The following is a 68199-nucleotide window of genomic DNA, read 5'->3' as shown; positions in this document are numbered from 1 at the left end:
CATCAAAAGAACACAATCTATGTTTTTATTTTTAGTAGACAAAAAATATCGTCCTACACAAAAGTATCTTACAATTTATTGTGTTTTTAGAAAATGGTTATTTGAAATATTGCAACCTGAATTTGCAGGTGTTTCTCAAAATGAATAAACATTTGGACACTTTTAATGAATAAACATTAGAACTATTTGTCGCGCACAAGTATATACGGTAGGTCCTACTCTGAAAATACGGTAGGTTCAGTTTTGCAATTATTTAGCAGTACTTTATAGTTAATTAAGCTGCATCTGTACTATGATGTGCAACATATGTTAATGGGATCGGAAAAAGCTAAGCAACATATTTACGAATAAATAATAATTTGTGAATAATATTTTTATATACATGTTTTTAGCGATGTAAAAGAAAATACTAGAAACTAAACTTATATAGAAACCCCAAAAATCAACTCAAAATTTTAGACTGAAAATTTAAAATTTTGCTTATAAACATATGCAGAAATAAAAATACGAGTTCATAAATATTATTAAACAACTCATATGCATAATATGGCAGGTGAATAGTCAAATCATATACCCCCATGATATTCAGATATAATGCGGTGGTTGCATGCAGCATGTGTTAATAGCTAAGTACCCCTCCATCCAACTACCATCTTCTTCACGTGCAGGAGAGTTCTTTTCATGTTAAAAATGTGTGTACTTAATTCTTTCAAAGTATTGTTGGAATTATTAATTGGGTTAGAGCCTATGTGTAGAATAATTTCTAGAAAAATCATAAAAGCCCACCTCATGGAAACATGCATGAGAACATTTAGTACCACCTTGCTAGTTCTATAAGAGTGAGACCTACTTAAATAGGAGAGTGCTCTCTAGGCTCTTGAGCAGGAAGGAAATAGAGCAACACGCGCGCGTTCGCTCGCCTCGCCTGGCCGGGCTCGGGTGACGCGCGCGCACGACATGCGCGTGAATGGTCCGTCAAAATTGGCTCCTCGTGCTTGCGCAGATGCGGCTTCCTTTTGTAGTTTTGTTTTGCTGCGTGAAATGAAAATTCCGGTGATCAGTTTTAGAAACTTATCGTATTGGATTCTTTCTTGCGCGAGATAGCGTAGAGTCCGGATAGATTACGCACGGCCTATCCGGTTCGGTTACGACGTGGTAGGCGTGCTGATTACACGTCCTATAAATACCGGACCGCTACCGGGTTGCAACGTACGTGAAAAACAATCTAGGGTTTGCCTCTCCTCTGTGCTGCCCCGCCACTGTCGTCTACTCCGTCCCCTTCGTCGGCGTGCACCAGCGATCAGGAAAGCAGGTCTCCGGAACCGTCGTTCTCGTGAAGTCCTGCACCGGGAGAGGACGAATAAGGTTTTTGGGAAGCGCTCTGCGCGACAGATTGCTGTTCGTCAACAACGACTCATCTTCCCCGTTGATCGGTCGCGAGTCGTTCGTGCTGCTTCCAGTCCTCTTCAAAATAACCTTCAGTATATGTCAATTATGTTTAATCTAGTTCTGCATCTATTTAATCTATTCTTGTGTAGCTATTTCGCATACATATTTAGATTAGATCTGTACATGTTGGTTGATCTATGTATTGCCATGCTTTCGTTTTACATTATCATGATTTATTTACGCGATAGATTAAATTATTATGTGTTTATACAACAAGTACATGTGCACTTGTGCAGTAATTTCCAGACAGTGCATCTCGAGGTTTGTGTCTCGCTCTAGCTCCGTATAGCCGACAGTTTCTCTACTCCTAATCAAAGCATTTCTGAATTTTTCTGATTAGGAAAAGTACTTTAAGTTCAGGACGGTTAGCTAAGCCACTGACAAGCTATAAAAAAAACTATGGCACTGACAAAGTGATTGGCGAGTTGCTAACAGAGACGGATACATTTGCTTTTCGAGGAAACAGAAGAGGAAGATTGAAAAACTATACCTTCTGTTCTTAGAGATTTTTTGCTTTAAGTTTTGCCCTAAGAAATTATTTCATAAAATCTGTATTTTAAAAGCAAGGCCCAATGTACCTTTTTAATACTACTACAGTTCACTATTTTCTTACTCCCTTCGTTGTTGAATAGTAAGCGATTATTTTGATAAAAAAGACTGCCCCAAAATAAGTAACTACTTTGAAACTTGAATGGAAAGAAATCATATTAAATGAGAACATGCACAACTATGGGACATTTTTTTAATCACCAAAACGGTAAATGTATAGTGATATATAGATAAATTTATCTAAAATTGACCAAAGCAATCGCTTGGGATGGGTAAGTATCATTTTAGCCATCAAAACTTGTAATGAATGGTATAATACTTCCTCCGTATGCAAATGGTAGATGGTGATTCGTTTCAATTTTGAACTGACTAACGTCAAATAAATAAAATGCGAGGGAGTAGTTTTTTAACGTCCACCTTAATCTGTCTTGAACTAATAACTAAAGCTAGGTATTTTTCCGGACATAAGTAGCAATATACAAACTACAACGTGTTTCGATGGCAACATACATACATACATACATACATACATACATACATACATACATACATACATATATATATATATATATATATATATATATATATATATATATATATATATATATATATCTTAGCCATAAAAATAGTTTGAAATGTAGTTTGAAGTTTTCCAAACAAAAAGGGCCTAAATTTCTGTTGGGCCAACGAAGCCTATCCAAGGCCCAAGAAGCTCACGTGCCATCTGCTTACGTAGGAAAAAGTCTATTATAGGTCTCTTAACTTGAAAGCGAGTTTGTTTTTTTTGTCCTTAGGCGCAATACCAGAAATGTGTATATCTAAACTTACAGAATCCGTTCAAAAAACGTCTCTCGGCAGTATTGACCTATTTTTTTGACCGGTTTTACTGACGTGGCGTCGGTGCGTTCTACGTGTCATGTTTTTTTTACTCTCCTCTCCCTTCTCTCTTCTTCCTCTTCAGAGCGCTGTCGGCGGGGGTCGGGGCGGTGGCGGCCGTCGGCCTGCGCGACAGGCGGTGGCAGAAGGACAGACGCAGGCGGCGACGACGTGCTGTGCCGGCGCGGGCGAGCAGCAGCTGGCACGGTGCTGGCGTGCAGCGGACGGCGCGGGCGAGCAGCGGCCATGGCCGCCACAAGCTAGTCCGACCTGCCGTCGGAGCTCCTCGCGAAGATCGCTGGTGGCCTCGTCGAGCTTGGCGACATCGCGCTCTTCCGATCGGTATCCTCCTCATGGCGCTCGGCATCGACTGTTAGCGAATTTGATTATAGCTGGAACTTTGTGGCACCATCCAGCTCGGCACCGCATCTCCGCCCGCGCCATCCGGTTGCCTCAGCCGCCGCCAGCCCGGGAGCTCCGTCGAGCTCTCCCGCACCGGATTCAGCAGCGACGCGCCGGAGATGTTGAAGTTGGTCGGAGCGTACAACTTGGTCTAATTGAGGTCCGGCGGCATCTTGTACACCAACATCTGGAACAACAACTTGGACTACGCGGCATTGACGGACTTGGGCACTTGGGCAGCATGGTGCTGTTCCGACAGCAGTAGTTGATCTGCCCCATACGTCCACGTCGTTGTCGTCGCGGCTCGACGGCGGCAGATCGAAAACGGCCGGCCTGTGATCTGTTAGGAACCAAAGCTACTTAAGCAGGAAAAAATCACTTAACATAGGAACTTTGTGGCACCAGCATGCCTGGCAACTAATCACTAACCCAGCTACTCATGCATGCGCACACACGTCCACACAACTTAGTCTATGATTAGTACATGCATGCAAACTAATCACCTACTACTTTGGAAGTGTGCAGCACGTACATGCATGCCGGTCTCGTTCGCCGTAGCCTCGGGCGTGAGCAAGCCGCAGGTGGAGAGGAACGTGGAGACGTTCTTGGCCGGCGGGCAGGTGTAGGACGGGTCGGCGAGCGAGAGTGTCGAAGGGAGCGGCACGTCGGCATGTCTGCAGTAGCAGAAGGTGTACAACTCGAGAGCTGTGGGGAGCTCGGTGATCCGCAGCGGCGTCGTGCCTCTCCCGGAGAACCCGACGCCGTCGAAGCCCGCGACCCATAGCACGCTGAGCACTATGACAGCCGACGCGAACACGCCCGTCGCAGAGACGTACGCGAGCACGCCGAGGCTACACAGCCATGTCGTGGGCGCGACGAGCATGACGAACAGCTGCTTTCCTGCAAGAGACGCCGGCCCCAGCTGACGCTGCTCCTGGGGAAGAGCTTTTCGAGGTTGTCGCCGTCGATGATGTGGAAGCCGATTTCCACGAGGTATAGCTCTGCGTACATGAAAGCAGACGCGAGGAGGCGGCCGGCGCGAACGAAGGCGCGCTCGCCGATGTCCCGGCACTCCAGGCAGTTGAGCGTCACCACCAGCGGCTCCCCGCCGGCCTTCGCCCGCCACCGCTGCGCGGCCGAAGCTTGCGCCGGCCACCGCCGACGCGCTCTGGAGAAGGAGAAGGAGGGAATTTAGGAAGAAGAGAGAGGAAAGAGAGGGAGAGAGAAGATGAAGGGAGAGGAGAGAGAAAAAAAATAAAAAAAATCTGACATGTGGGATCCACCGGACACTATATCAGTAAAACCGGTTAAAAAATAGGTAAATATTGCTGAGGGACCTTTTTTAACGGATTCTAGGATTTTAGGGGTACACATCTGTATTGCGGTTAAGGGATGAAAAACCTACAAGTTAGGAACCTTCGGTGGACTTTTTTCACTTACGTATACCCCCAAATCCCTTCAGGTGATATGTTGGGCCGAATCCGGCCCAAGGCCCATCCCGTCATTCTCTTTCTTTCGTCTGGTTGATTGGTTTCCCCCTGTTCTTCACCAAGTCATGGGCCTTGGGATATTCACTGTCTCAAGGACATAACGAAGAGTCGAAGAATTAATAAACGTCTAGAAGAGAAAAATTCGTAGATCGAATGAATAGTACTTTCTTTATTTTTTATATTTGACGTCGCTGACTTTTGGATCTGAATTTAACCGTTTGTTTTATTTAAAATGTTTATGCAAAAATTATAAGTCATTTGTTTAGTAATAGATCAAATCATAACAAAATAATTAATAATTATATAGATTTTTGAATAAGATAAATGGTCGTAGAATAAAAAGTTAACGATGTCAAATAAAAAAATAGGGAGTAGAACAATGGAAATTGAAAATCTAGTTCTCTTTTTCTTTGTTACTTTTTAACCAGAGAACCAGCCCAAAAGAAACCAATCCATTTTCTCTTCTTGTTTTTTCCCCCAAAAAAGGTGTTTTCCTTTTTCACATCTGTGGTGTTTGGGATCAGTTAGATTAATAAACGCAATATTATGCAATAAGACGGAAATGGAAATGAGCCAGAGCAATGAAGAATCCTGTTTTATTAAAGATGATATTAGATTGATTTATTCTCGCTAGTGGATTTGTGTTCTCTTTCCTTTTGATGTTTGGTCTAAGAACTTGAATTGACACAATTTTTAATGAGTTTGAAACTAAGGGGTTGTTTAATTGGCTGTCTAAGAATGTCTAAGCTTAATAAACATTTGTGGATAAGTTGTTAAAATTATGGTCAATAGAATTGATGCCACGACTTGGCCTTTTTGCAATGACAAATTATGCCTAAGATAATGGAAAGAAAAAGTTAGATAGCAATGGACCAATAGTATCATTTCCTCTTGCTCATATTGGGATCCCAAAGAAGAAAGTTACAGTGTGATCACATCTGTTCTGAACCTTCTGAAGATGGACTGGTGTAGACAGATCACCAAGATCACCATTCAGGTAACACTTTACACTTGTGCCCCAAAAAAAAAAATTCCAGTCATCAGTTTCTCCTTAAAATGAGGTAACTTTACGCTTTACCGGATGCATTATGTTAGTGATGAGCATTGCAATTGTTTTCTCAGTTTTACGCGCACGCTTCCTGAACTACTAAACAATATATTATTTTTTAAAAAAATCTATATAGAAATTCATCTCATCTTTTTATAGTAGAAATTTAACTTTAGATAATTTAATCGGTTATACCATTACTATCAAAAAAATCAGATAATCTTTCGCACCAAGCACAGCGGCGGAGTAAGAATGTATATACACTGTTCTGTTCTAACTGAAGAGCTGTACTTTCAGTTATCATCCCACCCTATAATCATCACTTTCAATTTGTGCGGTTACTCAATCCATGCCTTCTAGCTCGTGACAATCTACAGAGCTATTCTCATAACACATTTAGGGTCTGTTTGGGGAGTTTTTCTAGCTACAGCTTTTTCCAAAAGTTGTTTTATCAGAAGCTGTCCTAAACGGTCCACAAGTTTTGAAAATCTGTAGTTACAGATTCTGAAAAATAAACCAAGAATACAGAAGCTGGCTACCAAGCAGTTGTTTCTTAGAATCTAAAACTCTCCAATCATACCTTTAGTTTATTCTTTACAGATTTCACAAATATTTTTCCCCTTATGGATATACTAGAAGTACAATAGGGAAATTGTTTTTTTAACTATGAAAAGGAAAGAATGTAAACAATTTACATGTTTATAGCAGCCTGTGATTGATCTGCGATCAATTTAAACCAATACTAATTACAAGATTATATGTTAAATGTTAAGAGAATGTGAAATATGAAGAAATGCAAACTGTCCTGCTTGTTTAGTCAACAGTGTGTTTGCTACTGTACAAGAGAACCACGTATACTAATGAGTCTACACACATATACATTGATACATGGATAAATCTAATCAAACTCGAAGAGTCTTGTAATATAAAATAGAGAATACCATTTACTTGTTGGCAACAAAAAGAAAAACAATTTGCATAATTAATTCTATCCCAATTCAATATGCTTCTCAGAATTGCAAAACTATGTGAATTTTGAAATGCTATCTCTATGCTTTTTTTTTGTTGTTGTTGTTCACTTGAGAGTGAAGCTGAAGCTGAGCTCAAGCTTGGAGATCACCCTTGTCGTCGGGCTCCAGCTCTCTGAGCTCGTCGGCGTCACTCCTCGTGCAGCTCCGGTAGAACATGCAGCTGACGATGATCTCCAGCACGACGCAGAGCGCGTGGATGTAGGCGATGGAGAAGGCCTCGCCGGCGACGCCTGGCGCGAGCTTCGTCCACCCGGCGGCGCGGCGGTGGTGCGAGACGACACGGAGCTGGAAGAGAGCCTCCGCCGCGGCCATGCCGAGGTTGGTCGGGAGCGCCAGCGCCAGCGCGGTGGGCACGCGGCCCCGGATGACGACGCACGCCCTGAGCAGCGCGGCGTGGCCGGCGCGGCGCTCCATGGCGGCCACCACCACGGCGAGGTTGCAGACCACGGTGGCGATGCCGACGGCCACCGAGTAGGCGATGGCGCCCGCGGCGGAGAGCGCCAGCGTCGCCGGGTGGGAGGTGAGGCCGAGCAGGTCGGCGCCGTTGAAGGCGAGGAAGAGCAGCGAGAACACGGCGGCGTTCGCGGACAGCATGACGAACGAGCCGAGCAGGTGCGTCGCCACCAGCGCCGGGTACGCGCCGGCGACGCTCGCGCACGGCGGGAGCGCCACGGGCGCCCTCCCCTCTGCCCTCCGCCGCCGCGCCGCGCCGCCACCGCCCGCGGCGTCGTCCGGCCGGAGCATCGCCGCGACGCACGCCTTGGCGAGCAGCAGGAACGTGAGCGCGAACGGCAGCGCCGCCGTGAACGTGAACACCGTCTGCGACAGCTTCGCGTTCAGCAGCGCGAAGAACGCCGACGGCGGGAACCCGGCGGCGTCGAACACGCCCCGCATCCTCGCCGACACCGCCCTCAGCGTCCCCGACGACGCCGCCGCCGCCCCCGACGCCAGCACGGCCGCCGAGAACGGCAGCACCAGCAGCCCCGCCACGGAGGTGTAGCAATGGTACCCATGGAAGAACGCCGCCGCCGCCGCCCTCAGCACCCTCCCGGCCCTCGCCACCGCGCCGCCATGGTGCAACCCTCCTCCTCCTCCTCCTCCTCCTCTCCTCATGGCAATGCAATAGTGAATTGGTTTCTTGGAGTTCTTGAGGATTTGCGAGCTAGATGATATGGCTGGCAATGGCAGGTGGATGATGAGATGATGTGCTACCTACTGATCCATGGCAATGACCCGGCAATGACATGGACGAACACCTTCAGCTTAATAGGGTGGAAGAAAGGTTGAGAAGAAGCAAGCAAGCAAACCCAATTATGAGTAAAATTTAGCAACATGTTTAGTTATTACTGCCCATTGATTTTTTTTTGGGTTTTTTTTTGTTATTGATTTGGCTTTTATGTATAGAAGTATGGATTAATTAATATTTGTCATTGCAAGTCGTCCTAACTTGGATGTGTGGCGTGTCAAATATTCTTTGACCAAAAATATGGATGAGGAAAATGTTTCAATAAGCACATGGAACTATGGAATTAGTGTGACTGCATTTATTTTATATTTTCGCACTACATGAAAATTTAAACTTTCAACCTTAAATTTAGAGTTGATTCGGAGGGTTCTCATCGTAGTTTATTTTTTGGCTTTCGTTTTTTAGATAGCCAAGAACATGCATATAAAAATTTCATTCATAAATTATTTTTTATTTTGTGATTTTGATCATAAAGTTCATCTGAAAATGATGATTGAGAAATTACAATAAATATTGCATCCACGTCTAAAATGACATGTAATTGAAAGATCGGGGCGGAGCAAGGTTATGGGAAGCCGAATATCAAGGGTCGAAAGGCTTATATACAAAAGAAGAAAAAGAAAAAAGATTCGAAAGGCTTACATAAAAAAAAGAAAGAAAAGGATTTGAAAGGCTTTGTCTGATAATATCAAGCCCAAAGCAGGTTTAAAATTTCGGTTCAAAATTTCAGATTTACAGGTGGATCCCAGAAAGAAGCATCTCGAGCTAAAAATGGTTTAATTTATTTCAATTTAGCAAAAAAAAACTGTCCAAGTTAAGTGAAAATCTTTCTGCAATTGCGGTACCTCGATTTAAATATAAAACGGTGGCCCGATTATTCACTCAATTCTGCATCAAAGCTACACAAAAAGTAACAAATGACATGCATTGTAGGTGACGTTGCATCCAATGTGAGAGGTTTCTTGGATCATATCCCACTCAAAGGTCAAAACTATTTCTGAAATTTCAAGGATACAGCTTTTCGGACGGCAAAAGCGTACGACAACAGAGTTGGGTAGAAATGCAGAATGGCCGGAAGAAGAACTGAGGCGATTTCAGATGATAAAAACTTCAAAGACAGATAAATGTTCAGTTAAGATTAGAATGTTGGTGGCTGTCAGAGACTGTCACTTTCGCAGTTGGGTGAAATTAGGTCCACTACCGAATTCACCGGCCCAACAGCAGCTGAGAGACTGATGAGTGTGGGTGACAGTTTACTCTGATATGTTCATCAGCAGTTGGATGAGTCAAAAAAGGCAGAGCACCTTCTTGCAGTTTTTTCTTCTTCTTTTTCAGCATTATTTGTTGGTTAAGACAGTACTACTAAGCTTATCTGGATCGGTTTGTTGGTTGCTTTGTTGTGCTTCACTTGGAATTGAAGTTACTTCAGAGTCACATGGCACTAAGTAGGATTTAATTATCGTTTATTTGCAGTTAATAATTGTTGTGTATCAACAAGATCACGCTATTGACTTCAAATCAAATATTGATAGATATAGGAGATAATAGATGTAGTCATTTTCGATACTTTATTGTTTCCTAATGGTAAGGGATTAGGATTGCCCCTTTATTTATAGGGAAAACAAAATGCTTCAAACATAATTTCGAAAGGGTCACATTTAAATTAGCTTTATCCATATCAGTTAAATAATCTTAGAAAAGGGGGAAGTTCATAACTGATTACCTAATATGTTCAGGTGTAACTAAGTTTGGCCCAATCTTAATAGCTGTACTACTTAACTTCACCTGATGGCAGTTAACTTTCTCGTGTTCTTTTAAGAAAAATTAACTTCCCATGAATTAGATGGATCAGCTTCTGAATCAAGTGAAATTTTACTTAACATTAAGCTCTTCTTTAGGTTGGGATTAGGAAAGGTAAAATTCTAGTACAAAAGATACTAGTAGTACTATACCATCACGGACTCTGATTAACTGTACTAGTGGAGATGGATGGTAGATCTCTCTTGTTCTGTGAGATCCTGTCACCATTTATTGTCTCTTGTTGCCATGTTCTTTTCCCATGTAATTATCCATCCAGAAAAATAATTAGAGAACTTAGCCAGCCAGCCTTCAATTAGTCTAGCCAGCGAGCTAGCTGGTGGTTGTACTGATGATTATGAGAAAAAGGCTAGTAGCAGCAACCAGACATGCAGACACTGCTAACTGAAAACCTGTCCATAATTCAGCCAAGAAAAGGCAACCAATGGATGTTTTTGACTTGAGTTCAGTTTGTGCATGCAATGCAGCTTCTGTACTCAAAGTACTCCAAGCATGTGTTTTGCACAGTAAAATTATTGTGAAATGCATGTCTGCATAATCCAATTTGACTTTATGATACTTCACCCTCACTCTCACTCTAATGAGTCACTAGAGTTTGTTGAGCTGGGACTCAAAGAAGATTAATGCCCCTTGCTGTGTTTGACCTAACTGATGAACCCTATTATTAAGCCACCATCTTGCTGAAGGTTCTTGCTATGTGTGATTGCTGCCATTTTGGTTTTGTACCAAAGGGAGGAAGCTAGCTGGGTCCAAAGGGAGGAGAGGTTGGCCACAGGACCACTGGTGACAGGTCAATTCATTTGGTGGCAAAAGCATATCTGCAAACTAACAATTTGTTAATGGCCTCTCATTTTTTTAATTTAATAATTTAGCTTCCTTTACTAGTTGCTTATTCTTGTTTTTTTAGAAAAAAAATGTGCAATTGCTTTTTCAGTTCCAACAAGGTTGTTGATAGGACTTTTTTATGTTAAACTAGAAACATCTTTTTTAGATGCTAGATACACCATCTTATTATTTCTGATACTGAGTTAAATTCTAGTTGGTTATTATCAGCAGTTGGATTAATGTTAGAATGATTGTACACAATTAATTACTCTTCACCACTACCATTTTGAAATGTAGTGTTTCACCCAAGCAAAAGCAAGAAAAATAACTAAAAGTCTAAAACTGATATGGACCACATTATCCTGGGGGCAGAATGACCCAAATTAAGTAGGTAAATAAATTTTATCATAATATCTTCTTTCTTTTTCTTTCAAAAAGTTTCACCATAAAATCACTCTATCCACGCTCTTGATGTTCATAATGAGCACATCACTTATCTACATAATTGATACTCCCTCCGTTTATAAATGTAAGATGTTTGACTTTTTTGTTTTTGTTTGATTATTTGTCTTATTTAAAAAATTATAGAAATATCATTTATTTTGCTTGTGACTTACTTTATTATTAAAAGAACTTTAAGCACGACTTGTCGTTTTTATATTTATACTAATTTTTTAATAAGATAAATGGTTAAACGTTACAACTAAAAAGTCATCTTGTATTATATGCCATTGATTCGTCGATCGGTCGATCTCTCTCTCGCAATTCGGCCGCATGTACGCATGAATCTAAGTACTTAAAAAGCCTACATTCCCAATCAAATCTACTGTCCAGAAAAGGACATGTTCACTGCTAAGTATCATAGGAGACAAGGGCATGAGCTACCCAACCCTAGGTTTATTAAATCATCACTGGACGAACGAAATTTGGAGCCCGGAACGCACGCAACCACATCCAAAACATGCACAAGGACCACAGCTAGCTACAGAGCAAGCTAGCTCACGTGCTCTCTCACAAGAACTCAGATTCAGTGCTGATAATTTTTAGCATCATGGATCGGAGATGCTTATCTTAGTTTAAAGATTTTTTTTTATTTTTTAAACTTTTTTAAGAAATAATTTTATTACTAGACCTCCGAAGAAAATATTTCTAAAGCTGAACCTTTTGACCACACCAGTGTTGGTGGCATGACAAGACAACGTTGCCACGCCGCCTGTTCGGGTATGGCATAGCGTGTGTTGCCACGCTATTGTCAATGGCGTGGCAAGATTATGCTGCCACGTCACCGATAATAACGTGGCAAGCCGTTTGACCATGTTAATGTTGGTGGCGTGGCTAAAAGGTTCATGCGGTGGAAATATTTTCTCCAGAGGTTTAGTAATAAAATTATTTCTTAAAAAGGTTTTAAAAAATAAAAAAATATAGTTAAGTAGTAAAAGCTTTATCCATCTCCTTTAGGTTTGTTAGCTTCATGGTTTTCTTGATGCGAACTGCTTCTGTTCCATTCATCATTTGCTTAATTTGTCGGTCATCTGCTGGTGATGATGATGATCTGAAAATATTGGGTTTGCAGTTGGCATCACCAAATCTTTCAGGTTTGTTGGCATTTCTGTATCCTCCAACATAAATGCATACTTCTTTCTGAGTTCTGGCACACAAACAATATAAATATGTGATAAATCTGGCTTCCGTTTGTTGCTGTGATTGCTACACTCTAACTGTTCTATTCCCTCACATCACATCATAATACCAGGATGCACATATCAGAAATTCAGAGTCACAAACTTTTCGGGATAGCGACTTTTTGGATATGGGCACCCAAATTATGTTGTAGTTTTATATTGGTTAAAAAAGACATTTTGAATCCCTTTAAAAAAAATAGAGAAACGCGGCTATTTCTGTCTCAAGTCGATTGATCCCAAACTTGACAGAGAGGCTCAATATGTTTTAGGTTTTATATATTTCGATATAAGACAGGTTCCAGCTGGCACTTCAAAGAATTCCAAGCTATCATTTTCCCTTTTTTCAAGGAAATAATTTTTTTCTAGATAATAGAATTTTTTATTGAACCAGAGCATCTCTAACAGCATGGCCAAATTTCACTCTCTAAATGTCTATTTAGCCTCTCTTCATTTTATTTGGCAAGTTAAATTCGTCTTTACCCCAACAGTCTCTTCATCCATCCTCTCTATTCTGAGTATCTGACATCAGGGTCCCACATGTCGGTCTCTTTCTCTCCCTCTCCCCCTCTCCCTCTCCCTCTTTCTCTTCTCGTTCTCTCTCAGCAGCATGTGAGGAATAGAGGCAGGTGGCGGTGCGGCGGGGAGGCAGCAGGAGCGGCACGGCGCTCGGAGCCGGCACGGGGTCGATGATGACGGGGAGGCGGCCGGAGCGGCTCGGGAAGGCGGCACGGTGCCAGAGCCGGCGCAGGGTCGACGACGACGACAACGGGAGTGGGCGCAGCGCGGTCGATGGCCTGTCTTCAGAGGCCGGTCTGCGGAGGCGGCGTGCTAGCCGGAGCAGCATGGTTGTCTGAGGCCGGTCTTCAAAGGCGGCTGCGGAGGGTGCCGACGTGCGGACGGCCGAGCGACAGCGGCCTGATGAAGAGGTGGAGTTTGGGCCCCACGCATGGGGCCCACAAATGGCAACTCTGGTTTGGCAGGCCAACTATGGCAATTGGAGAGGCTAGTTTGACCAGCCGGATGGCAAGTCTGTTGGATTGGATATTTTGGTTAAAATTATCAAATTTTAGTTTGGCCAGCCATTTAACCATGCTGTTAGAAATACTCTAACTGAGAACATTCACAGGCAAGGAAAGATATAACTTTTCAATATATCCAAGGAATTGATTTTTCCAGAATGAATGGAAACATTTCAGAAAACTGAAAATTACACATGGCAAACGGCACTGTTAATCGCAATCCAACATGACAAAACTTAATAGTTTCAAGTACATAGGCATGATGCTTAGTTTGAAGAACTGACAAAATTATGGGGAGGGAAAATGCTGCCGGTGTGTGCACAGGTATTGGGTGGTCCACTAGCCCTGATTGACAGCATAACCACCGTTTAGTTAGGGTTTGGTCCCTGAATAATGAAGATTATTGCCATGGACTAAGACACTAATAAGTACTGGTTGTTGTGCATCACTGGTCACCTACTTGTAATTTTTATTCCATGGATCATGGGGGGTGAGCTGATGCTTTCTTCAATCACTGTTCACTGTTTCTGTCCTCTTGGAAGACCCAATTGGTTGCATTGTAGCAATGTCTTCTCATCTAGACTGGCCATCTTCACCAGCTTTCTTGGTTTGTTGAGCATGTCTGGTTGGCCACATCAACTTGCTATGAGTGGTTATCTTAAAACAAAAAAAGAAAGACAAACTTGCTGTGATTGGTTTCAGTTTTCTTGAGATGAATGTGGATTCATTCTTATGGATGATCCAACAAATTTTGTGTTGATTTTGACCAGTGAAAGCTTGCTTCTTTTGATGAAACAAAAAGAATGGAAGGGTAAACTCAATTTTTTTTTTGAAAATTATTTCATATTTTTCAGAGTAATACTACTGTGAGATTCTCTCCAAAAAAGAGTAAAAGGATAAGAACAATGTTCTCAATGTTCTTTTGTAGAACAACTATGTGAATGAATGGTTGCATATGGATAGAGGTGTATGTACAGTTTCATAGTTTTGCTGTAGAGAATCTTCCATAATTCGCACATGATCACAAAGATGAGTCCATATGTGATGAGGATACTGTCAAGTGAGGCACTAGACCAATCATAGGGATTTACCCTACCATGCATATCCAGCTTGCATCCATTAAATCCAATTAGTTGATGAAACGTTTGATTGACTAAAACTATTATTTCTTTTCAGATTTAACTAATCTAATCTTTTTCATCAGTGTGATTGAAAAGATGTCCCTGTTGTGTTTATTCCACTAAAATTATTCCATTAAAATGGTCAGTACAATTGTACCAACACTATCATAAAACCCTCATCATGTTCCAGTTACTCCAATTCTACTCCCATCATTGTCCTTTTCACAATATGGAAATTGTTCATACGCATGACCTATTCTTCGTTTTTGCGATGAATTATGCATAAATTTGTATTCTATGTATGAGTATCGAGTACATTACTCAAGGTATTGATGTGCAAGTTACAGAGACATGTGAACAAGTGATGGAAGACAGTATTATTGGAATAGCAGCAGGAAGTTTCAGGTCAATCAGCTTTCTTGCTTGCAAATACATTGAATGAGTAAATATGAGAAAGGCACCTTAGCCAGTGTTTAAAGTGAACAAAAGAAGTCAATCTTAAGACCAAAAAAACAAGATGAGAGTACTGATATATGAAGGCTCCCATAGTTTCGCTTTTTAGAAGAAAAGGTGAAAACGGGATTTTGCAAACGAAAAATAATTTGCAAATAAAACTTTTATATACATGTCTACAGCAACTTAAAAGCAAAATGTGCAGAACAAACCACGATGAAAAAAAACACAAAATCAAATCCAAAATTAAGTTCTAAAATTCAAATTTTAGCTTATAAGCAGTTGCAACTGTGAAACGATGGGAGCCGAAGTATCTGCAGAAAAAGACCACTAATGCAGTGACCATCAGAATATGCTAACAAATGCTTAGTTTTCCCTGGTTCATACTGTCAGATGGCATCATAAATCATAGAACATATTATTGCTTTATCAACCATAGTTATCCAGTGACATGCATAAAAATGGTCATTTAGCATTGAAATGCTGAGGATACACATCGAATACACTAGTGTACAACATGCAAGAGCAGGTGTGCAATCCTATCTACCATGTCCAAAATGTAGCTTCAATCAATCAAGTCAGTATAGGCTTCCTGAGTGACGTGGGTTTGATTCTGGCCTTATGGGCTCACCGGTGAAGGGATCAAACTTGTAAGCTTCGCCTGTGAACGGATCGAACCTTACTTGTTGGCGTGCAGTAGAATATTCAGCAGAAGACCTGGAACTGAATGCTGGGCCTGTATCAGTGTTGTACCTTGAAGCAGATATGTATTCTCCTTCCCTATATGAAATAGCTACTTGAGCTGATCTGTCAATATTCGAACTCCGTTCTTGTATGTACCCGATATCTAGATGCCTTCCAGTGTCATGTCTTGGTTCATGTGCTAATCTTGATTCTGGGAATCTTTCAATACGAACTATTTCTTCTTGTCGTGACCTTGAATCTGGATATCTTACAAGTGCAGGTCTGTCTTCAGCATACCTTCCATTCCTTGACTGAGAAGATGCTGGATCGTCCACATAAGACGGGTACGGATAATCAACAAAGGAGTTGAATCTGCTACTCCTGCAAGCAATACAGAATCAATGGTGCCAAGTTCAAAGCTTACACAGATGTAGGAAATTTTTTTAAAAAAGCACATCTTATGTTTCATTGTCTTTGAAAAAAACAGCCTACCCAGAAGCTGTGTACTCGTAATCTTGGTGTGAAAATCGTGTGTTCTGTGTCTCAGGATTTCTGGGAAAATGAGAAAAACCCTGCAACATTAGCGCTGAGCCAAATGTCTCAGCCTGGTACTGCAAAAGAAGGGGACAAAATACAACACATCAACCAAAAAAAAAACTGCAATAGAAAAGGTCAAATATTAAATAAGGGATGTAATAAAAACCTTAGCAATTAATGAAGCAAAATAGTCTCCTTTATTGTGTTTATCTGCACCTGATATCAAAAACTGTATGCAGAATCAGAATAATGATGTCATTTTTTAGCTGAGAATATATGGTAGAACAGGTGATCTCAGAGATAATGTGCATGAAACAACTCCATACCTGATTAAGGACAGCAGCTGCAGCTTTTTCAGGAAGTCCGTTAAGACTCTTTACGCAATGAATGTCTATCTGAAAAGGTAAAATGGACAGGCAGACCATGTTTTACGCACCCAAAAAGGGCAAATGGAGACCTTATGTACAAATTACTCACGTCATATCGAGTGCCAATTCCAAGACGTAGAATACGAAGCAAGAGTTCCTTGACAGCTGAAGGTAGTGAAACAACAGCTGCTTCATAGGGGTCTGTACCAGACACCTGCAAAGAAGAAAAAGGGCACAAAAGAGTTATCACGTCAATACACATGCCATTCCTTTTTGAATTATGCAATTTATTCCCTCAATTAAGCATCCATAAAAAATCTAAAGTTGTAAAGACCATAATTTGCTGATTCAACTGCATGAAGCTGGAATAGTGATGCCCTGTTTTGCAATTAGACTAAAAAAAGGAGTTGAGTGTATAGAAACCGCTACAAATAAAAAATCCTAAAGAACGAACCAAAACGTAGGCTAGTTTATATAAACTGGTCAAAATCTACAGAATGAACCTTGTGACATCTCAGACTAATAAAACAGTGGACTCAAGCTTGAGAGTTGGTTAACTCAGTTACTCAGATCTAATTGATATAAGCTTGAGAGTAAAGGGCTAACTCAGATGTAATCCTTCAGGGTAAAATAAACTTATCATCAATACCTCATTATATAGCCTTGGAGCTTTTGCTTCACGATCATATGAATCGTGTCCATGTCTTCCATAAGAATGATCTATCTTGTCTCTTGATAAATTTGATCTTCTAGTATTCACTTCTTCACGAGTTCTCTTTTTATCGTTCTCTACCACAGGACGAGCAACTGAGACCTATTGCAATAAACAGGGATGCAGCTTTGTCAAACCAAAACATAGAAAAGTCAAATAAGTAAGCGGCAAGAAGCTAAAAGTTGCTCCACAGAAATGACATTCTAATTCATGCCTGGATCCTAAAAGCAGGTCCTCGGTCAGGTCCTTTTATTGTTTTGCCATCCATTTCTTTTATTGCATTATCAAGCTCCTTCCATCAACCAAAAAAAAATAATGATAACAGCTTGGATGAGAATTCAACCTATAAAACTCAATAAGATTGAAAAGACGTATACAAATACTTACTGTACGACAGGCAAAGTGGACAAATCCAACTGGATATTGTCCTTTCCTTGAGATCGCAACTCGTACTACCTAATTAAACATTAGTGCTTTACTCTTCAGATTTATTTAACATTATTAAAAATAAAACTTGTCAATGCACACATTTGGATACCATATTGGTGCACAGACCTCTCCGCAATGTTCAAAAAGCTTTATCAGATACTCCTCAGTAACATTTGCTGGTAAATTCCCAACGAAAGCTGTCTTAACCTGGATATAAAGAAATTAAACAAAATTAAAACATGTCAAATAGAGCGTATCTATACCAATATCAAGAAAATGAATGTGTTTATCCATTACATTACCTTGGCCATTTCCTCATCATCCACATGAGACTCTTTATCAGCCCAATTTATTTCAGGATGCAATCCACCAAGCAGAAAATCTGTTCTGGAACCAATGCGAAGTACGTGTGCTGCAGCCTGTGATTGATAGTTTTAGGGGGGAAGAAATCAAAGGAGGAGGATAGATTCAGAAACCATGGACTCAAGAACACCTTCTCCATATATCAGATATTTGTCCTTTGCTCATGTATCAGCGACATAACCTCAGATCAGTGATGATCCAAGATAAAATGTAGATAGATATAGATGTGACTTGGAACTGGCAGTGATGAATCTATGATTACTGTCAGAGGTGAACCTCAAGCAGAGTAAGTACAACGTCAGACCAAGATTGTGAGCACTATAATGGTGTGCAAATGAAGCTAAGAGAGCCAACAGTGCCAAGGATATGCTAATGGTTTGTTTGATGGCATTTTGTAGAACTCACACCCGTCGATGACATTTCTTAGAATTAAGTGTTTGTCAATGGCATTTGCTAGATTTTCTCTTTGATTTTTTTATACAAGGGGGAATGCTGATGGCCAATGGGAGGAGAGATCGTGGTTCATAGCAGCTTCATAACATAAGGCGGCACAAAAGTAATTTTCAAGTCAACATAATTTGTACAAATGAGGTGAAATGCTGATTTCTTCATTCTTATTCGTACAGGATTTTTCTGACACTTGACATGCTAAACATTGGAACAGTGTTACCTATTAGTTGCTGTGTGTTTTGACACCTGCTCTTTCCAGAGGTTTCTGGGTTAAAAAAAATAGCAACTAAAGCAGTAAAAACATTCATCGAGGGATGAACGTCCCTTGAATTTTAGATACTATCAAAAGTTAGCAATTTGGTCTTAGAGGAAAAGCAATTGATCTCTGGACAAAATGAAGAATCAACAACGTTTCATAAAGTTAAATAATAGTTTTATTGGCATTTGGTGAAACCAAGTATATACCCCTTCAACTGGTCAAGTCCTAAGTCCTTCCTCCACAAAAGTGACATGACATCCTACAGAACTGTATCAGAAACAGGAAAAATGTTGCATGGTTTCACATGACATTGCTTATGAGAGAGTATCACCAAAAAGAGTAGTATAGTAGTATGGATTGGATTTAGGTCATTAGAAATGGATAGTTCAGATATCAGGAGCCCACTAACTTGATGTCAGTGACAAGGTTATTGTGATCTCATAAATTGAGATTTTCTTGAAGTTGATTACCAATAGGGAAAAAAATCAGAAATGTTGAAGATCAGAAAAGGGAAAGCAGATATACATTTGTTGGAATGACAATTCTTTAGCTCATCTTGTTGAACTATGATCCCTCCCTGCAATTGCCTCACCAGATAGAAATTTCCACTATGAGCCATCTATGATCTATTGGATAAGATGGGTTGTCGATTCACATAAAAATGAAGTACACCAATAATCACCATAGCTTTATCTTATAATTAGTAAATGAACTTCAATAACAGACAGAAATACTTGTGAAGATTAGGGATGGATCAAAGATAGAATCTCTGTGAGATAGAAAATCTGGCAACGGTATAACACCAATCTCTACTCTCTTTTTTTTCTTAATAAATGTCCAACAATTGATTCTAAAGGATATTGGATATGGTTGACTCCTTCAGAAGTATCAAACTATTTGTTTTCATTTCATGGCTTATGCAAATCAACAGGGCAATGTTTCCATTTTCATGTGCAACACCAATCAGTCCTTTAAAATATCAGATGAGAAAAATGCATTCCATTACGCCATAATAACACTGAGTATATGAGTCAAAGATATGGATTGATTTTCTTGTCAGTAGATGATAAGGATATGCTAGCAACTTGGTGACAATGCACCATCATCTGACTCCCCATCTCGTAGAGAGCATTATTTATGATATGCAAGCAACTATTTGATCATGTGCTTCGTTTGTAATAGATAGATTTAAGGCACATCATAAAAGGGTAGAATCATTCATCAGGGATCCAGGAGAAGAGACAAACTAACTTTACACATATCCCTATATTTTAGTCAGATGGTTTTATCCAATAAAGATTGTTTAAAGATAAGAGGCTATATTGTTGGTCAATACCTGCAAGATAAATCAATTGGAAGGGGTTTGGTAAACTTAGAATTAAGGGAATGCTGATAAAAAAAAAGGTACAGCTATGTTCGGTGCAACAAAATATGACAAAGGAAAGCCGCATTACGTTCACCTAAATATAATGATAAATCAAACAGACAATGAAGAATTTCAAATATGTATATAATTACCAATATTATAGGGTCAACGTTTTCACCACAAAACCAATTGGATGATGAAATTAACAAAAATATGTAATAAAAGACTTACTGCATGAGAAGAAAACCGCACAAATGCAAAGCCTCGGTTTAGACGTCTTTTCCCACTTGAAGAATCATGGTTTCGAGCCATCGCAAGGTCAACGGAAACAACATCTTTTAATGTCTGTAGATCAAAGAGCACTATAAGGTTAACTATGTGTCCCAGTATTGTTCTTTAAAAAATGATGGAAACAAAAGGATTTAATCATGTTTCCACATCAACGCTGGTAGGGCATTCCCCCAATGACCCATCAAGGTGCTAAATATCTTACCTTGTGAATCAATTCCTCAAATTCTTCTATACTCCATTCTGACCAAAAAAGAGAAAAGTTCATAAGAATTTAGAATGGTAACATGTAGATTTTGGTCTGGAGTCTGAAAGGCCTGACAGACCAACATTCTAACAAAAAGTAACAGCTGTTCACAATATAAACTGAAATTTGGTTAAAACTCCTCGCTCAGAACATATTGTGTTAACCAGGTATGGATAGGGTGCTCATTACTCCGTGGCTTAGCCTCTAAGTTGATCAAACAAAACTAGCAAATGGAATTGGGCTACATAGGAGAAATGAAGCAGGAATGTGTGCATGTGAGATCATGGGACTGCAAAATTCTAATAGATCACATGATTTTCTTATGTTCTTTCATAAACAAGGAAAGAAATGTGAACAAAAAACATGTACATACATAAGATAGGTCGACAGACAGTATGGCTTTAGCAGTCATGCACTCGTGCTTTTTTAAATCAACTACAATGTCCTTTTGTTAATAAATGTTCTGCATTGTGATACCAGAAGTCCATCATGGGTAATTTTTACCTTTCCTAAGATTCCCAAAGAAGAGTGTGTCTTGATCCAATGAAAGATCAACAGCAAGTCTCTTTCCTTGAAGCTGGCAGAGAAACAATAACATTACATGTGTTAAGTTTAATAAATGAAGCATAGCTATGCAGTTCAAAACCTTGGCTCACTCATAATGAGAAATAACTCTGAACACAATATCTAGGACAATAATACATGGAAAGACAAAGTAGGGTGCACTTGTAACTACATCAAGATATGAAGAAACTAACCATACAGGCAACATTATGGTTTTTGTAGGTAACAAAACATGCTGAAAACAAGGAAACAATCAGTGGATACATACAAAAGTGAAGAAACTAGTCATAAAGATGCAGGCAAAACTATGATATTGATAGGTACAACATAAGGTTTGAAAATATGTAAGAACTAAAGTATCTAAAATGATTTGCTCCATGAATATCGAAACAATGAGAATCAGGTTTTGCAACTGGTAGCTACAGGCAATTTATTTACAATTTTACATAGATCAATAAAGGATCTTTTCATAACAATATATAGTTTCTGCTGTTTTAGTTTAACATAGTTTCAGAAAAGGAAATCCTGCAAAAGACAAAGGCATCAGATACTTCCTAGCTAATATACGAAATTTATTAAAACAGGGGATCAGAAAGCATTTGGACATATGTATACATGATGTGGAATATGGAAAATATGACAACATTGAACAGGAAGTTAGATATTCTTGCCTCAAAACCATTTTTTTGCCTTTTAGCAATATAAGCACACTCCCTCTCTGCAAATCGTACAAAACCATATCCCTGAAAGCATATAATAAACGTTAATGCTGGATATAAGAAATTAAGAAACCATATACTGAAACATATGAAATGTTATATTAATATCAGACCTTTGAAATGCCCCTCTGATCTTTCATTATCCGCAAGTCCACAATCTCTCCACAAGGAGAAAATAACTGTTGATGTTACACAGGTCAGTTGTGACCAAGAAAATGAGAGACATTTCTTTTTGCATGAGTTAAGTGCAGGTTAACACATCAACCGACTTTCTTAGTTCCCTCAGAACTAAGCTCAATTATAACAGGCGTATCTGAAATATCAATAATTAACAACTCAAAGTCTCTAACTCATGCATAAACTATAAAAACTTTGCTTGATACAGATAGCCAAGCTGCATCCATAAAGTACAGAATATTGGAACTTCACCAATACATTTGATTTGGATGGCAACTCTAACATGATGCCCTCAGGTAAAGGGAGGCTCATAGGTTCATTTCTGCTTTTATCCATGTTAACCTATTATGCTATTACCCATCTCCTCTTCAAGTACAGAAAAGCAACCCATTTTTTGTGTACATCTTATTTCGGTTTTCTTGAGTAAGACGAGTGAGTAGGCGGAGAAATACGATACGACGCAGTGCAATACATAGCATTATCACCCAATAATTCAGCCAACATTCATTATATAGAAACATTAGCTCAACACAATCGGACACAAACATCTCATGTATTTCACCTACGCAACACATGTACTCTAGGTAGTACTCCTCAATACCAAATTACCAATCAACCATCAGAGTGACTCTTGGAAGAACACCAACCTCCCGGAGTGCCCGCTCCGTCACCGACCGCGGCAACCCTCCGACGAACACCTCGGTGCCCTTCACACGGCGATCTGCGCGCGCGCGCGCACACACACACACAACCCCAACTCCTCAATATTCACCGCGCAAAAAAATCAAAAGGAGGTAGTAACCCCCCCCCCCCCCAAAAAAAAACCAAATCCAGTAGCCTCACCTTGCTCGTCGTAGTCGCCGCCACGCGCCGCCGCCCTCCTCTCCTGAAATCAATCACCCCCACGAAAGCGAAAAGGATCAAAACGAAACGAAACAAAACCAAACCAGAGCCCGACGAAATCTGCATCAAATCGGGCGCGGCGACGACCGGCCGGACCGCCGGCGTCGCCTGCCACCGAATCTGCCGTCTCCTGCGCGGATTAAATCCCCAAAAAAGGGGAGGGGCAAGAATTCGCGGGTTCCGGATTGGGAGTCTCGAGTACGTACCATCGTGGACGGAGTAGTTCGCGGGGTCAGCCGATTTTTTTTCCCTCTCCAAATATTTTTTTTCCTTCTCCGAATTATTATCCTTTTACACTTTATAGTGGGACCCACATGTCAGATAGCGTAGATGGGCCGGCCCAGCTTGAGCAGCTGGGCTGTCCGATCAACAACTGGGTCAGGGTGTGTGTGTGTGTGTGTGCGGTTTTTTTTTTTTTTGAAATGTAAAATGCTGTGGTAAATTCAAATGTTTGTTGAAAATTAAACGAGAAATGGGATGTTCATGTTTTGTTACTGGTTCAGACTGACAGTGGAGACCACAGGTTTCCTGAGGATAATTGCAGAACGTGTAAAATGGTTAAATTCACCCGGTTTCCTCAATATACAATTTGGTTAAAAAAAATACAGGCCAAGATGCAGAAATAATCCAAACTAGGTAGTTCGTCTTTCGGATGTGTGAACAATTCCTTTGTCACGTTTCAAATTCTCTCTCGGAAATTGGAAGAGTTTTCCCTCCAGAATGACCACTGCAATAAACTTCATCAACAACTCTCCATGTGCAAAACTGAGCAGTGTTTATCAACCTGTTTTTACTTTTATCTACTCATCACAGTAACAAAGTTATTCATGATAATTTTTGTTTATGTTTGCCAGATTTGTCTTGACTATAATCAATTAATACAAGTATCAACGTCAATGCCAGAATAAGGTGACCAAAAACATAGTAATTTTTTTACACATTTGAACCAACATTTTACCTCATCAATAGTCAGTTTCTCTGAATTCAGAGAAGTTTGATGACAGTTCCCTTATTCTAGACGAGAAAAGAGTTGCTAACTGCTATTAGCCTATCACATTAGCAAAACAGCAAACTGGCTATGTAACATTGATGATCATTACTGCCATTTTGTTGTACACGCAGGAGGAAATGATGGATCTCTGAAGGCAGCAAATCAAGTCTTGGAATTGCTCCTACTTAGCCTGGGGTGTAATTTTGGCTCTCTTGGAACTGTTTGAGGTTTCACTGACCTGCATTTGCAACAACACAACTTAGCTGAATTAACCTGAAATACAACAGCTAGATATTCCTTTTTTAGGTAATGGAAATGCTAACAACCAGATTCATTTACCTTTTCGGCACAAATGGCCTAGAGAAATCCGGCATTGGATGAGCTCTTGGCACCTGCTCTTTCCTCAGCTGCTTAATCTCAAGCTCTTCATCCAGCTGCACACACATGCCACATCTCAGTTTCCTCCATCAAAGCTCATTCTTGAAGAACATGATTACATATTTGCATCTGAATTTTCAAAAGGATATGTAGGTGTAGTACCTTTTGCTGCCTCTCCCTCTCCATGTTCAGTTTCTCCAGGAAGCTGTTGCGCTCAGCGACCTGCAATTTTGAAGATGAGCATTGCAACATTCAGGAACTCGTCAATGGCGAGCAAGCATTACAAATGTACTACTACTCACTTGGTGATCAAACCTGGCACGACCGACTGCGCGAACCTCGCTATGTAGCACAACATCAATCGGTTCAGTGGGTTCTTTCATCAGAGGCTTCATTGGGTTCTACAAATAATCAACAAAAGGAAGATTGCAGTTAACCAAAACCAAGAGCATGATCATCACTTGCGACAACAAGAAGATGTGCACTTAGACTGAACTATCCTATATTATTTCTTTGTCCTATCATTCTGTATTTGTACCTGTCTAAATTTCCATACAATGTTCTTGCAATGTACTACAAAGTTTTTGAATTGCTCAATCTAGCATTGTGCAGCTGAATTTTGATTGAACAGAAAGTTTTTCCAAAGAAACATAGATAATATACCTTTGGCACATCAGTGGTCCATGGGAGACCTTGCGCAAGCGGATTCCGCAGCCTCTCTTCCTCCATCAGCTTGTTCTTCATCCTCTGAACCAAGCTCTCCTCCTTCATCCTCCCTCTTTTCTGAAACCAGACACAAAATTCAGTTTGTTCAGTTCACTCATCAACTCGCCGTGCAAACATGTATAATCCTCCATCAGCTTGCATGGTTGGCAGAACAAGCATTGGAATTCGAAAGCAAATAAAGAATGATGTTTTTTTGCCAAAGTAGAAAGAAAAAAAATCTACTCTGCTCGCATGATTGACAGAACAAGCATATGAAATGTTGATATGTTCTTAGAACAAAATATAGATGAATTAAGTTGAACATTGTAATAATTGTGTTGATGATACCTCGGTCCTGAGATTGAAAGGACGCTGGATCGTGACGCCTATCTTCTTCCTACTCCAGCTCCTCTCTGACGAGCTGATGCTCTGTGATCACGAACAAGATGAACACTCACAAAATCACCACGATTTCATCTCAAAATTCAAGAATTCAACCGAACAAAATTCACAGTTCACAGAACACGCAGCTTACGTCGCCTCTCTTGCGCAGCCGGGGTTCATCTCGCGCGCTGCTTCTCCTGAAGAATTCCATGGTGAGGAAGAAATCGTCGGCAAGAACAGCACGAAATCGATGTGCGAGAAATGGAGAAAGAAACCTGAGCCTGACGCCATGGATGGAGAAGGAGACCTCGGAGGAGGAGGCGATGGAGGGGTACGACACGTCGATCTCGTCCGGTCTCGCCGGCGGCCACGAGGGGCCCGTCATCCTCGCCTCCGGCGTCTTCTTCGTCTTCCTCCTCCTCCTCCTCCTCGTCGCCGCCGTCGCGCACCTGCTCTGCTGCTGCCCCGGGTCGCTGGACAGCGACAGGAGCCTCTCGAAGGTGTCCACCATGTACCTCACGCGCCCCTCACCGGGCTCCGGGAGCCCCACCATGGCCTCCCGCAGCGCCACGCTCCTCCTCGTCCTCTTCCTCGAGCCATCGCCGCCGCCGCGCCGCCCTTCCCCCTCCGCCTCCGCTCCGTCGTCGTCGGGAGACGACAGCCTGGCCCTGATCTTCTCGCGCTCCTCGGAGCAGTCCCACAGCGGCGCCCGCGGCGCGTCGTACGCCGCCGGAGTCGAGCACTTACCGGACGAACAGCCCACCCTCCTCCTCCTCCCTCCTCCCGTTCTTGGCGACCTCGACGCCGCCGCCGGCGTGGAGCACTTCTTGGCCACCCTGCCACCGCCGGGCCTCGCCTCGCCGGCGACGGCGAGCTTCCCGAACCGCCGAAGGCACTGCGAGAACGACAGCGCCTCTCCATCTACGTTCTCCCGGTTCATCTCCGCCGCCGACGGCGCCACCGCCACAACCGCAAACGGCCGCCTCGCCCTGCTGGCCCTCCTCACCGGCGTAGCCATCGCCATCACCAACCAAAACACACACAAAAAAAACACTCGATCAAATCCTTCCGACGAGCAGCCCGGAGTAATTCGGTTTGATGGCGAGTAAAATTTGCGTCCAAATCCGCCGAGATGAATCGAACCAAAATTTATAGAGGAGGAGGAGGAGAAGAAGCGTAACGTAAAAAGGGTTTCTTTGCGGCGGCGGCGGCGTCGGGAGCAGCAACGGCTAGTGAAGTGAAGGGAGGGCGGTTTTGCTTTTTTTTTTTTTAAATCAGTCGCATGCGAATTTTCTCAGCCGTTGGATCGAAGCCGGTGCTGATGCTGGGGCAAGTGGCGTCCGTACGATTGGAAGAGTGGAATTATGGGTGTAGTTTAGTGCTATATATCTCTCAGAGGGTTTTCTTTTCTTGGGGTTTAATGTCCATTTCAATTTTGTAACTGATTACTGCTAAAGATTTTGGGCCTATACTTTGGAATCAGATTTAATGTTTTCTCATTTGATTGAAAATGACATTCTTTTAAATTTGATATCTATTTTGGAATAATATTTTGAAACAAAAATAATTACTCTCTTTTTCCCAAAATGTAGCATTATGCATACATACAACTAAAAACTACCTTACACTTACGAATCTGGCTATTGTACTGAAACAGCGTAAAATCGATTTCATCACGACAATGGATACGTTCTTTTATGCTAAATGGCTGAAAACATGAATGATTTATAATAATTATTTGATGGTACAAACGAATTAATTGTACATTATAAAGTTGCAGAAAATAAATGTATAATATTTTAATACAAATTTCATATATAAAATTTTTAAAGATCATACTTCATCATGTTCTTTATTTGACAGCGTTAGAATTTTGGATCTATATTTATCCATTCCTCATTCATTTTTTTTCAAGATATGTAAAATTATAAGTCATGGGTAAATCGTCTTTTGTAATAAATCAAATTATAACAAAATAATCAATAATTTTATAAGAATTTTGAATAAGACGAATGGTCAACGTAGACAAAAATAAATAGGGCAAAATAAAATCTTAGAGACATGTGCATTACCTATTATTCCTTTTATACTGCACTTATACTCCCTTCGTTTTGTAATGTAAGACTTTTTAGCATTGCCTAGATTCATATGGATACTAATGAATCTAGACACATATATAAATTATATATATTTATCAATAAATAAATTTAAACAAGACTAGAAAGTCCAATAGTAGCAGAAAAGAAAACCTGGTTATATTTGATAGTGGATGTCGTTGCTCTCGTATTTTTAACTCACGCATCCCTCTACTTTGGATAAGATTACAATACCCTCTCGGTAAAGCAACTAAGCGAGAGTACCTAGTGAATAAGTATGCAGATGTTTTACGTTAAAAAAACAGACTTATTTGTAAAAAATATAGTTATTCTCTCTACTTTGGATAAGAATACAATATCCTCTAAATAAAGTACTCCCTCCATTTTGTAATGTAAGACATTGTCTAGATTCATATAGATGATAATGAAATCTAGATATATATATAAATTATATATATTCATCAATAAATGAATTTAAGCAAAACTAAAAAGTCTTACGATATGAAAGGGTGAAAGGGAGACAGTAAGAGACAAGTGAGTGTGCACATATTCCTTTAGTTCTTTTATACTCACGTAACTCAAGTAGAAAGTAGGGCATCACCCATAACTATCAAGATGATATCAAAGTTCACATACTCTTTGTTGTGAGCATGAGACTGTGTGTTTCTCTTAAGAATTATTTTTCACTAAATAGATTTTTGTTTTACATAACCACACAGATGGATCAACTCCTAACCTAACATGAGGTTATCATTTGGTATGATCTAGCTATTTTCTTTAGGGGCGGATCTAGCGGGGGGCTGACGGGGCTCCAGCCTCCTACAAGTTGGATCCCCTATGAAAAATAGGGAAGAGTAGAGGGGAGGGAAATAGAGGAGAAAGAAGAAAGGGGACTGAAGAAGGTAATCAGCCCCCAACCTTTGGATCCTAAATCCATCACTAATTTTCTTTCAATTATTAGAAGAAAAGAGTAGATTGCGGAGAAATATAGACTAAAGTTTCTAGAAAATCCTACATTGCAATACATCCTGAACACATGGATGGTTAACTGGTCGACTCTATTCTTAAACTAAATAGCCCATTGACAAGTTAAAACTAGACCAAAATTACCAATCTAGTCATTTTAGATATGCTTATAGCAGAGCGTGCTTTAAAATTAATCACGCTTTATCCATCAACTTCAATTAAAAATAACAAATGACTTAATAATTTATTTGGCTCATGCAAACTCCACGTAAAATAGGAGTGGAGTGGGCTAAAAAAATCTTTAAAAAATGAGCTAGAGAGAGTGTTAGATTCGAACGAATGTACACCATCACTACATACTTTACTTAAGGACGTGTATAAAAGGTGCTACCTGACTCTACTACTTTTGCTTCTAGAGTTAATTTTAGAAATTCGAGTCCTAGAATCTCAATTTCATAAAACTAAAACCGTTTAGTTAAGCTCGATTTTCAAAAGAGGTGAAGCTGCCTACACGTATCCAAAACTGTGCAAAGCTACCGGTGGGGCCATCCGAATCAAGCCCACGTAAATTTTAATCCAAAAAGCGAACACCCATCACATCCAATCCAGCCCGTTCGCTCCGCGCACCGACGGCCACGATACGGCCCGGGTGACGTGGCGACATGCTTGCGTCGGAGCGGAGGCCCCCCACACCCGGCGTAATTAACCCGCTAATCCCAGTTTAATTACCCTAATTAACTCGCACTTAATTAATAATCCAAAAAAAAATATTTACGTCTCGCCTTTCGATCTTTCATCCTCTTCTTCCCGCAGCATCCAAGAAGCAGAGAGGGGAAAGAAGGGGAAAGGGGGGATCGAGCGCGCGCGGGCGAAATGTGAGAGATTATTGGTTCGTGAGCCCGCGATTGATTGATCCCCGCCTCCGGTGAGCAGGCAGAGCTGGCCTCGTGAGGTGAGATCGCTGTGTCTCTCTCCCTCTCTCTCTCCCTCTCTCGGTTTACGTTTCGTGGGAGGAGAGAAGAATCGGATTCTTGTGGTGGTTCTGGGTTCTATGCCCGCTGGTGACTGGTGGATGTATGCGATTGTTAGGGTTTTCTGGAATGATTTCAGACAATTGGGGTGTGCGGGGGAGCAGTGGAGAGGATGCCCTAAGTAACGAGGGTTCTTGCGTGGCTGAGCGAGTTCTTGGCGATAGGTACTATTTTGCAGGTATATTAATTATAGTTATCTAAAAGCCAATTACGAAAAATGAATTTGGTAAAAAAAACCCCCTAAAATCAACTGTGAAAAATTCAAATTTTGGTCTATTATAAGTCTATAAACATATAAGGAAAAAAAATAGGGGTGCTAGTGTTTTCTCTTGGACGTCGTAAGCAAAAAGATGCATGTATCTCTCTTCTCTCCGTCCTCTCTTCCCCCGCTCCGCCCGCGCTTCCCCCGCCGAGGCCGAGGCCGAGGGCGGGCTTCCTCGCGGCGGCGCAGGAAGGGCTTCTCCTCCCACCGCCTGCGCCGATCCCCCGCCGAGCAGGGGCGCTGCCGTCCTCGGTGAGCGTCCACCCACATCCTCTCTTCTCATCTCTCTCTATCTACCTTTTTTTTTTCTCTCACTTCTGGAATCTGCATTATGAACCCTAGATAGGTTCTCTTCCGGATCGTCCTTAATCTGCCTTAGTAATGGCCTTAACAACAGGTTCTATGTCCCACAATAGATCCGCCCCTGGAGATCACACATGACCCTCAGAAATGGAGCATGATGCTGAAGTGAGATTGGTCATGTTCATGCTTGTATTTTGTTTTTTTTGTTCCATATTGTTTGCCGCCAGTAGAAACCTTGAGAGCCGTGTCCATGCTGTTAAAAAGGGTTCAAATCTTTGGATCTTTTGGATTTGGTAACGTGTAGGATATTCTAAAAATCTGATAATTTGTGGTACAGAAAAGAAATGTGAAATTTCATTTCCTTTTCATAGTTTAGAATGTAAGCACAAATGAACATGTACAAAAATCTGAATTATTGATGCTTGATGCAGACATGCAGTTTTTGGGCATTCCAGACAATTTATTTTTCAAACATTAGCACACACCTCCTAATAGCCAGCCTGCCAAAAAGATTTGTTGCTTTTCATAATCACATAATAGTTAGGCGCTTCTCAGCCATGGATCGTTTGTATTTAGAAACATGTAGAAGCTGTTTTTCAAGAGTTCTAAGCCAAACGAGCCTTTTTTTTTTTGCAGTTTTGCAAACAATCAGTGGTAACACTAACAAATGGATGTAGGGTCAACATGTAAATGATACATTTATTGACAAATACCAAGTTTCGCAGTGGTATCAGTTCATAACCATTTACTGTTGCATATTTAGCTAAAAAAGTTTAAAACATAATCACCTGTTCCCTTCTGACGAATTTATCAAATTAACTTCTGCTTGTCATAGACTACAGGGCAGAATGGACAAGATGATGTATCCTAGCTGGAGTGATGTTTCGGCATACATATCAGAGTATTGGTCTGTCATAATTGCTACAATCATTTTTGCGTCTGTTAGTGGTGTGACAATTTATTATACTGTCAATCAATTGAACAAGAACATCAGCTTGAGTTTGATGAAAGCTATCAGAGCTAGGGCAAGGAAGTACAAGAAATTGAAAGATAAGGTCCCTGCCGCTTCCCACATTTGGAGAAAAGAATTTGACTCTCGCAGTAAAGGTCTGAAATGTTGTGTATGCTTGAAGTCTGTTTCATCTCCACAGTATATGGGAGGAGTTGTTCATCAGTGTGATATTTGTGGCGCCACTGCACATCCTAGTTGCTCAGGAAATGCGCACAAAGATTGCAAATGTATTTCTATGGTTGGTTTCGAACATGTCATTCATCAGTGGGGTGTACAGTGGATTGACACATCAGATCGCTCTGAGGAAGATTCTTTCTGTTGCTATTGTGATGAATCTTGCAATGGAGCTTTCCTCGCTGGTTCTCCAATTTGGTACTGTATGTGGTGCCAACGACTAGTGCATGTTGATTGTCATAACAACCTATCTAAAGAAACTGGTGATATCTGTGATTTGGGCCCCTTGAAGCGGCTAATATTGTCACCTCTTTGTGTTAAGGAGCTTCATTGGACAGGCGCAGCAGGACTTTTCAGTTCTATCACACATGGGGCTAATGAATTGGCTTCCAATGTCCGAGAGAGGATCAGGAGTCGTAATAAAAGGTACAGAAAGGATACCGTTTCTGTTGATTCAGATAGCTCTGGTACTATTGACCCACCATCTGATATTGAAGGAGATACACACGAAGCAAACAATGTAGCTAAGAGGAGAGAAGATCATGTCAATGGTGAACTTCCTGAAGTACACGAAAGCTCTGAATCAGAGAACGATAAACAGCTCATGACCGATAACACAACTAGCAGACCGAACGGCCAACTTGAGGATTCACACATACAAAACAATCAGAAATATGAAATCGTGGATGTTCCTTCTGATTCTAGGCCATTGCTAGTTTTTATTAACAAGAGAAGTGGAGCGCAGTGCGGTGATTCACTAAGACAACGTTTACAGATCCTTCTTAATCCTATCCAGGTTGTGTAGCAAGCAGTAGTTACTTAAAATCTTTTATTGGCTTTGAACTATATGTTCTCTTTGATTTCTCTATTACATGCTTCCTAAGTTTTTGTTATTATTGAACCCAAAAACTTCAGTTAATGGTCCACCTTTAATTGTTAATCCTATCAATATTCAATAATAAACCTTGAATCCAGTTTTATGGTACTGCCTATTTTTGTAGGTCATTGAGCTGAGTAAGCAGCAAGGACCAGAAGTTGGTTTAACTTTGTTTAGGAAGGTGCCCCACTTTAGGGTTCTTGTTTGTGGTGGAGATGGCACTGTTGCTTGGGTCCTGGATGCCATTGAGAAACAGAAGTTTGAAGCTCCACCACCTTTGGCCATCCTTCCAGCTGGTACTGGTAATGATCTTGCGAGGGTTTTGTCTTGGGGTGGTGGTCTTGGTATTGTTGAGAAACAGGGAGGTCTGTTCTCAGTTTTGAAAGATGTCGAGCATGCAGCAGTTACTGTTCTTGATAGATGGAAGATCACAATAAAAGACAACCAAGGGAAACTTATGTCACCACCAAAATACATGAACAACTATTTTGGTATGTCCATGCAGCTTCTTAGCTTTGTTTCTCAAACAGATTACTTCATAGACTGATGAACTTTGTGTGCTGGTGTTCTTCAGGGGTTGGCTGTGATGCAAAGGTTGCTTTAGATATCCACAATTTGAGGGAGGAAAACCCTGAGCGTTTTTATAGTCAGGTAATACCAGCTTGCTGTCTTCCAACTAACTGTTTAGTGGTTTTTCTTGGTTGCACTGGTTCAGTTCAATATTTTTCCAGAACAATATATTTTTTTAGCTTCCTTCATGTCAATACTTGTGTAATAGAAACTACAATGTTACTCTTGGATAAGCCCCATATATTATATTAAGCCCCTATATATATTATAATGAACTTTACTTATAATAGAAGGTTCATACCGTCAAATTGAATTGTGTTCAACTGCTATTACCACTGCCAGTCCCATGTTTGAGACTGAATGGAAATATGTTCCTTTTTGAAATGGCATTGATGATTTGGTTAGGCCATGGTCAACATTGCTGTCATTCATTTTTGGGGACTTCTAGGTAATGGAACAAATATTCTGGCTGATGCATATAAAGATGTGCAAATCTATTATAACTCATAAGAGCAAGTTCAATAGTATAGCCAACTACTAGCTTCAATTCATCTATAGCCAATCTAATAGCCAACTCATACAATAGCTACCTACAAAACATATACCACCATGTCTCACATGTCATACACACATTGTGTATTGGAGTCCGTGCTGCAGCTGGCTACAAATTAGTAGCTCACTCCTCTTTTCTCTTTTCTTCTTAAAATATGTTTATAGCTAGCTTATAGCCTGCTATTGTACCTGCTCTAACAAACTATCCAAACCAAGTGGGATTCACAATATTAAAAGTAACAAGCTATTACCGATGTATGAAGTAGAAAATTCAACTCACACAGAGCCTATTGCTATTTGCTAAATACATGTTTATTGATGAACTCCATGATGACCCTCTCCGAAGTGCAGCTCAGCACAATAGCTAAGCACCACTTGGTAACCATAGGTGATTAATAGTTGTTGAATAGCACATTAATCTTAAAAAGAAATGTGAAGTGCTTCTTAAGTAGAGGAAACTGTGCAGGAATGCAAGATAGACCTTGCATGTTAGCATATATAATATTACAGATTTAGAGTGCAGTATACTCTAAATCTGTTGAAGGAAATTTATTAATGAGGAATCGTGAAACCTAGATTTCATTACATTGCGATTAACAGAAGTTTTTTTTTTAACATCTGTGCTGGTATTTTCTGGAAAAAAAGAGCTTGCTTATCCTGGATTATTATTTTATTTTTCTCTGATCACTTTTTTGTGGGGAAGCCCAGACTGGTTTTTCTCCACTTAATCAACATAAGCTTTTTTCTCCATAATAACTGGACATCAAATAACAATCAGGTTCACACATTCCATGTCTATCTAATTTTCTATCTCCTTATCTTCCATAGTTCCATTGTGTTTGAAAATCTGGTTTTGACAGCAATGCTATACAATTTCTTTGTAGTTTATGAATAAGGTGCTTTATGCAAAAGAGGGAGCAAAAAATATCATGGAGAACACATTTGATTATTTTCCATGGGATGTTAAGCTCGAAATAGATGGATCCAAAATTAATATTCCTCAGGTAAAGTGCATCATATTGCTTCTGTTCTCGCATCATATTTTCCATGGGATGTTAAGCTAATATATACGCATATCTGCAAGGTAAAATATGATGCCCAAGTACACATGATATTGATAAATTATTTGAGTTTAAGATACTATAATTTTATAGTTGATCAATCACTGTTCACAAGTAGTAATCTTTGGGTATAATGTAGTAGCATATCCTGATTATACCATGTAGGGGGTGTTCATCTCTGGTTTTCTCATCCGGTGAAAACTGGATGTGGACAAGATTAGGTTGCAATTAGCAATGATGGTGGCTGAGCACGTGGAAAAATTCCCTATGGCCTGTTTGGGCAGTTCCCAGGAAAAACAGGAATGTAGAGCACCTAAATTTTAATTCTTTCAATTGAAGGACTCTGAAGGTATCCTTGTTGCCAATATTCGGAGCTACATGGGAGGGGTTGATCTGTGGAAGAACGAGGATGATGTGTCTGACAATTTCCACCCTCAGTCGATGCATGACAAGATGCTAGAAGTAGTTAGCTTCACAGGAATGTTGCATCTTGGAAGGCTGCAGGTTTGAATGACTATCTTGTTGATTGAGCTTCCTTTGTCATTTGGAATCACCTACGGATAACCTAACCTTGTTCTAGGTAGGGCTTTCTCGTGCCCAGAGGTTAGCTCAAGGGCATCATATAAAGATCGGGATCAAAACCACAATGCCCATTCAAGTCGATGGAGAGCCTTGGTCACAGGAGCCATGCACCATAGAAGTTTCTCATCATTGCCAGGTTCTTCTCTTCCCCTTTTACATATGTAACTGCATGTTGTCCTCCACACTTACTCTTACACCCCTTTTGAAGGCTTTCATGCTGAAGAGAGTTTCGGAAGAACCGATCGGCCATGCAGCCTCCATAATGGCCGACGTTCTGGAAAACGCCGAGAACAGCGGCATCATCTCTGCCTTGCAGAAGAGAACCCTCCTCCAGGAAATAGCTTCTAGGCTTTTATAGGAGATATAACCACACGTTGATTGTGGCTTCCTTCTGGGCCTCTACCAAACTGGACCTGATCATTTTGTACATACAAGCACGATAATTTTCCCCACTTTGATTGTGCTTGTGTATAACCTGTAAATTTTTGTAGAGCTCGTGAGATGAAAGCTAGTAGCTGCTTAGAGCACTACCTGGAGATAACTGGAAAGCAGTCGCTTTAGAGCTGCGAAATCTGATGCAACTAGCTCCAGTTGTCTAGCACTCCAGTTCGCTTTTTAGAGCACTGATGATACCAGTGTACCACTTGCCAGTTTGTGTGCAAAGCTAATTTGAGTTGTGGGAACTTCAGCTTCTCTTATCGAACTTCTCATGCTTGTGATGTGTACTTCAGAGGAAAATGTAAATGTGCTACCAGTACATTTCAAGTTTGGTGTATTTTGCTTAAAATTAGAAAAGTGAAAGAACTTGTAACAACAAAGAGGCCCGTCTAGCTCAGTCGGTAGAGCGCAAGGCTCTTAACCTTGTGGTCGTGGGTTCGAGCCCCACGGTGGGCGAAATTAAAGTATTCTCCCCTTTTTTACTCATTTTTCTCTTCTTTCTTCACTTCTCTCTGTTTTGTTTCCTCATTTTTTCCCTTCATTTTCTCTGTTTTGTTTCCTCATTTTTTTTCTTCATTCCTCTTCATTCATCTCTGTTTTGTTTCCTCATTTTTTTTCTTCATTTCTCTCTGTTTTGTTTCCTCATTTTTTTTCTTCATTCCTCTCTGTTTTGTTTCCTCATTTTTTTCTTCATTTCTCTCTGTTTTGTTTCCTCATTTTTTTTCTTCTTTCTTCATTTCTCTCTGTTTTGTTTCCTCATTTTTTTTCTTCTTTCTTCTTCATTTCTCTCTGTTTTGTTTCCTCATTTTTTTTCTTCATTCCTCTCTGTTTTGTTTCCTCATTTTTTTTTCTTCTTTCTTCTTCATTTCTCTCTGTTTTGTTTCCTCGGTTTCCTCTAGAACAAAAATCCCCTCGGTTCCTTCTACAACAAATTTTATTTATCATTCTTCTTCTTCTTTTCTTCCTCTATTTTTGTTCTCTCAGTTCCTTCTAGAACAGATTATTTTTATATATCATCATTCTTCTTTTCTTGTCTAAACCAGAAATTATCTGCTCCAAGGTCCAAAACCATGTTCGTCATTGACTCCTTGGTTTTGTTTAATTTGCCAAATGCAAGCTACAGATTCAAAGAGCGTGCAAATATGCAACGCAATGATGATTATTTACTTCATTTGGGGCCTCCACTTGATCACTTGCCGTTGCTTCTTTCTTGCTCAAATGCCGGCTAGCTTACACTCTTCTTCTTCCTCCTCCCACTTGACCATTTCCTGGCCTCTGAACTGAACACTCTCCCGTTCAGCATAAATTAATCTGCTGTCCAGCTTACTGCTTCAGGTTTTGCAGGGGTGAATTGGAGCAAAAAAAAAAGAGGTTCTCGGTCATGGCGGCGGCCGTCCGGTGGGTGGTTCTTGCATGTGTCGCCGTCGGCTGCGCCACCGGCGACGAGCAGCCGCTGTCGAGGATTGCGATCGAGAGGGCGACGGTTGCTGCTGCTGATTCAGCCAGCGTGAAGGCTCACCCCACGGTTCTTGGCCTCGAGGTTAATTTGATTGTCCATACAGACCATGAACACTGCTTAATTATTACTTATTAGCTAGCTCCAAGGCATTAACTATACTGCATCATAGTCTCAATCAGGTTATTTAGTAAGGTTAAGGTCAGTGAAAATCTCATGTACTGCTTTTTGGTTGTGGCTACATGTGTTTCAGGGTCAAAGTAGTGACTGGGTGGTGGTTGAGTTCTTCCATCCGAAACCCTCCAATGACGACTGGATAGGTGTCTTTTCTCCTTCAGAATTCAGGTCAGCTGCAATCATGTGTTGATTTACATATATCTTAAGTTTCAATTTTTTTTTACATATATCTTGTCCAAATTGTGTACTAGAACTATGGAACAAGTACATGACAGCAACCTGTGTCTGAAACATTTTGTAGCGCTGAAATATGCCCACCAGAATACTATGGAGACCTCCCACCCAATTTGTGTACAGCACCTATCAAGGTTGGTGTCCTCCATTCCAGTTCATGTCTATGCTGCTATGCATGATGCATCATGGATTGAGTTTTGGAAAGCTTTCTACAGTTCCAGCTTGCAAATTTCAAGAATGACGCCTACAATCAAACTGGCAAGGGCTCCTTGAGGCTGCAATTAATCAACCAGAGAGCGGACTTCTCATTTGCACTCTTTTCAGGAGGCCTTTCCGCAGTAGGATTTCAGCTTATCGTCTCAAATTTTGAACAATTTTTGGAAGTGGCATTTTCTTGACAATGTTTTTGCACTGTTATACAGCCAAAGCTGATTGCTGTCTCAAACAAAGTATCCTTTGAAAATCCAAAGGCACCTGTCTACCCTCGGTTAGCGCAAGGGAAATCTTGGAATGAGGTGAGCCCAATCTCTTTGATTGCTTGATAGCCTGTTCATCTTCAAATATCTTCCTGAGTTTAGTGACTGCACTGTTAATATCACACTAGATGACAGTCACATGGACAAGTGGATACAGCATCAAGGAAGCTATGCCATTTGTCGAATGGGGTCATAAAGGCGGATCTCTGACACTTTCTCCAGCTGGAACGTTGACCTTCAGCAGAAATAGCATGTGTGGTGCGTTTATCAGTATCTTTTCTATTTCTATGATCACGAGCGTGGATTCTAAACTCTCGAGGGGACATTCTCTCGTCGACTTCTCGTCTATTGCATGCTATCCAAATAATTATAAAAAAATATGAAAATTTTTATGAAGATAGATTAATATGTGATATATCACTACACAAATATGCAAGTTAAAATATGACTTATACAATTCATAACAAAAATAACAAATTAAACCGTGAATAGTATGCACATACTCATAATCATATATTTGTTATTTTTGCTATTGATTGTAGAAGTTATATTTTAACTTGCATGTTTGTGTGGTGATATATCACATATTAATCTATCTTTACAAATGTTTTTATATTTTTTGATGACTATTTGAATAACATGCAATAGACGAGGGGATGTCCCCTCAAGAGCTTAAAACAGTTTCCCCTATGATCACTTGGTGTGTTGAAAATTGGCATTTTGTGTCTTCTTGTACAAAATCTTGCTACAGGTTCACCTGCACGGACAGTCGGCTGGCGCGACCCTGGTTATATTCATACAAGCTTCTTGAAAGAATTGTGGCCCGATACCCTGTATGTGATCTACACTACCTCCTTCAACCAGCATTCTTTTGTTCCTTTTTCCCTTTTTTAGTTCACTGGATTAGAGTCATCTGTAGAGTAGGCTACAAACGGGCATGATTTCTTGTTGGTTCTGTGTGCAGATACACTTACAGGCTTGTTCACAGACTACAAGATGGAACTCACATTTGGAGCAAGTCTTACAGCTTCCGAGCATCACCTTATCCTGGCCAAGATTCTATGCAACGTGTCGTGATCTTTGGGGACATGGGAAAGGTGTGCAGTTTCTGTATTATTTCTTTCACTTCACTTCAGTCTTTTAACTCACATTTTACTTATTCAGGCATACATAGATGGTTCTGACGAGTATGGAAACTATGAGCAAGCCTCCTTATACACTACCAATCAGCTAATCAAGGAACTGGATAGCATTGACATGATCATCCACAATGGAGACATTTCATATGCAAATGGCTATCTGTCTCAGTGGGACCAGTTTACAGCACAAATAGAACCAATTGCTTCAACTGTTCCATACATGATTGGAATGTTAGTTCATTATTTTTTCAGAATTAAGAAGTAATAACTAGTATAGTTTAGGTAATAATGATTGAATTGTGATATCTTCTGTTCTTCAGGGGTAATCATGAGAGAGATTGGCCTGGAACTGGGTCATTCTATGGACATAACGATTCTGGTGGTGAATGTGGTGTTCCTACTCAGACCATGTTCTATGTCCCAGCTGAGAATAGGGCAAAACTCTGGTAATTTTAGCACAAAAACCATCGTTGGTTGAACTCACATGTTTATGTACTGCTGAAATAATTGTTAATTTATCTCCAGGTACTCAACAGACTATGGCATGTTCAGATTTTGCATAGCTGATTCTGAACAGGACTGGAGGCCAGGAACTGAGCAGTATAAATTCATTGAGCAATGCCTATCATCGGTCGACAGGTCAAAGCAACCATGGCTCATCTTCCTTGCACACCGAGTTCTTGGGTACTCATCTGCAAGCTGGTATGAGATCATGATGGGGTCATATGGTGAACCGATGGGCCGAGATGGCCTCGAGGAACTCTGGCAGAAGTACAAGGTTGATCTTGCGGTTTTCGGTCATATACACAGCTACGAGCGCACTTGCCCCATTTATCAGGCAAGCCTCCATCCTATATTCTTAACAACAAATTATGTGGCAGAAAGGAATTCAACACACCATGCCAGCTTTCTTTCTAACTACTTTGCCGGACTTGCTACAGTAGAAATGTACTATTTCAGCAGCTTAGCTTCAGAAATCTTGTCAAAAGTTAACAAATGTCATGTTGCAGAACCGGTGTGTCCAGGACGGTTCAAACCATTACAGTGGTCAATTCAACGCAACGACTCACGTAATCGTGGGGGGTGGCGGTGCGATGCTTTCTCCCTTCAGAGACAATGTGCCCTATTGGAGCTTCTACAGGGACCACGACTTCGGATTTGCGAAGCTCACTGCACTCAACCATTCCACTCTGCTCTTCGAGTACAAGAAGAGCCGGGATGGCAAGGTCTATGACCAATTTACAATCTCGCGTGATTACCGAGATATCTTGGCCTGCTCAATTGACAATTGCCCAAGAACCACCTTGGCAGTATGAGCAGTCTCCACTGGCTCATCTTTGTGAAGTATTAGTATGTGACTTAAGCATATATGCTCAGCACTGTACTATTTTCCTCTGGACTATCTAGTGAACCAGTGAATAAGGAGACTGAATAAAACTCCAATCAGCTGAAGTCTGAGTTGCAATTAGCCATGTTTTTAGAGAGAAGCAATTATCCAGTCACACTGCCAATTTATAACAATAAAGAGCTAAGTAAATAAAGCTGCTGATGCATAATATGCCCAATCAATCCATATATTTACAAATTATTTTCACACTTTATTTTTTTTTGACCAAAACTGCCTTAACATGCCCTCTAATTATACCTCATGCACAAAAGATGAGTTCGTGATGCCAATCATAATTATAGGAATAATCTTCATTAAGCTTTTCATGTTTTTCCCTCACAAAAAAGTGTGTTATTTTTTCTTACTTGGTGATCGAACTGTATGACAAGTACCCATAATACTATACCAGAGAAGACTACAAGATTTGTGTCACTATTTTATTTTATGAACAATTTTACTATTCTTGAGAAGTTATCCGAAGATATCATATTTTTCTAGTGTAAAATCCAGTACATTTATGTAACATGTACCTTGAGGTAAATAAATTTTAATATAAAGATACTTTTTCAAGGATACTAAAATTCCCCCCATTTTATACCTACATCCAGAATATGTACCAAATGTTTCTTTTGTTTTCACTTCGGATTACGTAGTACCTATATAATTATATGACATTATTATGTGATTCTTGTATGTTTTACCCTTAGGCTTTGTTCGGGGAGAGAGTTGGGAACTTCCCCCGGCATAAAAAATAGGGCAACAGATTAGCGCATAATTAATATTAGCTAGAAACTTAAAAATAAATTGATGTAATTTTGTAAAACAATTTTCTATAGATTTTAAAAGAGCACACATTATTTAGCTGTTTAGGAAATATACGTAAAAAAACGAGGGAGCAGAATTTGGAAACGAGAGAAAAGAACACCACCCTTAACTTGGTTGCTGTGCCTCCGTAGCTAGTGTAGAGGCCAGGAGTTTTTAATAATTAAACTTCCAGCTAATGCATCAAAAGGCATCTGAAGATAAGAAAAGAAAAATAGTCCAAGCTAAATACAACACCTTACCTAACTAGATCCTGCCCCTGTTTTAGAAGAGATATCTCCTTCTTCGATATCAAAACTTAGGCTGCGTTCGGGTAAGGGGGTGATAAGTTAACTTATCCGACGCGAAAAACGTAGTAATAGATTAGTACATAATTAATTAATTATTATTATTAAAAAATTAAATAGATTAATATTTTTTTAAAACAACTTTCCTCTAGAAAATTTTTGCAAAAAAATACACCGTTTAACAGTTCGGAAAGTGTGCGCGTGAAAAATGAGGGGTTAGGTTAACTTATGTCCTTACCCGAATGCGGCCTTAGTAATCCTTAACCAACACTTAATTGTATATCTATACATTTGGTTGCTGACAAGGAAAGCAATATCGTTCCATTAATATTCTATAATTACTAGTATGTGCTGTTTTGTGTTTGTCACAGGACTATCTAGTGGATAAGGGGCTAGAATAAAACAACCAATCAGCTGTAGTCAAAGGCAAAGCCTACTATTGACTATTCCCTCATCCACGTTAGCAATGCTGACTTATTTTATAAGCATATGTAGAGTCGAGTATGGTTTTCTTATTAATACTACAAAATATATTTTTATTATTCTTTTTTCCTTTTAATCTACTCATGTAACAGAATTTTCTTAAATAAATACGAAGAGTCAACTCTAAGCTGTTGTCATGTATAACAACCATTTCTCTCTCTCCTCACTTCTCTTTTCTCCATATCATCTTATTTGCTCATGTGATAACATAGAGAGTTAGCTAATAATTACCATTTTATATGCCCTAGCCAACCACACTGCCAATTTAGGACAAAAAGCTAAGTAGAAGAACCTGCGAATATACATAATACGTATAACCAATTCATGTATTTACAAGAATTTGCACTTCTCTTTTTTTTTTGACCAAAACTGCCTTAAGATGTCCTCTAACTAACCTCATGTACAAAAGATAAGTTCGTGATCATGCACATCGACACATCGTAAAGGTAAATGGACAAGGAATCATCATCAAGTTTTTCATGTTCTTCCCTCACAAGAGTGCAGTTTCTCAATACTTGTTGATTGAACTGTATGACAAGTACCAAAAATACTATAACAAAGAAAACTTAGGGCCTCTTTCAACGGATATTTAAATATTTACCACTATTAGATTTGACATTTAATCGATATGTCTATGACATGTGGGTCCTGGAGATGGAGAGAGAAATAAAAGCAAAAGTATCAATTTGCCCCTATCTCCATCTATCTTGACCAATCAAGTTTGATCCTAAGTTGTCATGTCGAAGAATGGATTTAGTTGTCCTAGGAGGGATCTCTGGTGACAAGCTGCACGGCAGCGTTCCACAAGCTCTGGCTGGTTTGGTCAGCAAGCTCCTTTTCAAGGCGCCTGTTCTCATCGGCGGGGTGCTCACACCAATGCTTGAGGTACTCGTAGTCCACCTTCGTCTGCTTTAGATTCGTCCTTGTCCGGTGGTTCTAGAACCACACCTCCACCTACCATAGTTTTATCCCAAGCTAGCTCCCTAACGCCGCCTTCCGCTCACCGGCGCCATCACCGCTATCGTCATCATCAACCCTGGATCCAGGGGCGGAACCAGAAAATATTAAAACCTAGGGCTGAGCTAACATGATCTTAGTAATTTCTAAAATTTATATGATAATTTATATAATTCTAATGATGTTTTAGACCAAGGCCTAGGGCTCAAGCCCTAATTGCTTCAGGCCTGGTTCCGCCACTGCCTGGATCTTGACCACTTGAGGTCCCTCTCCCTCTTCTAGCGACATGGACGTCCCTAGTACAACTTCTTGCTCACAGCCCCAACATCCACCACCGTAGCATGCGTCAATTGATCCCGCCTCATGTCACCGATGATGGAGTTGAGCACAGCCGCCCAGAGGGAGAAGGTAGTGGTGGAAGATGAGAGGCTGCCCTTTGAGGCGAGGCTGAGGAGACAAATTCATACTTTTACCGTTGTTTCCCTCTCCATTTGTAACAGATATAATAAAATAATATTATCCATTATAATTTTTCCGCCGTGTCCTCCACCAGATACATGTTCTTGTAATGTCTTATAGCAAAGAGCGTAAAGTTTAGGTATCTTATATAAAATTTTTCCTAAAATTTGATACAAAATTTGGTATCTTAAGATACTTTTTTAAATACTATAAAATTTCCCTTTTATCAGGCTGGGACATCCATTTTCTAAAAAAAAGATTCTAGGCCTAACTACATGAGTAGGTAGGATGGGGGACCTGTGTACTTTCTAGCACAAAGAGGCATCCAAAGATGAAAAGAAAATAATCCAAGCTAATACATCACCGTACCTAACTAGATCCTGTCCCATTGTTTTAGAAGTGAGAATTTAAGTTTTTGTCATTGCGAAAGCAGTGGTATTTAACAAAATTTGTCACTCCACATGTCTATGACACGTGGGTCCATGACCCACATGTTGTTGACTATAGAATGACAAATTGTTAAACACCACTTTTAAGAGCAACTCTAACAGTTAGGCAAAAATAATTTCCTAAATCTAGTGTTTTAGTAAGTTTGTAACCAATATGGCAAAGGAAAAATTGTTTTGTCTCTAATAATTAGGGATATTCCAATTGCCAAAAACAGATTAAGTCATCAAAATGGTTGGAAGTTAAGGAAGATTGCAAATTGCTGTCTCTGTTGTCGCTCTCGTCGCCCCAACCAGTTACAGCCGCGACGTCCCTCCCGTGCCGCCCGTGCCCTCGCGCCCCCGGTCGCTGAGACAGCAGCGCGTGCCTCACCACCGCCATCGGGTCTCCTGCATCTGCAGGCATGCACAAATCCATTAAACTGTCCATGCCTTTGATGGTCAAGCACGCGCGACCTTGCCATTATTGCACACCTAAAACTAAACTAAGAACTAGCAAGGCATAATCAATCACTGTCAATTGCCGATGCAAGATGAACAGACAGTTTCAAGAAATCTTCTAATCAGATTTTATCTTTCACATCACACAAGCAGATTTATGCTACTGAATACTAGTAATATTTACATTTTTTTTTATCTAGTGCAGTGCAGTGCAGATCTTCATCTGTCATGAATGCAGGATCGAATTCTTGGCATCAAAACATAAGAAAGGACTCGCCTTTGCATCCGATCGTCTGGACCAACGAGACACGAAGAGGGGGTGGAGAGGAGAGGTTTCGATGCATACCGTGTGGCGGAGGGTCGTCGGCGAAGCGGCTGCCGCCGGCGGGGCCACGTCCGGGGAACTCCATCGGTGACCGGTCGATCTATCAGACAAGAAGACGAGAAGTGCACCGGAGAAAGCGAGCTAGTAGTAGTTCATGAATGAAAAGCGAGCGGTCGCCGGGATGCCGGCCGAGCGGCGACCAGGGCGCCGGGCGCGCGGGCAACCGGGGCGAGCGGCAGCCAGGGCGGAGCGGGCGACGGCGGCCGGGAACGGGCCTGGCCGGCGGCGGCAGTGCTGACCCGCGAGTAGCTCACGCCGAGACTTCTTTTTTCGTTGGACGTAAATTCTCCGGACGGAGGCGGGAGAGAAATCCAGCCGTCGTACTTCCTGGATGCAAGTAAAATCAGGACTCTCATATATACGCGTAAACGAGAGGATATGATAAATTGTTAAAATTTGAAAACCCGGATGACAAATTGTTAAAGTCAGTTTTTTTACACTTTGCCAAAAAAACAGAGATAGCAAGTTAGGATGAGTAGCTGTTGGAGTTGCTCTAAGGTCGCGTTAGTTCCCCAGTTAAGATAACTTAACTCACTCGTTTTCCATGCGCACGCTTCCCAAACCGCTAAACGGTGTATTTTTTGCAAAAAATTTCTATAGGAAAGTTGTTTTTAAAAATCATATTAATATATTTTATATTTTGAAAATAATTAATAATTAATTAATCATGTATTAATCTATTACTATGTTTTTCGTACCAGTAAGTTAACTTATCTACCCCTCCCATGGAACGCAACCCTGGAGTGACAAGTCCTCAAATATTTTGTTTTAGAAGATATCTCGTGGACTCCAATACCACCTATTTGAGATCAAAACTTAGTAACCAACAATTAGGATGGGTTCCATTGAGCAACTCGGTTGAGCAGCTTTCTTGTTTTCCATTAGCAACTTCTCGAGTTGCTAATGGTATGTGTTTTGTTAAAAAATCTATAAGAAAGTTGCTTTTAAAAATAATTAAATAAACTCACTTTCAAGTTTGAAATAGTATGTATTAATGCCTTCTCTCATTTTGCATGTCGTGAAGTTGCCATAGCTTTCGGCTGACCCGAACTTGCCCTTAGTGTATATGTATATCTATATATTTGGTTGCTGGCAAGGCAAGCTATATCATTCCATTAATATCCTAATGTTTTCAATGGTCAGCAACTTTTTTTAGTTTAAGGTGCTGCTCAGGTCACTGTAACTACTATCAGGCTACATGTTTTTTCACACTCTCAACAATCATGATATTCTACTAGCCTTTTAAATACCGTTTCTAGCATACGTAAGATAATTAGTGATGGAACAATGACCCGGTACTCCAGAGAAGTATATAACTTATGGTCTCTGGACCAACAAAGCATTCACACTGTGACACCAGGATTTAAACCCTGTTAGGTGGAGTCATGCACCGAAGACTCTACCACCACAACACCTACATGGAAATTGTGCCCTACATGATTGTACTATTAAGGGGTTTTTTTTTTATTATCTTTGAAAAGTATCTTAAGTTACCAAGAATTTTAGTACAAATTTTTGGTGCCTCAAGGTACAATTTACCTCTAGATACCACACTTTTTACACTAAAAAAAGATGGTATCTTGAGATACTTTTTCAAGTATGATACAAAAAATCTCATCATATAAACATCAACAAAGGGAATGCTTGGATCAGAATCTGAATACTCAAATCTTCTTCCACGTCTTAATAAAGTTTGATCGGCTTCCAGGCCGATCCGTCTTTTAAAAAAAAAAAGAATCTGAATACTGTCATATGATTGTACTACTATCCCATGTACAGATCGAGATCCTAGCAACCTTCGAAAATCTTTCAACCAATGTTGCTGGTTGATAGCAGTGAAGAAACTGAGAATGGTCCAGCAGATCCGTCTTGAATCTTGATCACATAGGATGGAGAATTCCAGTGTCAATCACCCGTGACCCCATGAGTGACCCGTTCAGCATTTCCTTAAAAAAAATCTTATCAGATTTGTGCACATGGCAACTTGGTATACACTTGCAGTTTCAGGTTCGTTTCATATGGCACACACTTGCAGGTGCTGCAGACAATATAATTAGAGTAAATGGGAAGTAATCACTCCCTATTAAATTAATAGATAACGACATTGATTTTTGGCACATGTTTAATTGTTTGTCTTATTTAGAAAATCATATAATTATCATTTATTTTGTTGTTATTACTAGGTATATTTTAATTATAACTTATCTTTTTTTTTCATATTTGCATAATTTTTTTTAGAAAATACGAATGGTCAAACATATGTCAAAAAGCTAATGATATCATCTATTAAAATACACATGGAGTACTATGCTTGACTGACTCTGAAAAGCATGGATTTCTGCAGATCTTAAATACAGATGACACTGACACAGTCATTGGATATGGTCTAATATTCTAGATATAAGCGCATGCCGAATTCCAGACTAGATGAATTTCCATGGTTCAGTTCCACACCAATTTTGACACGAATTTGGAGAGGTAAATAATCTGCTCTCCTATGGTCCAGTGTCAGCACGCATTCATACCTCAATGATTGGATGTGTCTTTATATGATCACATCTCCATCCATTTCCATCCAAGGAGCTGCCTTTTCTTGCTGCCTTGCTCTCTTTCTGGGAGGTTGCTGCAATCTGTAAGGAATTTCAGATAGGTGATGAGTTGTGGTCATAGTTCATATATAGTTCATCACTGACTCTGGCTGGGTAATTTTCAGGTCTCTGAAGGAGGAGGAGGAGCAGTATGATCAGGTTGTGGGTGGTGGCCACATGGCTGACTGTTTGCGCGGCGGCGGCACACCCCGGCGAGCAGCCGCTGTCGAGGATCGCCGTCGAGAGGATGGTCCTTGCCGTCGATGAATCGGCGCATGTCAAGGCGTCTCCTTTGGTTCTTGGACTGAAGGTCAGCTTCATTTCTCACCTGCTGCTATGAGCATCACTGAATCTTCACTCTAATGGTTTACTGAGTTTTGGGGATTGCTTGTGAATTCTGTTGCTGCAGGGTCAGACCAGTGAATGGGTAGATGTAGAGTTCTTCCATCCAAAACCCTCCAGTGATGACTGGATTGGAGTGTTTTCTCCAGCTGATTTCAGGTAACATGAACTGAGCTTTTTTCAGAAACAACTGAAAGTTTAAGGGCATATTTTTTTACTCTTTGGTTTCTTGTTTGGATATTGTCAGTTCTTCAGTCTGTGAGGCTTATGGTGTTCCACAATATTACCCAATGCTATGCACAGCACCTATCAAGGTTGGCAAATTGTTTCCTGTTCCAGTTAATTTTTTGGATGGGAATGTTACAGTTAATTGAGCTAATTCAGATATAGTTCCTTGCCATGACTTTGACTTTCTGGTCTTCAATTTATCACAGTACCAATTTGCGAACTTCAGTAATGATGGCTATAGTAAGTCTGGGAAGGGCTACCTGAAGCTTCAGTTAATCAACCAGAGGGAGGATTTCTCATTTGCACTTTTTTCTGGTGGCCTCAAGAAGGTAACACAAAAAAATGTGTTCTTCTGAACTTCTGTGCAACAATTTCTTTTCTTAAAAACGCTGGATATGAGAGAAAGGACTCTCGTTTCTGTCCTTATTAAGGAGGGATTGAGGCTTAAACCCGGGTCGACTAGCCCACCACCTTGTGCTGCTAGCCGGAAGACCCCGGGCCTCTCAAAATTTCTTTTTCTTTTTTTTCTTCTTTGGAAGGGAAAAATACATTTTTATTTAATATTCTCACATCTGAAGACATTTCACTCATGTAACAGCCGAAGCTGGTTGCTGTCTCAAACAAGATCTCATTTGCGAATCCGAAGGCGCCTGTGTACCCACGTTTGGCGCAAGGGAAGTCTTGGAATGAAGTAAGCTTCCCAACCAATATGGAACTAACATGACTGTTCATAGCATTCAACTAGTTTTTTTTTCTAAGTTGGAAAATGGAGAAAGAGTGTAGCTTTCATCATGCATTGCTATCTCAGAAAGTTCTAGAAAGTGACTAAATTAGTATGGTTTCAGATGACAGTCACTTGGACAAGTGGGTACGATATTAAAGAAGCCGTTCCTTTCGTTGAATGGGGCGCGAAAGGAGGACCTCGGTTACTTTCTCCAGCTGGAACTTTAACATTTGACAGAAACAGCATGTGTGGTATGTCACAGATATCTATTTTTTAATCCCTACAGATGAACATCATTAGTGAAAGGGGATGTAGCTTAGTGATTACAGTGACCTAAGTAGCACCCAAGATTCTGGATTCAAATCTCCATGGGAGCCCGGGTAAAGAAATACCTTCTCTAAAAAAATAAATAAAAAATAAAAAAAAAAGATGAACATCAAGCTAAAGTTCTGTCATTTTTCTTTTGGAAAAGTTGTGTCTTTTCTTGCAAAGTAACATTTTTTTCTATAAAGAAATTCACCAACCTACAACTTCAGAATTTACAATGTCAAAATAACTGAAAGTATCCTCATCTAGCATAGTAATGCAGTGCTGGTACCTCTACATTTCTGCTCTCTGAATATCATATCAACCACTTCATTTCAATCTGCCAATGTAGGTGCACCGGCACGAACTGTTGGATGGCGCCATCCTGGTTACATCCATACAAGTTACTTGAAGGAACTGTGGCCAGATTCACTGTATGTGATATATCTTGACTCGTGAATTTTGGCATATCCAGAAATTAAGCAATATGGTTTACTGCACAACATTTCAGGTATACCTACAGACTTGGCCATAGGTTACCAAATGGTACCCACATCTGGAGCAAGTCATACAGCTTCAAAGCATCACCTTATCCTGGACAAGATTCTGTGCAGAGAGTGGTCATATTTGGAGACATGGGAAAGGTAGATATTGTGATATTTGGACAACTCTCCGATGCATTTTACTTGTAGTATTACTATCAGTAGAAAAAGGGTATCTTTGTACTTTGTTAATTACTTGATTAGCATTATTTTGTAATTTTGTTTTTTTGCAATAAAAATCACAATAAAAAGACGATATTACCCCTAATATTGTTGGAAGTATAATTTAATACAGCCGTCCGATAAAAATAGATCAACCCCGGAGTCAGCTCCGGAGTTAGTAGTTAAGTTCTACTATCAGTAAAATACACCGGAGTCAGCCCCGTGATATTTATATCTGGTGTTCATTTTACATAATTGTTGGGCATGGTGTTTTGAAAGTACATTCTCTTGATATATTTCCTCAGGCAGAGGCAGATGGTTCAAATGAGTTCAATGACTTCCAGCCAGGTTCGCTGCAAACTACTAACCAGATCATCAGAGACCTGAAAAACATTGACATGGTGGTCCATATTGGGGATATTTGCTATGCAAATGGTTACTTGTCGCAGTGGGATCAGTTCACCGCGCAGATCGAACCGATTGCTTCGACTGTGCCATACATGATTGGCATGTCAGTATCTCATTTCAGTGCTTATGTCCTTCCAATTGTTCCTGTCTAATCTTTATAAATGGGCACTTCTGCAGGGGTAACCATGAGAGGGATTGGCCAGGAACTGGTTCTTTCTATAAAAACCTTGACTCCGGTGGAGAATGTGGTGTTCCTGCTCAAACTATGTTCTATACTCCTTCTGTAAATCGTGCAAAATTATGGTAATTTCAGTGGCTCAATATGACCACAGGAGTTGTTAGAAATGCCCTTTATGATTTTTTACTGACAGAACATTTATCCTTCTTCAGGTATGCGACGGACTATGGCATGTTCAGGTTCTGCATTGCTAATACAGAAGAGGACTGGAGGCCGGGGACCGAGCAGTATAAGTTCATTGAGCAATGCCTGTCATCGGTCGACAGGTCGAAGCAACCATGGCTCATCTTCCTTGCACACCGTGTTCTCGGGTATTCATCGTGCACCTACTACGAAGAAGAGGGTACATTTGAGGAACCGATGGGACGAGAAGCACTACAAGAACTTTGGCAGAAGTACAAGGTCGACCTCGCCTTCTATGGTCATGTCCACAACTATGAAAGAACATGTCCGGTCTATCAGGTGTGTATTATCATTTTCTTCAACTCAAACTGCAGTTCTGCAGATAGCAAAGTTTTTATCCACTGTACTGAATTGTGTATGACAACATCTTATAATATTTTTTGCTTTTACAATGGCCTTACTGATAAGTATTGTCGGTAATGCTACAGTTAACATTACAGTTGGCACATTTGGTCATTCCAATGTTACAAAAATACTATACTGACTAATAAAATCTTTAATTGATTTCAGAGTAAATGTGTTGCTGATGGTTCAGACCATTACAGTGGTCCATTCACGGCGACAACGCATGTGGTCGTTGGCGGTGCTGGTGCCAGCATCTACGACTCAAAATTCACCACTTCAAATATCAACTGGAGTTACTATAGAGACTTCGACTATGGTTTTGTCAAGCTTACAGCTTTGAATCGTTCATCCTTGCTATTTGAGTACAAGAAGAGTAGCGACGGCAATGTATATGATCATTTCACAATCTCACGCGACTACCGGGACATCCTGGCCTGTTCAATTGACAACTGCCCTCGGACCACACTGGCTACCTAAAGCATGAACAGCTCTAGACAGGGTCGCAGGTAGATTAATTGATGGATACTTTTAGAGAAAGCTAGTTCATGTACATAGTCCATTGGGACTATTCCAATAAATCTGAATAAATACGAAATTTTCCTGACTGTCTACTTAGATGAAATTCTGAACGTTTTTTGCTCTTACCTGATGGTAGTAGGTTGTTCATGTCAGCCAATTGCAACATTTTGTAGTGTTCAGGGTCTCAGCAAGAAAAGTTGAGATAAATAAAGGAAAATGTGAAATTAAGCATCACTTTCCGGTAGGAATACAAGCTGTCTTCTGGAATGTGGATCTTGGACAACCAGTGGTACTCTGGTACATACTTGTGGTTTGTCTTTAGGTCCCATGCCAAAATTACTATGAAATGCAAGGTTTGCAATTCTTATAGAAAAATTATACATCTATTTACATGAGAGTATGTAGGGCCTACCATGACAAAAGACCTGCATAATTTCTAGTAGTAAAAGACATTGGAAGATAAAAATAGTCCATCACAATACAGTCACTTCCATTATCTAAAAATCACAACAGTCCCTTTCCCAAGTAGATCCACCACCTGCTTTCCAAGGTACCCCAGTCCCACCTTTGAGATTCAGACTCAATAATGCTTACCAATGCTTAGTCAATCCCCATCTTTTCGTTTCTACTTATGTTTATGAGCTAAAGTTTAAATTTTCAACCTTAAATTTAGAATTGATTTTGAGGTTTTTTTATCGAAATTTATTTTTCAATATTGACTTTTAGATCGCTAAGAATATGTATAGAAAGTTTTATTCATAAATTATTTTTATTTGCAAATATGTCATTTGGCTTTTTCCAACAATCATCCCCAGTATAGGGTTGCTGATAGTGAAGTGATAATGCGTAAATATGGTAGGAGTTGTGCCTATATGAACTCACACTTGACAATCAACCTAATCATCTTGACCATTTGTCTTATTCAAAAATATATAAATATTATTTATTTTCTCTAAATTATTTTATTATTAAAAAACTTTATGCATAACTTAATATTGTGAATATTTGTAGCAATTTTTAAACAAGATAAATGATCAGATGTTATATCAAAAGTCAACCATGTCAAATATGACTAGAGAGAATATATCTAATAAATTAGTGATCAAACATTGACTGTAGAGAGTGTGCTACACCTTGAGGTGGTAATGGTCCTATTTTTCTTTTACCTATAAAATATAAAATTTAAGTGTTGGATCCAAAATAGGGTAGGCTAAAACTTTACAATTTTTTGAGCTCAATTTTTTTGAGGATTAAGTATGTTTGCGAAAGGACTCAGGAGACTTGACCCATTACCACACCCCTAGTGCCTACAACAACATTGTAGGGATGAAAGTGAGCAGGGCCACTTAAATGGCTTGTAGATGGGTTTGTGTGCTACCGTGCTACTAGGATTAAGGTTGTGTTCTTTTGTTAGATGAAGATAAAATATAAAATAGTATCTGATTTTTTATAATATTTTATGGTATAAACAATGTAATTAATTATCACAAAGTTAAAAATATACTTTAGAAATATGAGATAATTAACTTCTATATAAACATTTTTACAAAAAAAACTGTACAGTTTAGCAGTTCAGGAAGCGTGCGCGCAAAAACCAAAAAATAATATGCATTGTTTCAGTGCAAAAGAATGCAGTCTATATTCCCACATGATTGTACTATCCTGTAAACATCAAGAAAGGAATACGGCCAAATGATTGTACTATCCCAAATTCCCAATATCCCATAATGCAGATGGAGAAGAGAACCTGAGTCACGTTCTTTTTGATAGATGAAGATGGGGATGGACGATTTTCTGACTTTTTTTAATACCTATTTAATGATATAAACGATGAAATTAAGTACTATAAAGTTAAAAAAACTACTTTAGAAAGATGAGATGATGAATTTCTACGGAAAAACTTTTTTTTCTAAAAGAATACATCGTTTAGCAGTTTAGGAAAGATGCGTGCAAAAGCCAATAAAAAAAAATCTATGTGAACGCTGAGCTAATGACCTTCCAAATGCATACATTTGGAAACTTCCAAACACATATAATTACTGGAAGTAATATACTTGACTGATTTTTAAAAGTTGCATCTTTCTGATTCAGATGACACTAACTTAGTCAATACTGTACATATGATCCTTCGTGATGCACCTGTGCCAAGTTCCGGTCTGAATTTCCGGTGTTCAGTTCTACATCACTTTTGACTCTAGCAAGGAATATTCCCTATGCCCCAGTATCAGTACTCATTCCCACCTAAATGATTGGATGTGCATTTACTGTATGATCACATCTGCATCTGTTTTCCTTCAAGTAGATATTAAATCTGCTGCCTTTTCAGCTTTTCTTGGTGCACCGTTCTTGTTCTTGGAGATTGATACGATTTGCAAATTGCAAGGATTTTCAGGTAGGCTATGAATTTTAGCCTTATATAGGCAGAGTTCATCACTGAATCCAGCTGGGTAATTTTCAGGTCTCTGAAGGGAGGAGGAGCATGATCAGGCTGTGGTTGGTGGCCACATGGCTGATCGTTTGCGCGGCGGCGCACCCCGGCGAGCAGCCGCTGTCGAGGATCGCCGTCGAGAGGACAGTTCTTGCCGTCGACGAATCAGCGCATGTCAGGGCATCACCTTTGGTTCTTGGACTGAAGGTCAGCTCCATTTCTCAGTGCTCACTACTGCTATGAACATTTGCACACGAACACATTGGCAACTGACTTGTGAATTTTGATGCTGCAGGGTCAGAACAGTGAATGGGTGGAGGTAGAGTTCTTCCATCCAAATCCCTCCAGTGACGACTGGATTGGAGTCTTTTCTCCTGCAGATTTTAGGTAACCTGAACTCATCCTAACTGAGGCTTTTCTTTTTCACATGCACCTGACTTTTTAAGCACACAAATTTTAGTTTTGGTTTACTATTTGGATGTTGTCAGTGCTGCAATCTGTGAACCTGAAAACAAGAGGCAGAGTCCCCCAGACCTATGCACAGCACCTATCAAGGTGAACAAATTATTTCCTGTTTCAGTTAAGTAAGCTTAAGATATAATTCCTTGCCAGGATTCAGACTTTCGATATTTTATTAACTGCAGTATCAATTTGCAAACTTCAAAAATGATGGCTATAATAAGTCTGGGAAGGGCTACCTGAAGCTTCAGTTGATCAACCAGAGGGAAGATTTCTCATTTGCACTTTTTTCTGGAGGCCTGTTGAAGGTAAGGCAAAAATGGATTATTCTGAACTTCTCTATACAATAACTTCAGAATATCTCTGAAGACACATTTGTCACATTCTATTTCTTTCTTTTCTGGAAGAACAATGTTCCATTTCTTCATATTTCCCAACTCTGAAAATCATTCACTCCTGTAACAGCCGAAGCTGATTGCTGTCTCAAACAAGGTCACATTTGCAAATCCAAAGGTACCTGTTTACCCACGTTTGGCACAAGGGAAATCTTGGAATGAAGTAAGTTTCCCAACCAATCTGAAATCAACATGACTGTTCAAAAGCATGAAGTTACTCTTTTCTAAGTTGAGCAGCGAAGCAAGTAAAAAATATTTTGCAAGATTGCTGTCTTAGAAAAAAAAGAAAAGGTGACTGAATAAGTAGTTTTGTAGATGACAGTCACCTGGACAAGTGGATATGATATTAAAGAAGCAGTTCCTTTTGTTGAATGGGGTGTGAAAGGAGGCCGTCGGTTTCTTTCTCCAGCTGGAACATTAACATTCGACAGAAACAGCATGTGTGGTATGCCAATGTTTTTTGTTATAGTTTTTGTCTAGAGATGAAAACTAACACATTTTTATCTGAAGAAGTACACCAAAGCGGAGGTTCAGAATTTACAATTTCAACACAACTGAAAATATGCATATCTAGTATATTAATCCAGTACTAGAAAGACTGCATTTCTGTCTTCTGAATGTCATATCAACCACTTAGTTTCAATCTGCTAATGTAGGTGCACCAGCACGAACTGTTGGATGGCGCCATCCTGGTTACATTCATACAAGTTACTTAAAAGATCTGTGGCCAGATTCACTGTATGTGATCTGTCTTGCTTGTTTAACCTCATCTTGAATTTTGATTAAGCAGTATGTTTTACTTTGCTGCATTTCAGGTATACCTACAGACTTGGCCATAGGCTACCAAATGGAACCCAAATCTGGAGCAATTCATACAGCTTCAAAGCATCACCTTATCCTGGACAAGATTCGTTGCAGCAAGTTGTCATATTTGGAGACATGGGAAAGGTAAATATTTTGCAATTAGTATCTGGTATTCATTTAAAATAAGAGATTTGCTCTCCAACAAAAAGTACGTACCAAATCCTTTCCCACCATTCGATCTAACTAAGTAGGATATACACTATTAGATCCAACGATCAGAAATGATTTGGTACCGCGAGGTATCGGTACCTCGAGATACTTTTTGTTGGATTGAAGCAAATCTCTTAAAATAATTATTAGGAAGATTACAGTGATAATGAACTAATGTTATTCTCTCTTGGCATACTTCGTCAGGCAGAAGCAGATGGTTCAAATGAGTACAATGATTTCCAGCCAGGTTCACTGAACACTACTTACCAGATCATCAGAGACCTGGAAAACATTGATATGGTAGTCCACATTGGAGACATTTGCTATGCAAATGGTTACTTGTCTCAGTGGGATCAGTTCACTGCACAGATCGAACCAATTGCTTCGACGGTGCCATACATGATTGGCAGGTCAGCATCTCATTTCAGTGCTTATGTCCTTCCAAATTGTTATTGCCTAATAATGACTAAATATATGCATATTTTTTCAGTGGTAATCATGAGAGGGATTGGCCTGGAACTGGTTCTTTCTATGGAAACCTTGACTCAGGAGGAGAATGCGGTGTTCCTGCTCAAACTGTATTCTACACTCCTGCCGAGAACCGTGCAAAATTCTGGTAATTGTTTGGCTTTTTCGTGGAAAAAGCCAAAATGACATATTTGCAAACAAAAAATAATTTGTGAATAAAACTTTTATATACGTATTCTTAGTGGTCTAAAAACTAAGGCTGAAAAATAAACTTTGGTGAAAAAACCGCCAAAATCAACTCAAAATTTAAGGTTAAAAATTTAAATTTTGGCTTATAAGCATTAGCAGAAGCAAAAAGATGAGGGTGGTAGCAATTCATTTTTGCCACAGCAGTTGTTACAAATGCCACATCTGAATATTACTAACAGAAGAGCTATCCTTCTTCAGGTATGCGACAGATTATGGCATGTTCAAGTTCTGCATTGTTCATACAGAAGAGGACTGGAGGCCAGGGACTGAGCAGTACAAGTTCATTGAGCAATGCCTGTCATCAGCTGACAGGCAGAAGCAGCCGTGGCTCATATTCCTTGCTCATCGTGTTCTCGGGTACTCATCCTGTTCCTATTATGAAGAAGAGGAAGGTACATTTGGGGAACCGATGGGGCGAGACTCGATAGAGGAGTTGTTGCAAAAATACAAAGTTGATCTTGCCTTCTATGGCCATGTTCACAGCTATGAAAGAACATGTCCAGTATATCAGGTGTATATCTCATTACCATTATGCATACGGAGAAGTTTTTATGCATTTCATACTCTGTCATGTATGACAACATCGGGTTATTACATGTTTTTTTTGTCGTTTTTACAAATGCAAACTGGTAACTTGTATTGTCGGTAATGCTACAGTCAACATAACAGTTAGCACACTGACAATTTCATGTTACAACACCACTGGACTGACCACAATCTTTGATTGATTTCAGAGCCAGTGTGTCGTTAACGCATCGGATCACTACAGCGGCCTGTTCAAGGCGACGACACATGTGGTCGTTGGCGGTGCTGGTGCCAGTCTTTCAGAATTCACCACTTCAAAGATCAAATGGAGCCACTATAGAGACTTTGACCACGGTTTTGTCAAGCTCACAGCTTTCAATCATTCATCCATGCTATTTGAGTACAAGAAGAGCCGTGATGGCAATGTGTATGATCATTTCACAATATCACGCGATTACCGGGATATCCTGGCCTGCTCAGTTGACAACTGCCCTCGGACCACACTGGCTACCTAAAGCATGAACTGCTCGAGATGGGGAGATTAGTTTGATGGGGCTTCTTAGAGAATTGTAGACACTGTACATAGTTCTTTTTGGGCTGTACCAATAAATCAAACATAAAATTTGCTTGGCTACGAACTTCGTTTTGCTGTACCAGTAGATGAAATTCTAAAAGTTTCTTTGTTCTTACCTGATTATGAATAGGTTCATAATGTTAGCCAGTTGCCATGATTTGCAAATGTTCAAGGTCTGGATGAAGAAAACAAGATAATAAAAGGAGCAAAGTTAAGCATAAGTTGTCGAAATAAGAATATAATATTCTTCCAAATCTGCAATTAATCACAATGAAAATAAAACAAGTTCTCAAGGCTTCTCCCCTTTTCTCTAAAAAAGAGAGAGAACCAAATACTAAGAAAAGCAAGAAAACATAGAAAAGATTAAAGACACCGATTGGGCCGCAACTAGTACCCTAGCACACCTTGGAGCATATTTGTGATTTGTTGCATTGTTTTTAGGCTCCATGCCAAAATTACAATGAAATGAAGGTTTGCAATTTTTCCCTGGAACCTGATATTGTTGTCTGTCTTACTGTGTGGTGCAAACAGCACAGTATGTGTGGGCCAAAGAAAATAACCAAACCCTTATCTCTTCTTGTGAGGACAGGAAAAAAGGCCGGCTACACAAAAGGTCCAAGAAAGTGAAAACCAAACAACAAAAGGTCACATTGATTGGGATTTTCCAAATGATGTTTTATCAAGGAAAATGCCATGAAGACATCATCAATCAACATCCTATGTACCTATCTTCTTGTCAGACATTTCCAGCCAAGTATTCTTTAGTATGGTGAATATCCAAGTTCTTTGCTTGTTTTCGCAAACCTTACACACAAACTTTACACATATATTTCTTAGATGGATAAAAAAAATAGGAAGAGATTTGCAAACCATTACAGATATAGTACAGATTTCTTCTATCTGTAACTGAAAAATTGGTTAGACACAAGTGTGGAGACTACTGTACTAAAAAAATATGGTGCATGTATATTATGTAGCCAAGTACATTCATCTCATAAAAATTGAAAAAAAAATGGTATCTAAGTCCAAGTACAGATGATCAAACCCTAGATAGTTTAACTTTAAGAAACATGTGGGCCTGCATCAGTTGATGGAATTCAACATCCATCAGGACATTTGGACGGTTGGGATTGAAGAAGATTATATCTTCCTGTGGCTATGATGTAAAGGCCAAGCATCCCTTTTGTAATTGTTATGTCCCCCAGAAAACAGGCCCAGCTTCTTGGATAGTGTACAAAAGAAAGCCATCACCAAAGGGAGAAAAAGTCAATACTTAGTAGCACCATATATTGAGAAATGAGCCTTACAAAATTATTTATATAGAGAGGAAAATGCAGGAAAAAGAAATCAAAATCTTTATTTGTGGTGTAAAAAATTATAGAAAGAAAAAATGTGTCTTTTTATGTGCAATAAAAAATACAGTTTGATAAAATCATAAGCTAACATAGTAGATAAGTGATGTCTAAATTATAATTATCAAGATTCAAGTCTCATAGGTACAGATGCATTAGCTAGCACATATATTGGGTAGACACCATCAACACCCCCGTCAACTATAGGGGTTGAATGGATGAAAACAGTACGAAAATATTCTGATCTTAGTAATACCTTTTTCGAAAACTAATGTAATAATAATATATTTACTAACGGTTACCATTTCTAAAATTTAGGTTTTCTAATTATTTTTCAGCATTATATTGAAGTTGACACTAGATAGTTGAATTCGTAAATATGGAATTTTCTGACCATTTTTGAAAATATAATAAAATAATGATAGTGTTTTCGTCCCCACATACTACCACATAACTATCTAGCCACAAGCCAAACTCCTTTTCCCCTCAATATTCACATTATATGTCCAAAAAACTCAGTATTTTCTATACAAGCGCATCACATTTAAACCTAGAATATTCTCAATGTTTTTGACATCATTAGTAGTATAGTTAGGGTATGAAAAAAATTACCATGGTCTTGTCTTAATGCGTAAATGATGTGAAAAATGATAAATTTCCAATAAACTAAACATTTTAGTGAGAAATGGAATGAACACGATCACAATAATATGTGAAGTGTAAAAATAATCAGACATGGAGTCAAAGAAACATGGGCCATACTATACTTTTAGAAACCTGATGAATAAACTATCATTTCTATCTAGTATCAATATACAAAATGTTTTTATCATTTGTATTAACTCTCTGATTTGGACTGTACAAATGCAGAATTGCTAATTAAATAAAAAAATAATACCCCTTTATTTTATATTATAAGACTTTTTGAATTTGCCTAGATTCACCCATATATAATGTATATGTGTCTAGATTTATTAGCACATGTATGAACCTATGCAAGGTCATAAAACCTTATCATATAGAACATAGGGAATATATAGTTAAATCCGTGTTTTATGCCATCTCTTGAAAACTTCTATGAGATTACGGTATCCTGTACCTTTTATATGGCATAACTCGAGAAATTTAGAGGTATCGCTGGAAAAGACAGTAGCGAAAAGTTGAAAATGATAATACAAAAACAATTCAGTAGTTTTAGTTGTATTTTAGTTTTGTTATTTCCTTTTTACTTTCAAAAGGTTGAACCTATTCAATATACAACAATTTGTGTCATTGTCTATATCAGATTAATTATAATACAAGTTAATCGGATATAATTGAATTCCCACGTGAAAGAAAGAAATAATCAATTTTGTTAGTTGCCTATGAATACCACTTTATAATTTTACATGGCCAAATAATTTACATCCAAACACGAGTAAATACAAAGATACCTCTTGGTTACACCAATCTTCGTAGCAATCTTATTGTGGTCAATGTACGAGCAATGCTCCATACAGCTATAAAATCCACCAATAAATTCAAAATCGAGAAATTCAATTCCCCCTTCTTAATCCATTTGGATCTTGTTTTAAATCAGATCAAATGATATAAATTAGGGAAATTATAAATTATTGTTATCTTATTATTTTGCTCTTGCTGATGTGTTCTTGTTAGATGGACTTGGTTTTTTGACACTTGTAAGATTAAAGTTCGATTATTTTATATTCCGACTCATTATTATTGACTCAAACAGTTGATACTCACAGTACTCACAGTATCAGTATAAACAATTAACCGACCAAACCGACCAACGACGAAAAAAGTGTAAAAATCATGAAATTTATCGTTCTCCGTGGTTGCCTCTTTCGGACCATCCATCCATCCACCGAAGCCAAACCCAGACCAAACCCCCCAAATCCCAAATCTTTCCTTCCCCCAAATGCTCTCCGCCTCGCGCGCCGCCGCGCTCCCTCGCCGCCGGCTCGCAGCGCCGGCGGCAGCATTGTGAGGCTCATCCCTACCCCAGCAGTCCTCCCTCGCCTTGCGCCGGCGAGGACAGCGCCGGCGGCGCGGGCCCGGGCGGCGAGGCAGGGTCTGGAGAGGGGCCGACGGCGACGGCGACTCCGCCGGCCTCCTTCCACCACCTCCTGCCGTCCATCCATCTCTCCGAGCTTGGAGGTATTTATTCCTGTTCTTCCCTCCACCGCGCCGCCGCTCCATCCATCCATCCATCCATCCGGGCTTGGATTGATCTTGTTTCGCTCGCTCCATCCATTTCCTTCTAGATTTCTATGGTGCGTAGTGGTGTAGTACTAATACCAGCTTGTGTTTGCAGAAATTTTTGTTTTTTGGGGGGCTCAGCTGCTCGTCACGCTTAGGTCTGGTACGGCGGCTGCTGTTCCAGCTCCGGAGTGAGAAAATGGCTCTGCTTTCGCTGAAGGATTAGCGAGCCATTGCCAGGTTTGCGATGGATAATAATGGAAGTAGCCACAAGAACCCGGAACCGGGGAGAAGCTCATTTCACAGGATGGTTCTTGGGCAGCTTGTCCGGGACTTCGGTTTCGACGAGGAGAATGCGCCTTGCAATACTCCAAGAAGAAGCTTGGTTCACTCACGGTTTGGTGGCTCGGCGGGTCGAAATGTTGCTTCGACTAGCGGTAGTACTAGCGCTGTGTCGGTTAGCCCCGGCGAGTATGTCAGAGATCCTGGGTCCCTTTTGAGCTTGCAGCCTTGGATCTTTAAGAGGAGTGGCTCACAGAACATCGAGGAGAAGATGCTTGCAAGTGGTGGTAGGGAAGATGGTAAAGGCAAGAATCTGATGGATGCCTTTCGAGATGGTTCAGCTGTTGAGATCTCTCCAAGGAGTCCTGGTCTTGGTTCTGGACCTGGAAGAGGTCGAGGCGCTCTTAGGAGCAGACGGTCTCATAGGCATTTGATTAAGCCACTTGTTCCGATCGAGAACTCCTACATTCCACAACTTTATAGCGAGGATTTTGAAATTGATGAATGCACATTTGGGCCAGTTCCCTCCCCAGCTTCTGCTAGGCCATTCATTGTAACAAATGGAAGGAGAGTAATTAGTAAGTCACGCTATGAACCAGTGCCTGTACCGTTTAACATCGGATTCGAGAAGGAGGGGAATCGAAACATCTCAAAAATTCCAGAAAGTGTAATTGGGATCACTTCTCTGCCTGAGCTGAAGAAATCAAAAAGGGCGAGGCAGGGATTTCAGAATGCCACGATGGACTTGTCTGGCATTCAGACTACTAAACCATCAAAGCCTACAGGTAATTTGAGCATCTTGATTCAATTATTTCAATAGAATTATAGCACAGAAGTTCATGTTCTAAACAGTCTGCCTCTGACATGTTTTTCTGTCACCTAGAATCCTAGATACAATCCATTGGATCAAAGTAAGTCAAGAATATTGTTCCTTGTAGTTGATCCTCACATGCTCTGACATGCCACAATAAGCGTGCTTCCTGAAATTGTGTGTTCAACATATTCACCACTTCAATAGTTCAGTTAGGTTAGGCATTGCAATGAACTATTTTTCAGATGAGATCTGCGATTACATTTATCTTAAAATAAATAGAAACAAAACCATACAATTAGACTATGGTACATATTAGAGTGTGGGCTATGATTTTCAGTAGTTTTCTGAGCACCAAGTCCTTTGTACTTTGCTTCTTGGCTTGACCACATGGGATAGGAAATTTACATCTATCATTTGAGTAGATGCTCACTGCTCAACAATTACATCTATTCCCAGATGCTATACTGGAAATCTTTCATTGTTACATTTTGTTGAACTTGTTCAACAACCATGTGCCTTGTCTATGCCCAACTCTTCTGAAGTCAGTTCCCAATATTTAACAATGTTCTCAGTGGTTTAAAATATTGTGATGATTATTTCAAAACTTGCTTAATCTGTGTTCATAATTTCATACTCTGAGAACTAGAGATCTTAACTGCTGGGGCTAATTTTGAAGAGATTACTCATTACTGTCCTCTTTATCCTTCAGTCCCTTATTGGTCAACATGATTGTGTGGGTGTTGGTATCTTCTGATAGCCTCTTTCTCTTTCTCAAACCTAAGTAAAGCCTATTAATTATCTCCATCTTATTTTGGATTATGATGTTTCCATATGAATGCAATGCCTATTTACTGGAATACTGGATTGCTGCTGTTGGGGCTTCCCCTCTTTTGAAGTATGCATCACAGCTAAATGCACATTTGATCTGCAGGTTTAATTGATCGACTGCGGATCTTCTCTACCGGAGTCAGTATTGGTATTATATCATCCATTCTATCAAACAAGAATGAGCTTGATACATTAAAGAGCACCCTGAAACGAATGGAGAACTTGGTTCAAGATCTGCACGATGAGCTGGAAATGAGAGATGGTTTAACTGTGAAGGAACTACCTAATGAAGTGTCTGTTGAACATGCTGGTAAAGTAGCAACTATCAAAATAAAGAACTTCCTTGTACAAACGCAAACTGAAAAACTTGTACTGCTCTGTTAATTTTTTTCTACTGATGATAGATGACGAGAGCAAAGCTCATTTAATTGATTCGGGGCCCATGAGCAAAATTGAAGAAGAACTTGAAGCTGAGCTCGCAAGACTGGAGTTAAATATAACTTCAAAATGCTTAGAAGAACAAACATTTGACTTCAGTGAGGTAATAATGTTATACTGAAACATTATTCATGATATCTGAATCTGGCTACTTTCTACAAGCCTACTGAATAGAAGTCCACTTTTCTAGGTTGACCAAGATCTCATTGGAGATATTGTCCAAGGAGAATTGAAGATTGATATGGCCCGTCGTGACCTCACTGATTACAGTAGTGAGAGCGACCATGGCAGGGATAGTAGAGAAAGCTCCCCAGATTGCACACATGATGCAAACTATCCTGTCTCACCTAGAGATCTCAGCATCCGTCTCCACAAGGTAATCCAACAGAGACTTGAGGAGCGAATCAAGGAACTTGAGACAGCACTTGCGCAGAGTGAGAAGCAGACAGAGGTGCAAGTGGTGGCCACTGAGCAGATCTTGTGTGAAAGAACCTGCTCAGACAGCAACTCTGGTTCTCCCAACCAGGAAAGTCCAGTGTATATACAAGAAACCAACTCCTTGGCAGAACCGTTCTGTCTAAACCTTGCCGGAGATGCGCTGGAAGCTTACGATGAAGCTTATGAGGAATTCATGAGAATTGCTGACTCCCCTTGCACTACAAGTACCAACGGGAAGCCTCAGGTTCATGAGGAGTACTCAGTGGACCGCAGTTTGATCTGGGGCATGGAGGATGGCAGTGCTAGGAAACTGAAAAAGGTGCCCACTTGGGAGCAAATTTTGAAGAGTGAAGAGCCTAACAGAACTCGAGAGAGCGACGGAGATGATGAAGATGAATCTGAAGATGACGATGACCAGGATAGTAAGATGCTCATCCAACAGATTGTAGAGAGAACTAAACAAGGCTCACCTGTACTAATTCATGCTCAAAGAATATTGTTTTCTGTGGATGATTAGATTGCTGCGCTATATAGTATTTGACTTTTCATTTTAATCAGAATCTAGTGTTTTTTTTCTTGACCAGGAATCAGAATCTAGTGTTAATTGATTGTTTAGAGAATAGCATAAATATTATTCTTTTCACCGTCTTGTGGAGATGCCCTTTTCAGTGTGTCTTTTAAACCTCTTCACTTTACGATCGAAAGTGTGATCGGTTACATACTATTCACTCCTATTTTAGTGTGGGCTGAAAACCGATTAAATGTAATTCTTTTAATCTGGTGTGTTTGGAGAACTAATTAAATATAATATGAAATACAATTTGGAGTATAAAGAAATAGGTGTATTTATAGCTTTACTAATTGTGAGGAGAGACTCGTGTCTCCTCTTCATCGTGACATGTTAATTACCATGCATTCAATACTCAAACAATTATTAAATAAAACATAATCGCAATCATCTACCAATAACATTATTCATCACTACCAATTTGATAGTATTAGCATAACAACAAAAGATGAGCAAAAAGATATATTTGATTGATATGTTAATAACCTTACATTTAGTACTCAAATAATTATTAAATAAAAAATAATTCCAATCACATCATTACATCACTGACAATTTGGCAGTACTAGCATAGTAACATGAGATTATTAGGATAGAGTTTATAAGCAATAACATATCAACAAGAGATTAGCATGATATTGAAAGTCAATCTTATTCATTTGGCGAGCCCACTTATTAGAGTGTGGGGTTCAAGAATACATGGGATGGGATGATATTTCACTGATATTGAGTTCAACTTTATTGGTAGTAACACTGAGATAAATCCAACCCACTAGCTCTATAACTGTTCATACATGTACTAGTTTTGTTGTTTCCCATGTTATACCCCACATGACCAAAACATAACATTCATGTAACAGTCTCAATACATGATTATCACTTGACTTAGATAACACCCTCTATACATATTCTGCTTTGAATCAACTGATTGAAATCATGCATGAACTATGCGGCATCCCTACCAGAAATGTGACCTTGACATTTTTCACCTACCATTTGATTATATGAAACAATTGAGTGTGATGAGGCATCATCAAAACATGTCCCAGCAAAAAGAGCATGCAAATAGTGAAGTCTCGTTGTTCTTTTGATGATATGTTCATTTAAACTGTGATCTAATTTCACCAATGTTTGACTCGGACAAGGGCCAGGTGTAGGATCACGTGGATGTGTTTGAGGCATTTTTTGACCTTATCAATACCTTGTATTTAACATCAAACCCTCCTGTCCTCTCGGATTAGGAATTTAGGATGATATATCCGTCCGATCAATTTTGTGCGGTCAAGATTAGTTGTATGTAGATTTTTATATAAGACTAATGAAGTTGTCCTTTATCTACTACCGGGAGTAGGAGGATGTCTCGTTGTTATGAAAGTTTTTTTAAATGAAAAGCTAATAGATGATATTTGAAATTTCTTTTTTGATATTTAAATGACATGAAAAAGGACATCATCTGATAAAGAAAATTAGATTCTCCATTCCAGACCCATCAAAGACCACGAGTGTGGTGAGCGACCGCTCAGTGCCCCAAAACTAGAGAGCCCACAAAGTTTACAATAAAGTTTTAATTAATGGCACAACGAAGGTTCAGTTCTTAAAATCTTTTACATTGGGCATGAAGTGATCTATTCTTTTGACTTTGTAGTGTTTGTAAAGATAAACAACTTGTCATTAATTGACAAAACATATAAGATTCGATATCAAAATATTTTTGAAGTTTTACAAATTGATAGAGTACATATTAAAAAAAATTATATATGAAAATTATAAGCAAATACATGATTGAAACCTATTGATCTGTTGTCAAATTATACACAAAAAAAGTTTGATAACGTACAATATTTTTTAACTAAGATGAATGTATATCTAACTTATCATATATGTTCTTCACTGTTATGTGTATAAACCAGTTTGACAATGTCAAAAAATAAAACAGTGAATAAAATTTTATGGGGATGTGGGAAAAAAAGTTTAGATCAACGAAAAAATGATAAAATATTTTATTGAAAAGGATAGAGTCCGATGCATGATGACTCCTTTTGTTTCCTCCTGTATCTCATAATAATCAATCAAATGGCAAGAAGGAATATGAATCCAATCCCATCTCATTACATTTCACCTACAAGAAAGCACACAAACATGTCAATCTAGTTTCCAAGCAAGTCCTTAAAGAGTGAATCATGCATAGAAGATGTAGCTATCATCCAATAGTTGCTACATTCAAAAGAGACATATCATTACTTTGGTGAGATACACATCTAGTATGGTTGTCATGCATGAGACATGATGCTTTCAGTTTTTCCTTTCCAATACCAAATGGAAATAGTTGGATCTAGTCAGTGCCTACTACCATTTCATTATCAGCTTTGAGCTTCTGATAGGGAGATGCTAATTCCAATAACACATTGCATCGTTATCAATCCAAATCATGCTATAGTGGATGCAGATCCATGTTTGATGCTGAAAAAGAGAAACCGATAATAATAGCACTTCATCTAGTTTCATAATACTTATCATTTTGGACAAGTACACGGTATCCAAAAAAATAACTTTGACCATTATATATATATCTATATATATATATCTATATATATATATATATATATATCAATAAATATATGGTTTTATTGAAGTACATTTCAATGCTTGTAAAGTAAATATTTTTAAAAGTTATAGTCAAAATTCTAAAAAGTTGACCTTAATCTTATCCAAATAGCTAATTATTATGGAACCGGAGGGGTTTTTTTTAAAGTAGTTCTATGATGCCTATTTTGGCCTCTTCACTTTCTTACACAAACTGAGTTGTTGACATAAACTAGAAAAAAACATAAATGATGGTAAGTTATCATAGTGTTGTGGACTTGTGGTCAGCATTGGGACCTAGTGGTGACATTGTTGTACCAGAATGGTGGAACACCATAGACAAATTAACAAGATGTCAAAATTCACAAAATCATAATGTTGATGGGCACATCCACATACACTCTTCTTTGTGCCTTCTTCTCTAACCCGATGCTTCTTTGTACGTTGTCAATTGATTAAGGTTGTCCAGTTGTTTTTTTTATTGTTTTATTTTTTTCTTAGATGTCTAATAAGTCATAACCATCATTATTATTACCTTAGTTGCCATTACAAATGTGAAGTTTCATGAGTGATAGCCAACAGGCAAGCAGCCAATCACCATCATCTTCCTCTACTGATTCACCTCCTTCACCGTTGTTGTAGGGACATATTGGCCATCTTCCCCATTGCATCGCGAATAGTGTAGGTTTCATGCATGGAGCCATAGATATTCTATCGGGTAACTGATATCATCTACTCCGTCGATCTCATAATATAATGCTTAACTAACACTTACACAAAAACCAATAAAGATTTTATAACCACATTTTTGTTTAGATTACCTAGGTGCATGTATAAATGCATGTAATGTAGTTGAACGTTTTGGTGGTGGAGAGTTTAAAATAAATCAAATTTAAAGAAAAGATATGCGCTAGTTAATGCATGCTTGCATGGACGCCTTATTAAAAAATAGTTATGCCTTATGGGATGAAGGGAGTATAATTTATTAAGCCATGGATTCAATGTGATGATTAGTATGAACTTATATATGTGAAAGGATTTGTGCGACATGTGTTTGTCCAATTGAACCATTAATTAATAAGAACACTAGCTTAGTATTTTTAACTTGCACAACATATTTATCCATTATTATTGATCTGTGCTATATAAATGGAAACACAGCACTTTATCAACTTGTCCACAAATATATAAAGCTTGTGCCTCAATCCCTTGATTTGGGATGTCAAAAATTTTAAATTATCACATCAATCCGTTTGTATTGGTGTTATGGGAACTAAGGTCCCCACACCAGTGGCTCACAGCGCATGGGAGCAGAGGCTCGACTTCCTTAGGAGGGGTTGGACCACCTAATCTGATCTCTTTTCTATGAAACATATGAGTCTCTCATATGA

General features: G+C 39.6%; 8 protein-coding genes and 1 non-coding gene across 17 annotated transcripts; 6 read left to right on the top strand and 3 right to left on the bottom strand.

The window, feature by feature from the left end:
* Nucleotides 1-6563: 6563 nt before the first annotated feature.
* On the bottom strand, nt 6564-8171 carry LOC121055998. The gene has a single exon (XM_040529573.1). It carries the CDS (start codon nt 7956-7958, stop codon nt 6918-6920), a length of 1041 nt encoding a protein of 346 aa, XP_040385507.1. The 5' UTR covers nt 7959-8171; the 3' UTR covers nt 6564-6917.
* Nucleotides 8172-15379: 7208 nt separating this feature from the next.
* LOC102706615 lies at nt 15380-23334 on the bottom strand. Of its 2 annotated transcripts, XM_006664073.3 has the most exons (18): nt 23282-23334; nt 23016-23058; nt 22820-22893; nt 22109-22174; nt 21948-22019; nt 21217-21289; nt 20671-20708; nt 20409-20522; nt 18042-18158; nt 17866-17946; nt 17698-17766; nt 17525-17602; nt 17248-17412; nt 16708-16812; nt 16557-16625; nt 16397-16459; nt 16186-16304; nt 15380-16074 (listed from the first exon to the last, which is right to left on the bottom strand). In XM_006664073.3, exons 1-18 carry the CDS (start codon nt 23282-23284, stop codon nt 15588-15590), a joined length of 1836 nt encoding a protein of 611 aa, XP_006664136.1. In that variant the 5' UTR covers nt 23285-23334; the 3' UTR covers nt 15380-15587. The 2 variants fall into 2 exon arrangements, with proteins under 2 accessions (XP_006664136.1, XP_006664137.1); XM_006664074.3 differs by lacking the exon at nt 22820-22893 and having other exon boundaries at nt 23282-23326.
* A 580-nt stretch (nt 23335-23914) lies between these two features.
* On the bottom strand, nt 23915-26639 carry LOC102716089. The gene is made up of 9 exons (XM_006664607.3): nt 26339-26639; nt 25809-26275; nt 25685-25730; nt 25498-25578; nt 25108-25227; nt 24747-24845; nt 24607-24666; nt 24406-24500; nt 23915-24304 (listed from the first exon to the last, which is right to left on the bottom strand). The coding sequence occupies exons 1-9, from the start codon at nt 26555-26557 to the stop codon at nt 24229-24231; spliced, it is 1263 nt and encodes a 420-aa protein (XP_006664670.2). The 5' UTR covers nt 26558-26639; the 3' UTR covers nt 23915-24228.
* A 2739-nt stretch (nt 26640-29378) lies between these two features.
* LOC102705967 (diacylglycerol kinase 1-like) lies at nt 29379-35702 on the top strand. Of its 6 annotated transcripts, none has more exons than XM_006664070.2 (8): nt 29379-29547; nt 31034-32173; nt 32379-32745; nt 32829-32905; nt 34261-34380; nt 34777-34941; nt 35018-35155; nt 35228-35702. In XM_006664070.2, the coding sequence occupies exons 2-8, from the start codon at nt 31040-31042 to the stop codon at nt 35375-35377; spliced, it is 2151 nt and encodes a 716-aa protein (XP_006664133.1). In that variant the 5' UTR covers nt 29379-29547; nt 31034-31039; the 3' UTR covers nt 35378-35702. The 6 variants fall into 6 exon arrangements, with proteins under 6 accessions (XP_006664133.1, XP_015698769.1, XP_015698771.1 ...); XM_015843283.1 differs by having other exon boundaries at nt 31027-32173; XM_015843285.1 differs by lacking the exon at nt 29379-29547 and adding an exon at nt 29790-29804.
* Nucleotides 35703-35840: 138 nt separating this feature from the next.
* TRNAK-CUU lies at nt 35841-35913 on the top strand. Its single transcript has one exon. It is a non-coding gene; the product is annotated as a tRNA-Lys (tRNA).
* Nucleotides 35914-36575: 662 nt separating this feature from the next.
* Nucleotides 36576-40522, top strand: LOC102715815 (probable inactive purple acid phosphatase 1). The gene is made up of 12 exons (XM_040529918.1): nt 36576-36997; nt 37167-37258; nt 37392-37458; nt 37540-37662; nt 37747-37839; nt 37929-38058; nt 38552-38633; nt 38765-38897; nt 38965-39170; nt 39260-39385; nt 39465-39777; nt 39950-40522. The coding sequence occupies exons 1-12, from the start codon at nt 36839-36841 to the stop codon at nt 40253-40255; spliced, it is 1830 nt and encodes a 609-aa protein (XP_040385852.1). The 5' UTR covers nt 36576-36838; the 3' UTR covers nt 40256-40522.
* A 6509-nt stretch (nt 40523-47031) lies between these two features.
* LOC102705681 (probable inactive purple acid phosphatase 1) lies at nt 47032-51279 on the top strand. Of its 2 annotated transcripts, none has more exons than XM_040529738.1 (13): nt 47032-47084; nt 47320-47504; nt 47604-47695; nt 47784-47850; nt 47971-48093; nt 48363-48455; nt 48610-48739; nt 49147-49228; nt 49306-49438; nt 49804-50009; nt 50084-50209; nt 50297-50606; nt 50838-51279. In XM_040529738.1, the coding sequence occupies exons 2-13, from the start codon at nt 47346-47348 to the stop codon at nt 51147-51149; spliced, it is 1833 nt and encodes a 610-aa protein (XP_040385672.1). In that variant the 5' UTR covers nt 47032-47084; nt 47320-47345; the 3' UTR covers nt 51150-51279. The 2 variants fall into 2 exon arrangements, with proteins under 2 accessions (XP_040385672.1, XP_015698397.1); XM_015842911.2 differs by lacking the exon at nt 47032-47084 and adding an exon at nt 47104-47238.
* Nucleotides 51280-53368: 2089 nt separating this feature from the next.
* Nucleotides 53369-57557, top strand: LOC102705395 (probable inactive purple acid phosphatase 1). 2 transcript variants are annotated; one of them, XM_015842915.2, is made up of 13 exons: nt 53369-53583; nt 53635-53826; nt 53915-54006; nt 54108-54174; nt 54264-54386; nt 54544-54636; nt 54789-54918; nt 55130-55211; nt 55289-55421; nt 55692-55897; nt 55978-56103; nt 56403-56715; nt 56939-57557. In XM_015842915.2, the coding sequence occupies exons 2-13, from the start codon at nt 53671-53673 to the stop codon at nt 57242-57244; spliced, it is 1827 nt and encodes a 608-aa protein (XP_015698401.1). In that variant the 5' UTR covers nt 53369-53583; nt 53635-53670; the 3' UTR covers nt 57245-57557. The 2 variants fall into 2 exon arrangements, with proteins under 2 accessions (XP_015698401.1, XP_006664131.1); XM_006664068.3 differs by having other exon boundaries at nt 53650-53826; nt 56939-57556.
* A 2970-nt stretch (nt 57558-60527) lies between these two features.
* On the top strand, nt 60528-64445 carry LOC102705124. The gene is made up of 5 exons (XM_006664067.3): nt 60528-60815; nt 60973-61924; nt 62885-63091; nt 63186-63322; nt 63410-64445. Exons 2-5 carry the CDS (start codon nt 61105-61107, stop codon nt 64172-64174), a joined length of 1929 nt encoding a protein of 642 aa, XP_006664130.1. The 5' UTR covers nt 60528-60815; nt 60973-61104; the 3' UTR covers nt 64175-64445.
* The last annotated feature ends 3754 nt before the right edge of the window (nt 64446-68199 follow it).

Source organism: Oryza brachyantha, chromosome 12, assembly GCF_000231095.2.
Source record: "Oryza brachyantha chromosome 12, ObraRS2, whole genome shotgun sequence".
Taxonomy (NCBI): Eukaryota; Viridiplantae; Streptophyta; class Magnoliopsida; order Poales; family Poaceae; genus Oryza; species Oryza brachyantha.
Note: the sequence above shows the minus strand (reverse complement) of the source record. Positions and strands in the feature narration are given on the sequence as shown.

What these genes read in the sequence shown, in the direction of transcription:
- LOC121055998 (XM_040529573.1), bottom strand. Translation starts at nt 7,958, where the DNA reads ATGAGGAGAGGAGGAGGAGGAGGAGGAGGAGGGTTGCACCATGGCGGC.
- LOC102706615 (XM_006664073.3), bottom strand. An exon ending in CTTTGGGAATCTTAGGAAAG is followed by an intron (nt 20,709 to 21,216) that starts GTAAAAATTACC and finishes TTTTTTGGTCAG; the next exon opens with AATGGAGTATAGAAGAATTT. An exon ending in TTTTTGAACATTGCGGAGAG is followed by an intron (nt 17,767 to 17,865) that starts GTCTGTGCACCA and finishes ATGTTTAATTAG; the next exon opens with GTAGTACGAGTTGCGATCTC.
- LOC102716089 (XM_006664607.3), bottom strand. Translation starts at nt 26,557, where the DNA reads ATGGCGATGGCTACGCCGGTGAGGAGGGCCAGCAGGGCGAGGCGGCCG. An exon ending in CTTTCAATCTCAGGACCGAG is followed by an intron (nt 25,228 to 25,497) that starts GTATCATCAACA and finishes GTCTGGTTTCAG; the next exon opens with AAAAGAGGGAGGATGAAGGA. An exon ending in GTGCCAGGTTTGATCACCAA is followed by an intron (nt 24,667 to 24,746) that starts GTGAGTAGTAGT and finishes TCAAAATTGCAG; the next exon opens with GTCGCTGAGCGCAACAGCTT.
- LOC102705967 (XM_006664070.2), top strand. Translation starts at nt 31,040, where the DNA reads ATGGACAAGATGATGTATCCTAGCTGGAGTGATGTTTCGGCATACATA. An exon ending in ATACATGAACAACTATTTTG is followed by an intron (nt 32,746 to 32,828) that starts GTATGTCCATGC and finishes GGTGTTCTTCAG; the next exon opens with GGGTTGGCTGTGATGCAAAG. An exon ending in AAGTTTCTCATCATTGCCAG is followed by an intron (nt 35,156 to 35,227) that starts GTTCTTCTCTTC and finishes CCCCTTTTGAAG; the next exon opens with GCTTTCATGCTGAAGAGAGT.
- LOC102715815 (XM_040529918.1), top strand. Translation starts at nt 36,839, where the DNA reads ATGGCGGCGGCCGTCCGGTGGGTGGTTCTTGCATGTGTCGCCGTCGGC. An exon ending in CCACGGTTCTTGGCCTCGAG is followed by an intron (nt 36,998 to 37,166) that starts GTTAATTTGATT and finishes CATGTGTTTCAG; the next exon opens with GGTCAAAGTAGTGACTGGGT. An exon ending in CAGCAGAAATAGCATGTGTG is followed by an intron (nt 38,059 to 38,551) that starts GTGCGTTTATCA and finishes ATCTTGCTACAG; the next exon opens with GTTCACCTGCACGGACAGTC.
- LOC102705681 (XM_040529738.1), top strand. Translation starts at nt 47,346, where the DNA reads ATGATCAGGTTGTGGGTGGTGGCCACATGGCTGACTGTTTGCGCGGCG. An exon ending in CTTTGGTTCTTGGACTGAAG is followed by an intron (nt 47,505 to 47,603) that starts GTCAGCTTCATT and finishes CTGTTGCTGCAG; the next exon opens with GGTCAGACCAGTGAATGGGT. An exon ending in TGACAGAAACAGCATGTGTG is followed by an intron (nt 48,740 to 49,146) that starts GTATGTCACAGA and finishes CTGCCAATGTAG; the next exon opens with GTGCACCGGCACGAACTGTT.
- LOC102705395 (XM_015842915.2), top strand. Translation starts at nt 53,671, where the DNA reads ATGATCAGGCTGTGGTTGGTGGCCACATGGCTGATCGTTTGCGCGGCG. An exon ending in AAGGGAAATCTTGGAATGAA is followed by an intron (nt 54,637 to 54,788) that starts GTAAGTTTCCCA and finishes GTAGTTTTGTAG; the next exon opens with ATGACAGTCACCTGGACAAG. An exon ending in GAGAACCGTGCAAAATTCTG is followed by an intron (nt 56,104 to 56,402) that starts GTAATTGTTTGG and finishes ATCCTTCTTCAG; the next exon opens with GTATGCGACAGATTATGGCA.
- LOC102705124 (XM_006664067.3), top strand. Translation starts at nt 61,105, where the DNA reads ATGGATAATAATGGAAGTAGCCACAAGAACCCGGAACCGGGGAGAAGC. An exon ending in AGTGTCTGTTGAACATGCTG is followed by an intron (nt 63,092 to 63,185) that starts GTAAAGTAGCAA and finishes TACTGATGATAG; the next exon opens with ATGACGAGAGCAAAGCTCAT. An exon ending in AAACATTTGACTTCAGTGAG is followed by an intron (nt 63,323 to 63,409) that starts GTAATAATGTTA and finishes CCACTTTTCTAG; the next exon opens with GTTGACCAAGATCTCATTGG.